Genomic DNA, 72,089 nt, shown 5'->3' with positions numbered 1-72,089 from the left:
TTCACTGTTTGTCTCTCTGTGTATCGTTGTGCGCTTTAACTCCTCGGTAGTCATTGCGGGGGGGATGGAGTGCGGGGCATGCAGGGGGGGGATTGCGATCAACGGGCTGCCATTGTTTTGTTTCCGATGCGAGAAATACTTCCATGCGCAGTGTTCCTCCGTTGAAAACAAGGCAGCAGCAAGGTTGATCACAGATAATGCAAATGTTTTTTTCAAGTGTGATGATTGCCTATCTCGTCCGAGTTGTGGTGAGCAGAACAGTAGCGTGTTTAATATCGGATCAATGGAAGAAGATATGAAGAAAATTTCTTCACTTTCGGATTCTATCGATGATATTCGAAACCAACTGGCTGCTCAGATAGGCAACGCGTTAAAGTCCGGTATGGAAGAATTGGTACAGAATGTTAACGGCACTCTTAATGAGGCTGTAAATAATATTGAGAAATTAATCAATGGCAAAATGGAAAATATGACAAGTTCATTTTTTCAATTTAATGCGGATAAAATGAAATTAGCTACAATGAAAAGTACGCGTGATGCATCTAGGTCGGTTCATTTGGAATCAACCTCTAGTGCACGGAAAAAACGGAAAATAAGTAATACAGATGAAATTGATGATTTTGATAATGACGATGTTTTTGAAGACGCGAATCCTTTTGTTACAGTAGTTAATAAAAAAGCTCGGAAAAGTAAAAGTAAAGGTCCTAAACCAAATTCACCAAAAAAAAGTGAGACTCGTCCGGTTATTGTGATTAAACCAACGTCCAATCAGAGCAGCGAGGACACTCGCAAATTTTTGTTTGAAAAACTTGATCCAAAAATACACAAGATAAGTAGCTTTAGAAACGGGAAAGATGGCTCCGTAATTGTGAAGTGTGCAACAGGATATAATGTTGATCTTGTGAAAAATGGCATGCAAAACGATCTGGGTGAAAACTACAGCGCTGTTGTCCCAACATCGGTGCCAAGATTGAAAGTGTTGGGTATGAGCTATAAATATTCCTCCGATGTCATCATTGACTATTTAAAAGGTCATAATGAAGATATCGCGATTAATGATGTGAAAGTATTAAATGTTTATGAAAATCCACGCTTCCGATACAAGCAATACAATGCCGTAATCGAAGTAGATGTTGATACGTATAGCTGTCTCTTAACTGCCAAAAAAGTTAATGTAAAATTTGATCGGTGCCTTGTAGTTCCCGCGGTTAGTGTATTAAGATGCTTCGAATGTGGAGAATTCGGGCACATGAGTACGAAGTGCAACAACAGCACTGCGTGCTCTAAGTGCAGCGGAAGTCACAAAACATCGGAGTGTACGTCAACCGTATTGAAATGTGTAAATTGTATAAAAATGAATAATGAACGTAACATGAACTTGAATATTAATCATCCAGCTTTCAGTAAGAATGAATGTATGGCATATAAGAAGCTATTTGATCAGAAAAAAAGCAGCTTGCATTTCAATAAATAGCAAACAAGTTCCAGTAGTAATGTGAACCAATTAGACATTTTGTATTTTAATATTGCTGGATTATCTACAAACTACGTTGCATTACGTCAGATTGTAGAGGAAAAACGTCCATTTTTGGTACTTCTTGCGGAAACACATATTGTAGACATTGACGCATTTAATCAGTATAATATTCCGGGTTACAATATTGCTGCTTGTTTGTCACATTCAAGACACACTGGCGGAGTTGCTATTTATGTCAAAGAATCAGTTCAATTCAAGCTTCAATCAAACGAGGCGCATGATGGTAATTGGTTCTTAGGCATTACGGTTGTACGTGGCATGAAGATGGGTAATTATGGTATTTTGTATCATTCTCCCAGTTCAAGCGACCAGCGTTTTATTGAAATTTTAGAAAACTGGTTTGAGACATTTATAGATCCTAGTAAACTTAACGTACTTGCTGGCGATTTTAATATCAATTGGAGTGATGCGAATTCGAATCATTTGAGGCGTTTGGCTGAGTATTTTAATTTGAAACAAAAAGTTACCGATTACACTCGAATTTCCCGGCACAATAGAACAATTATTGATCATGTTTATTCTAATTTCGATACAGTAAACTCAGTCACATGTTCAGATTTGAAAATAACCGATCATGAAACTTTAGTTATAAATATTGAAGATAACAGTAGTATTCGAGATAATCTTGTAAGAAAAAAGTGCTGGAGGAAATATTCAAAACAGGCGGTATCAAATCTTGTTGAAAGAAGTATGGGTTTGCGTAATAGTGCGGGCAGTTTGGATCATAAAGCAGCTGTTTTAACGGAAATATTAAAAACCAGTACCAATAAGTTAGTTGAACAAAAGTTTGTATCTCTAGAAAACTCAAACAGCTGGTACAGTTTAGAGCTACTTCGTCTTAAACGCAAGAGGGATAAACTGTACAAAAAGTTTTTAAGGAGAAATAATGATAATAACTGGAGAAGGTACAAGTTAGCGCGAAATATATATTCACAAACGTTGAAAAAGACCCGCTGTGAATATATTCAGAGGAAAATCGATCAGCATCAGAACAACAGCAAGGAGTTATGGAAAATTTTAAAGTCTTTATTGAAACCTAATAATTGTAATCCGCGATCCATAACTTTCGATGGCACATTAGAACAGTCAGAACAAGAAATTGCATGTAATTTTAACAAATATTTTGTCGATAGCGTTTCATCGATCAACCAATCTATTGAGTTGGTTGCTGAACCTGACGAAATTAAACAGCCGGTTAATAGTAGATGTAAACTTGAATGTTTTCACCCGATTACATTTGATGAATTAAGAAGTATATGTTTTTCTTTAGATAAAACGGCTGGAGTAGATAATGTTAATGCTAGAGTTGTGCAAGATTGCTTTCATGTCATTGGACACAATCTGTTGGACCTTATAAATGAATCTTTGAGAACCGGGCACGTGCCACAGGTTTGGAAGGAATCTTTAGTGATTCCTATACAAAAGGTTGCTGGAACGATTAAAGCCGAAGAGTTTCGTCCCATCAACATGTTGCACACATTAGAGAAAATTTTAGAACTTGTTGTTAAAGGCCAACTGATAAAATATTTGAATAATAATAACTTGCTGATACCAGAGCAATCGGGATATCGAGAAGGACATTCTTGTGAAACCGCATTGAACTTGGTTTTAGCCAAATGGAAAGAAAAAATGGAGTGTAAAGAAACTATCATTGCTGTATTTCTGGATCTGAAACGCGCCTTCGAGACGATTTCTAGGCCCTTATTGTTGAAAAAAATCGAGCGCTTTGGAATTTCGGGTTCTGCATACAAATGGTTCGAAAGCTATTTGTGTGGAAGAACTCAACGGACTGTTTTTAATAATTCGGTTTCCAGTCCCGTGGAAAGTAATCTTGGTGTTCCACAGGGAAGTGTATTAGGGCCCATTTTATTTATTATGTACATTAATGACATGAGACGAGTTTTACGATTTTGTGATATTAACTTGTTTGCGGATGACACCGTGTTATTCATTGCAGCTAAAAATTTAGAACAAGCCGTTTCAAACTTGAATGAAGATTTGCGTTATTTAAGTAGATGGTTGAAGTTTAAACAACTGAAATTGAACATAAGTAAAACAAAATTCATGATCATTTCGCGGAATCGTAATAATGAACAAGTCTCTGTTGAAATTGACAATGAGGCAATTGATCGCGTTCGAGAAATTAAATATCTTGGCGTGATTATTGATGATAAGCTTAAATTTGCCACTCATATTAACAATGTCATCAAGAAAATAGCCAAGAAGTACGGTATTCTTTGTCGATTAAAAAACGAATTAACCATTGCTAGTAAGATATTGTTGTACAAATCAATCATCTCTCCTCACTTGGATTTTTGCCCTTCCATTTTGTTTTTGGCTAATGAAACACAAATATCGAGATTGCAGCGCTTGCAAAATAAAATTATGCGCTTGATTTTAAGATGTGATAGACTCACTTCCTCACTTTTTTTGTTAGACGCTCTACAATGGCTGTCAGTGAAGCAAAGAATTGTTTATTTGACAATGGTGTTCGTTTTTAAAGTAGTCAACGGTTTGCTGCCTCGATATTTGTGTGACAGAATTGAAAGAGGAAGTGACATTCATAGATATAACACAAGAAACGCGGACGAAATCAGAACACCCAATTTTCTGCATGGTGCTTCACAAAACTCATTATACTACAAAGGAATAAATGTTTTCAATTCTATGCCAATACAAATAAAGCGTGCAACGACTCTGTCACAGTTCAAGAGACTATGCATTTCACACGTAAAAGCTGTATTTTGAGCAGCCAAATGGTATTTTTTTAATAATGACTAATTTTGTATCTTGACGATGTTTTTACAAACAGATTATTTGATTGCATAATTTATTTGTTTTATTTCATTAGGGTATAGACAAACTATTATGTTCACCCTGATGATGATGATGGATTTTTATATTGTTGACGTAGCTTTAGCTTAAAACCTATTTTTTTGTGAAGTCTACAAAAGTTTGAGTCTCGCGCGCGGTATACAGGTATAAATGACTATTTTATGATTTGTAAACAAAATTGGACAATTGCACTGTTGAAGGATTCTTTGGATTATTAGTAGGCTCGCTGGTTGAATGTCGGAAACTTCTTGAAAATGCGAATGTTGTCGATAGTTTTGAAATCGTCTTGCGGAGTTTTCAATCCTGACAAGGTTTTGGATTTTGTTGGAATTTCATGATCACTGGTTATGCTTATGAACATCTGTGGTTAAGATCAATGGTGTTTACAAAATTTATTTGTTGCTGTATAGCATGAAAATTTCTATGTTATTTATATCTGTAAAAAATAATCAGACCGTTTCGTTTTGCAATATCTGATTAAATTGATCATAATAATTATCTTAAAGATATATCGTCTAGCTCAAACCTTTGTAGGGGTATGTGGCGGGACCATCATCATCATCATCAGAGGTTGTTGCTTCACATTTGAAGCGATCGCAACAATTGAAATAGGGCAAAGTGGGAGTAATGACTTCTATGCTCATGTGGAATATAATTTGAGACAAAGATCGCATAAACTTGACTAGTAAATTTATTCTATACCTTGTCTTTACATAATACATACCAAGAAACACATATGATAGCTAAAGGGTTGCGTTGATTAACTCTCATTTTGGATCTTTTGGTCTCAAACAAACCGCATACTCCTCAAGATTTATTGTGTTCCGGAAGAATTGGGATTGGCCACTTGGTTACGGGGTTATTCCGGATTCAAATGGGGTATATTCGTTCCGGAAGTGATAGTTCCCTTAGATTATTCAAGATTAGTGGTAAGCAAATTATTCATTGTGTACTTTATATAAGTAAAAAGCTGCCAGAAGGTCGAATGACATTGGTTCTCATTGATTCTGGCCATTTCGGATACCCGGTCACCTGGCACCGGTTTCTGAATGTACCCAGAGAGGACATTTTCTGAAACTCAAAGAATACTACCGTGCAACGGCTCAAAATTCATGATTTTTTATCCCTATGATGTTCCGGATATAGTGCCAAACACCACTATGAGGTTCTGGCCACATCAGGATACCCCGGAATCGGTTCCGGGAGGGCCTCAGTAGGACACTTTTGTAATCCTACTCACTCATATCGATAGACGGCTCAAAATTCATGACTTTTTATCCGGAACATCATAGATATAATGCCAAAGACCAATATGAGGTTACATCCAGGTACCCCGAATTGTTTATCCAAATGCTGTTGCTGGTTCGAGGGAAACAGAACCTGGACTAGGACACAGAGCCTGGACGCGGAATCAAAACCTCTTCGTAGAGATGTTTAAGACTTTCATTAGGAGTTCCTTCAAGGATTTGATCAGCGATTCCTCCAGGGATTCCATCAGGAGTGTCTATAGGGATTCTATCAGGATAACCTTTAGGGCTTCCATCAGAGTTCTTTTAGGGATTTAATCAGGAGTTCCTCCAGGGATTCCATCAAGTGTTCCTTCTGGGATTTCACCTGGAATTCCTCGAGAGATTCTATAAGGAATTCTCATAGAGATTATTTGAGGAGTTTCTCGAGGAAATTCCTCAGGATTTCTTCTACGGATACCTTAAGGAGTTGCTCTAAAAATTCTATCAGGAATCTTATCAGGGATTCCTCCAGGGATTTCATCAGCACATCTTCAAGGAAATTTATTACGAGTTCCTCCGATGATTTCATCAAGAGTTCCTTCAAGAATAACTTGAGATTTTCCTCCAAGGATTCCATCAAACGTTGCTCTAGGGATTCCATCAGGAGTACCTTTGGAGCTCTAGCCATTCATCAAGAATTCCTATATAGATTCCATCAGGAACTCTTCTAGGGAATTCATCACAAGTCCCTCCAATGATTTCATCAGGTATTCCTTCTATAATATCGTTAGGAATTCCTTCAAAGATTCCATCACGAGCTCCTCCAGGGATTCCATCAGGAGTTCCTATAGGGATTCTATCAAGAGTACCTTTAGGTCTTCCATCAGGGTTCTACTGGGGATTTCATCAGGAGTTCCTCCAGGGATTCCATGAAGAGTTTCTTCAGAGATTTCACCTGGAATTCCTCTAGAGATTATATCGGGAGTTCCTCCAAAGCTCTAAGGATTCTATCAAGAGTAATAGAACTTATCAGGAATTCCTCTAGGGATTTCATCAGGAATTTCTATAGGAATTTCATCAGGAACTCTCTTAGGGAATTCATCAGAAATTACTCCAATGATTCCATCTGAAGTTCCTTCATAAATTTCACCTGGAATTCTTCCAGCGATTCTATCAAAAGCTCCTCCAGAGATTACATCAGGAGTTCCTCTAGAAATTCCATCAGGATTATCAGGCATATCATAAGGGGTTCCTCTAGGGATTCTATCAGGAGTTCTATCTTATTAAGAATTCCTTCTAGGAATTCAGCGAGAGCTCCAATAGGGATTCCATCAGATCAGGATTTTTGTAGAGATTATACCAGGATATCCTCAAAAAAAAAAAGCATCAGGATTTCTTTTGGGGATTGCATAAGGAGGCTCTCCAGGGATTTCATCAGAAATTCTTTCAGGAATCTTATCAGTAATTTCTTCAGACATTTCAGTAGGAGTTCCTATAGATATACCTTCAGAAGTTCCTCTAGAGATTACATCAGAAGTTTCTTTAGATATTCCACCTGAAATTCTTGAGGAATTACATCACAAATTCTTATAGAAATTACATTAGGAGTTATTCCGGGGATTTTTTTTTTTTTTGTTGGGAAGGTTAAGCCACTGCGTCCATTGGATTGAACTTTTGTGGCATGTCCCTTTTTACTATTCGCATCATTGAAGGAACTAAAACTGTCCACCATGAATCAAGTGAACAGCTTAAGCACTTTGACGCGTCTTTTCCCAGTCAGGCAATTAACTCTATAATAAAACCCACAACCTTACTGGGTGTTGGTGCATACCCCTACGCTGTGTTAATTTTCTTCCTCTGTGATACGTGGCCAACGTAGGCCCGGTACCCTACTTGCAAACAGCACTGAGATCACCGTCGAGTGGGTGGCCGTACACCAATCAACCGTTGGGAGGCAGAGCAGGCGACCGAAAATGCACAAACAGCAGCTACTGATGATAGCAGCACACAATAGTACGGGGGGCACTTTCTTCACTGCTAGGGAGCCGAACTACACTACACTTTACATGCGACACACTTTATTGCTAAATCACTTTGACACCTTTAGCTTAAGTTACTTTTATTTCCGACTTGAGGTTTTACAACTTGTCTCTTCTGTGGGCTAACAACAACTGATGATTACTGATCGTCGGCTATGTTGGTTTACGCCTCACGACGCTATCAGCTGAGCCGATCAAGTTGCCATGGGGACGAATGTCATTTAAACTTCGGGAGCGTTAGCACCGTCCACCGCGTGAGAAGACAGATTTCTCACGCAGTGCGGCCAGAGAACCAACACTGGGATTTCCAGTCCAAATTTCACTTGGTGGTAAATAACCCCCGTTTAGAAATTTGGATCTGCGCTTGTATAATGCACTACAACTGCAGAGCAGGTGTTCCGAGGTTTCGCGTTCCATGTTACAGAAACGACAGATATCATTCTGAACCTGACCAATATTCTTTAAATGATATCTACTCGGACAGTGTCCAGTTAATAGGCCAATGTATATACAAAGAACTCTCTTGTTGAGCTCTAAGAGTCTTTTCGTGATAGTTTCATTTGGAACTAAAAATCTTTTAGATTGATTACACCTTGTGGTGACCATCCAATTGGTCATCACCCTTTGTCGTTCATTCTGGGGATTACATCAAGTGTTCTTTCTTTCAGAAATTTCGCCTGGAATTCCTACGGTTTTTTTTAGAAGTTTCGCTAGGGATTCAATTAGAAGTTTCTTCGGAGGTTGCACATGGAATTTTCTATAAAGTTTCTGTAGGAGTTCCTTTAAAAGTTCCTTCAGATATTCTACCTGTAATTCCTACAGGAATTCTATCAAGAGTTTCAGAAATTCCTCCAGGGATTACATCAGAGGTTCTTCCCTGAGAAGTTTCTCTAGGGATTTCATCAGGAGTCTTTCAATGGCTTTCATTAGGAGTTTCTGAGGTTTGAAATACTTCTAAGATTTCATTATAAAATCCTAATGGGACACTATCATGAACACTTTCTGGAGTTCTATCAGAAGTTTTGGCTGGGATTCTACCAAGAGTTCTTCTAAATGTTCATTCAGGAATTCCTCTAGGATTTTTCAGGGTTCCATCAGGCTGTTTACTACGGATTCCTCCCGGAATTTATTAAAGGATTTTACCAGAATTTCCTTCCAGGGATTTTTCTAGGGAATTATTAAAAGGAGTCCTCCAGGAATTAATAGAGGGCTGCCTCCCGAAATTCTTTGAGGAATTAATATCGAAAAAAATTGATAAGCGAAATTACTCAAGAGATTCCTTCTGGAATTTCTCAAGTAATTTCTCGCGGAAAATCTTAAGGACTTCTTAGGGTTTTCAGAAATTCCTTCGGCAATTTTACCAAATATTTCTTATAAGTTACAAAGTAATTTTTAAATCCACCAGTATATCATCCAGCGACTCTATGACGAGTTCCTCCTGGGATTCAAAAACTGAATTCCACCAGTAATTCTTTCGAAAACTCCGCTAGGATTACCTCAAACGGTTAAAACTTAGAATCCCACTAAAAATCCTCCAAAGATTTCAACTAAAAATCCTACAGGTATTCCTATAAGGATTCCACCAGAGGTTCTCCCTGGATTGCATCTGTAATTCACCCAGATGATTCTCCATGATTTGCATCAGGAAAACCTTCAAGAATCAGCTGAAATTCTCATGGGGATAAAAATTCTTTCAGAATCTTTCAGAAATATTTTTCCAACGATTTTACCGGGAATTCAAAAAATCCTCTAAAGGTTCTTCTAAAACAAAACATCTGGAAAAATCCTCAGAGGATTCCGCCAAGATGATCTCCAAGGATCCCATAACGAAGATGATTAAACAAAGCATTTCTCTGAATGTCTTCAGGTTAAATCCCTGGAAGGATTTTCAAGAAAAAAAACTGGAAAAATTCATAAAACTGTTTATTGTACAATCCTTGGAGGAATCACCCAAGGAAATCACTGCAGAAATTCTCAGAAAATCCACAGGAGATGATATGTTAAGGAATTTATCTCTGGAAGAACTTTGAAGGCAATCCCACAAGATTCTCTAAGGTGGATTCCTTGGAAAAAATCCTTCAAGAAATGCTGGAAGGAATTGATAGATGAATTTCCTAAAGAATCCAAGGAGAAATTTTTGGTAGTTTCTAGAATTAATTCCTTCAAAAATCTCAGGTGTGGCATTCGGGTTCCTTCAGGGATTCAAGGATGAATCTTTGAAGGAAACACTGTAAGAATTTATAAAATAAATTATTGAAGATTCCCTAAAAGAATCCTCTGAGAATAACCTGAGAGAACATCTCAAAAAATTGCAAGCGGAATCTCCAAATGAATTCCTGGGGGAATTCCGTGTAGATTTTTTTTTTATTTCTTCTCTCGGGGAATCCCTGAAAGTTTCCTGGTGGGATCCCTGGAGGAAATCCTTTATGAATCCTTGGAGATATTCTTTATTTTATTCACTACTAGTGGTCCCGGCAAACTTCGTCTTGCCATCAAGTAGGCTGTTGTAAAATGCCTTGAAACGTCCCGTACAAAATGGCAGTTCCGTTCACCTCCGTTTTTCTCGACTTTCCCGTGCAACATCCTGTACTTTTTATGTACACAAACACGTCGGAACTCTTTGGGAACATAAGTATGGAAGAATTTTCAAAATCCGATAGCCCGTTCTCAAGCCATTTCATGACATACAAACACCACTCCATTTTTATTTATATAGATATTGTAATTCACTGTATGATTTCCTGGAGTAAATCTCAACATGTATTTCTGTAGGAATTATCGAAGGAAATTCTATCGAAAACTCCCTGAAGCAATCTCGGCAAGAATGTTTGTATTAATCGCTGAAGGATTTTTTGGAGGTATTCCTAGGCAAATCGCTAGAAGAATCACTGGAAGATTTTTGATAGGAGCAATTCCTGGTGGAATTTTTGATCGAATTCCTGTAATAATTTCTTGGGAGGGATTAATTTTTCAATCTCTTCAAGCATTTCTAGAGGAGTTCCTCGTGAAATCGTAGGAAAAGAATCCATATTGAATCTGTTTAGGATTTCCTGAAGTTTCGCTGGAGATTTCTGAATAAATATTTGGAGGATTTTTTGGTGGAATATTTGAAGGAATCATTATAAAACCCCTTGGGATTTTTTTGAGTAAATCTCTGGAGGACTCCGTAGAAAAAATACAATAAATAATTGATGAAGAAATTTCTTTTCTGGTGATGAATTTCTTGAGAAGTATCTGAAAGAATTCGTTATGTGATTTCTGAATAATGCATGATGGAATCCTTGGAACTAACTAAGAAAAATTCCTGAAGGAATATTTGAAGAAATTGTTATAGCAATCTTGGAAGGAATTCTTGGAGCCAGCCTTGGAGTAAGCTCTGAAAAATTACTGCAGAAATCACTTGAGGTATTTTTTGGATTGATCTTTGAAGGAATCAGTGGAGGAAATCCTGAATGATTATTAGAAGAACCTTTGAAGGAATCTCTGGAAGAATGACACCTGAGGGTATGCCTGAAGGATTTTCCCTGGAGAAATTTCTGGTTGAAACTGTGAATAAATTTTTAGATGAATTTTTGGTAAAATTCCTGGTAGAATCCCTGGAGGAATATCTGTTAGAATCCTTAATATAACCCATGGATTCTCGGAAAAACTTAAAAGTAGAATAACTACCCAGGCAACCACCAAGCATTTAAAAAGGCTGTACAGCTGGCCGCTCTCAGCATTTGAACTGCTTGCTGCCCTAGTCTAGCAGTTTGATTGCATAGCTGCCTTTGATTAGGAAACGCAATTCTACTCAAAGACATTTGGTCAATTACAAGCATTTCAACTGCACGAGCTGTTTTCGGTACGGAACACTTGGAATGCTTTTTTGTTGCTGTATTAATTCTTCGTAAGAGAAGTACAGATAATATGTTACTGATTTGATAGTATTTTTGTCCTTCTCATACTTATAGAATGGGGCTATTAGCGGCTACGACGATGAAAGAGATATTGAATCGCACTCGCACCAATTAAAAATCACGCAAGGAACTGTCAAGAAGTGTGTTCATTCTGTTTTTCTCGCATAAAACCCAAGACAACATCAGCAACTTCGAACTCCCGAATTGTTGCCATTGAGAATACTTTAATAAGAAAACTAGCCAGCACAAACCTCTCTATTTTGCTTTTCATACAAGGGAATGCGTTAGTTCTACAGGAACAAATTTGTTTTACCAGCTTATGATTAGCTGTATCGGGAACCTAGGCGAACCGCACGCACCTTAAATAGGGTAAAAATCTTCACGCAGCATACAACGTCTCTAGCTTATCCTGCAGCGCGGCAAACCATCATCCACACGCTGTTATCAACCTTCCAAGTCATCAGTTCAAGTCCCAATATGGATGCCAAAAGCAAAACTATACTTCACCACAAAAAAAAAAACATCTCAATCAAGCAGTGTCATGGGAGAGAAAAGGAGGGTAAACATATTTTTGTTTTGTCTTGCTCTTACCTTAGGCGTTACATTTTTTGACAGTCAAATGCAACGTTCCTGAAGGTCTAGCATTAAAGCAGCACGTTATTTCGCCAAAAACCTGCTCTGAAGGAGCACTAAAGGCAGCTATACGTTGAATGAGCATTAATTTCGTTGCCGTTCATACGCATATAATGCAGTATGAATGCTGGTCCAAGTGCTTAGTGGTTACTTGGGTAGAGGAAACCACTAAATATTCTGGATAGAATCTTTGAAAAGATTACCATAGTCATTTCAGATTGTTCAGAAAAACTCCCGACAGAGACCCGTCATAATTTTAGAATTCCTTAGAATGTGGGGATCCTCTCCATTTTTTATTTCTTCCGGGACTTAAATTTTAAAAGTTCTGCTCTTTCTAACTACGATTATTGCCCAAAAATCGTAGAAATATGCCCTCCCACAGCCACACAATCCGAATAAAAATAACAATCACTTGCCGAGATCATCCTAAACACGCGAAGAAATATAGTGTTGCTGCAACGAACTTTGACGGTCAAACGGTTCAGCAACATAAATCGTTTGACTAACTTGGGGGCGGAGTCAATGTTGGTCAAACCGTCTGAGCGTCTGTGGGCTGCATAACAGACAAGTTTCGAAAATCAGCCTTCTGCCAATAGGGCTCTGCGCAAAAATCGTTGCCTCTCTTTCACTCTTTCACGAAATTTGTAAACAACAAGGCCAGTAAACGTCAAAATCCCATACAAAATCAAAACAGTGCAGAGGCCTATTCCACCATCTGATGTCAACAATGATTCTCCAAATGCGCTAGAAAATGAGTACCTAAAAATAAAGAATTTCAAGGTCGTTTTACCAAAATGACAAGGTTAGCACCTGTCCTATTAGTTTAGTTGCTTTGGAACCCTCTACCGGGTATTATGTTTTGATTCCAGTAGTGCAATCATTCGTCACACCACAAGCATCAAATGACGTTTTCCACCACTACATCAATCATCATGTTGAACGTCGACGCAACTGTCAGAATTCGATCTTCGACGAGGCCAAGATGCGTTTTGTCGTTAGGCTGACCATAAGCCAACCAGATAAAAACGGGACAAATAAAAAACAAAAACGGTACAATTTAAAAAGACATACACACTTCAAAAAAATCATGTAATTTTGTGTCATATAGCACCGACATATTAAAACGAGTAAAATGACACAAAATTACGTTAGATTCTCTTTTTCACTCGTAGTTTTGTGAGCAAAAATTGTAATTTTACTGCTGTCAATGTTGTGAGCTGTAAATTGCAAACATGACGTAATTAGTAAATGTATATTGACATAACCTCAACCATTCAAAGGGATTCCCACTCATTTCTTTCGGACACTGAATATAAGTAATAAGAAACACTGTGTTTGACTGTTCCACATCTTGTTTTATTCTTTGCATAAATGTTTTACAATTGAAAATTATTCAAAATATCTGTTGGATTATTGTATCGGTGGGCGTGGGTGCAAAAGGAAAATCTTCTACGAAATCGATGGAATCGGTTGCTCCACGATGACACTAAACTCTGTCTTACAAATTATCACTAGCAGCTGTAAAAACGGATTTCTTGCACTAAATTATGTATAATTTCGAGGATTTCATACCAAAAAAAAGTATTCACTTGCTCCATATGTTTTGTTTGATTCCAACGGTGTTTGACGTTTCACGAACATGCAACCGTGGATTATGTCACCGTTCGTGTAATTTTAAGTTATTGGCGTGTAAAATCAAGTGAAGTGATTGAAAAGTTCGAATCGCGTCTCAAAATGGAACTGGATTTACTGGTTTTCAAGTTTACGTCATCGTTATCTCAAAAATAAATCAAATTTTAATTTGCGTCATGAACAATTACGTCAATCTCGATGACTACGTCATCATTAAAAATGAGAATTTTTTAGTGTGTAGATTATGCGATTTTGCTACTTTTCTCCGAATTCCTGTTCTCTAAATGGCCTGTTTCTCCGAAGCCATGTCACCGAATGACCCGTTCCCTTGTAAAGCAATGCAGCTCAAAAAGTGCAATAATAGTCTTTACCCGAGCAGGCGAAAAAAGCTAAGTAATAGCAAATTTTGATATGGACATATCTAAAATTTACTCCTGGAATACTATTAGCATATCATATTTAGCTTTTATAAGATCTCACCAATATCAGCGAGCTATTTCTTAGATCTTCCAACATCAAATTTAGCTATGGCTCAGAAGTTCCAGGAATAAAATTCTGATATTATCTTCAGATCTTTTATCTCTTATGTCAATCAAATCAATATCTCGATTTAATGGTCAGAACTTTGCTTCTGCTCGGGTAGTTAGATAGTGGTGAGTTAGAAAGATCGATAAGCTATCAAAGAAGGAAATATTTGATCATTTTCGACTTAATACATATTGCCAAAAATACATATTGTTCACCACCTTGAAATGCGAAAGGTTATGACAATTATGAGTGTTATAACTTTTCGGAGAACTGAGCTATTCGGGGAAACGGGGTTTTCGGGGCACTACCATTCTCATAGTTGTTCTTTTTCATTTTAGGTATTATATGAATAATTATCTTATAAAGATCCGTATTTTGGAAATCCACCAAAATTTGGCATATATATGAGTAAAGAGACGTTAAGCAGAAGCATGTACGGATCAAGTTTAACTCTGTTTGAGAAGCTAATAATTGCTTGGAAAATAGATGAGTAAGACAATAAACTCTGAAATATTTCTAGAAACTGTTTGTTATGTTGTTATTTTTATTGTTTTACTGGTGTTGAAAATTATGTGCCAATTCTCCATTTCCTAAAATACGGGACAATTCGAGCATTTTCCATAAAACGACGGGACAGCCCGTCGAGGGGATGAAAACGGTACTGTCCCGTTAAATACGGTACGTATGGTCAGCCTATTTGTCGTAGGACTACGTCTTTCTTCTCTATACAGGAGTGAAATTGGAATTTCAAAACCAAGTGCGTTACGTTGGCATGAAATAATTTAAACGTTTATAATTTTTTGCTGGCCTAACCAGCTGAATGTTTAGTGGCGTGGACGGCGCACAACAGCAACAGGTAGTGGATCACCGGGCTTGAGTCGAAATCTGGAAACGTTGCTCTCTCTTGGAATCTTGAGCGATTTCACTAGTCCAACGCTCGATTAGCAGCTCCTCGGACCAGCAACTTAGGGGGCTGTTGGTATTTGTTCCTAACGGGATTGCTTCTTGACCACCAATGCTGATTTTATCACGAAATCTTGAAGCGCGGGTCAACAGCTCCTCGGCCGATGAAATTTGCGGCGGCGATGACGATAGCAGGGTGAACGCAAACAAGCGGTGAACCGCAAAGCGAGAAGCCTGTGAACTGCTTCCTCTTCTTCTTCTTGGCGACGGCATCTTCTCTTGCTCGCTCGACAGTTTGATTTGAGCGAAGGAAGACAAACGTACCTCCCCGATTCGCTATCGATGTCTGTGCTTGAGAAGCACGCCCGGTCAGACCAAGCCGATCTGTTGCCTGCTGAGATCTGAGATGCGATCCAAGCGGAGAGTAAAAAGCGAATGATGTAAACTTTTCTCTAGCGCCCCTATTTATTGATTTGCTTGAAATCAACGTTCTCTCTTAAAACAGTTATAAAACTATTTGGACAGGTATGTGGGATTCAGTAAGTAAACGACATAAACCTTTGATGCCTTGTCTTTCAATTGAGGGGTGAATCAAGGAATTTCGTTAAGCCAGCAACAAGTTATAAAGGTTGAAAACATTTCATGCCAACGAAACGCTCTTGGTTTTGCAATTCCAATTTCACTTCTGTAAAGAGAAGAAAGACGTCGTCCTACGTTAAAAAACGAGTGTTCGAAATGAGATTTATTTTTCGAAATTTGACGCAAAATGGTAATCAATTAGCGAAATGCTTGAAAACATTCAACAACAAAGCATCCTCTGTCCCTTAAATGAGTTGATTTAGGAATAATTTGAGACCCTTCATTTTTCGAACATTTTTTGGAATCATTTCGAGACCCATTTACCCCCAAATTATGGAACTCATAACAACTCATCAATCAATAAAAGCAATGAATAGCACCAAGCACTCAGTCCATTAAACTCTGCTCTCTCCAACCGGCTGTTAATAGTCTCTGCAAACAAGATTATAAATCCGAAATGACCACTTCACAATAGGTGTAACACACCGCAGCTGCGTCGCTACTCAAACTCTCTCTCTACCTCACTTTCAGCCCCATGGAACTCTGGCGCACATGTTCTGGCCGTTCGATTTTTATTCCCGCTGTTTTCGAACGGGTCGGGGTGTAAAAATTGCGAATAAAATTGTCGTCCACCCATGATCCCAGCCCAATTTTATCACCATTCTCTTCGACAGCAGTCAGCAGCAGTCAATCATCGGCAGTTGGAGTTCGCATAAACAAATGAATAAAATGAATGTCACACACCGTTCCCTGAGTCGGTCATTTCGCCTGCGCTAAATGATCGATACCTTCCGGGAGCCTTTTTGGCCGGCAATTATAACTGGTGTTGAGAGATTTTTATTGATGAGCGACAATTTGTGTTCGAAGTTGAAAACGATTTCGTAATATAATTGCGAGCTATTGGAAATCAGTTTCGTAATTAAGCATTGATAGTTTGACCTGGAATTATACTACTGAAAAGTTTCAAAATTAATTAGCGTCAGCGAAGAAACGGAATTATTATTAGAATTCGCAAATTAATGCGAAAAGAATAATTTTCGAATACGTTCAAGAATCCCGACAGGTTCTGTTTAGAATTCTATTCAGAGGATTCTGTTTGAAATCTGTATAGGATTCTGTTCAGAATCCAGACTGGATTCTCTTCATAATCCAGACTCGATTTTGTTCATAATCCAGATAGGATTTTGTTCATAATCCAGATAAAATTCTGTTCAGAACAGAAACCTGTCGGGATTCCTAACAGAATCCTGCCGGGATTTCGAGCAGAAACATGTCAGGATTCTGAACACAATTTTGTCGGGATTCAGAAAAATATCATGCCAGGATGAGAACAGAATCCTTTCGGGATCCAGAACAGGATGCTGTCCCGAAAGGATTCTGCTCAGAATCCTGACTGAATTATGTCCAGAATCCCGACAGGATTCTGTTCTGTATCTTGACTGATTCTATTTAGAATCCCGACAGGATTATGTTCAGAACCCTGCCGATGATTTTGAACTGAATCCTAAACAGATTTTTATCAGGATTCTGAATGTAAGATTCTCAGAATTCTAAGCGAATTCTCAACACTTTAATCAGAACACACTTTTCTTCCCATCATATACATCCTACCTCAATTTTTTTTTCCATGTGTCATTGTTTATTACATTGGACTTCAGTTCCAACAATCTACCGACCCATATGCATCCCCAGTAGATCCCGCATGGTCAGCAAAAGTTAATCGCTTCTATTAGTCAGTCCTTAGTCAGGGTGCCGCTTTTCAGCTTTCATTAGCTTTCAATTTGAGTAAGGTACCGAACAGCATTGGCTGCCAGATACACTCAACAGTAATCCATTGTGTGGTTTTTCGGTTGAGCAGGAGTAAATGCCACCACAAGCTTCTGATGAGCAGTGTTTCCCAATTTGAAAGTCGCATTATGTGACGTATTTTTAGTTTCGGAAAAATCCATGCCATTTTGGATGAACTGTATAAAACTCCAGCAACAGGAACAGAAAACCAAATCCTCAAAGTTAATCCACCCTCTTCCCAGGTGGTTTCCAGATGAGGGGAACAGCAAAGCGATGGTCCGAGTTAATTCCCCAGTGGCTTTCTGAAAAGGGTGCCATAAAACTATAAACACTTTCACCTTTCGCCACCAAAACTCACGATGAAACTATTCCCTGAGTAGAAAGGAAGTTCAGAAGCGGAGGGTAGTCAGTATCATTTCCATATCCCGAGAATGGAGCAGACCTTTGTTAATGAAAATCCGGTTCTACGAATAGTACTTTGCCGGCATTCAGGCGAATCTGCTCTCTGCTTTCGGTGAGTGGCTACCGGACTATTAATGGCATTTGTTCTTATGGGTGAAAATGATGGGGGATGGTGAATTATTTATTTAATTAAGAGAAGAGATACCTAAGTTCGACAGTTGTTGTGGCCAACACCGATACCATTGCTGGGGAAAGTTGCTTAAAGTGGCTTTCGGTCTGAAAACGACGACGACGACAGTGAAGAGGTGTTGAAATGGAGAACCCTTTCCAGCACCCTGGCGAAGACTGTGGCTGAGGGGTTGAGGCTAAAGCATTTTATAGATCTCATAACTAGTGTTTACTCAGCCATTCGCAGCAAAGGGAAACACGGCGATGATAGGCGTGGCTAGGATTTATTTTCTATAGGGTGGGGGCAGCTTATTGTAATTCTCCAGAATATCTTAAATATTTAAAAAAAATTGTCATTGTAATTTTTGTGATTTACTTACAAAAGTTCTTCCAAGAACTTTTTCAAAAGTTATATTTTTTTAAAATCTAAAATTTCTCTAGAAATTCCTTGAAAGACTACTTCATTCACATTTCTCAAAAACTTAAGAGCTTTGCGTTCTTCCCTAAAACTTCTAGACATCCATCGCAAAAATCTTAAAGCTTGCATAAGTCTTCCTTTCCTTCCTTTCAACAATCCTTACAGTGGATAATATAAAACAATCAACAGTGATTCCGTCACGGTTTTTTTTGATAAAATTATTTCAATAATTACTAAGGATTTCTTTTGAAAAATTTTAATCAAGAAAACCCTTTAAAACCCTATGGTTGTAATTTTGCATTTTGTATAACAAATGTGGTGCGACTAACAAAATCTAGGAAGAAGATGGGGTTCTCCCTGGCCCTTCTATTCCTACGCCAATGACGGCGATGGTCAAACTCGGCCGCAGGTTAGTTTTCCCTTCCTCAAAGCCGGTGTGGTGTTCTGCAGACGGCGGCGGCGTCATCGCCAGAAGGATGTCCACTCATGAGAAAATATCCGATGCTTTTTTCCTGCCCGTGTGCCTCGTGAAGGTAAGAAACCGAGAGGAGATGGTGTAAAAGCTTTTAGTCATAAAATACAAGATAATGCAATAAACATTAAGGGCAGCGCGTGGAGTGGAGTGGAAGCTGGACCGAGAAATGGTTTGTTTGTTCTTACCTTTTCCGGCGAGAGGTATTCAAGGGCCAGTTCGTGTTCAGAGACCAAACGTTTCGGACGTATTCGATCGTTGCTCTTGGTCGAGAATCGAGTGTTTTTTTTTTTGGCTTATAGTGCGTTAGTGGTATTTCGTTTTGTTTCGTGAACAAAAAGTGACCTTGAAAAGAACAATGGATACGAGTGTTCACAAGAATTGTTTGAAGGTGCAGTTTGGTGCTCAGTCCAAAATGCCATCCGACAAGGAAATTTTTGCCTTTTTCAGGCAGCGACGTTGGTTGCCAGAAATGCTTCATGCAATGTTTCGAGAACCACGTGAATATTCCGTTTACGTTAAGTTTCAAACGGAGGAGCTTATGACAGCGGAGTTGTTAAAATGTCCAGCTTCAGATGAGTTTCGGTACGCAAATGGCGACTCTGTGTTGGTCACATTTGCTGCTGCAAAAGGCAACTTCAAATATGTGCGATTGTTTGGATTGCCGATCGAGGTAGATGACTGTCACGTGGTAAACGTTATTTCAAGATACGGAAAGGTACATAAGGTAGTGCGCGAACGGTATGGGACAGATACCGGTTACCCCATTCTCAACGGCGTAAGAGGAGTGTACTTGGAGATTGCCAAGGTAATGCCAGCGCAGGTTCACGTTCAAAATTTTGCAACGCGCATCGCTTATGAAGGGATGGAACGAAAGTGTTTCAGCTGTGGTAGTATCGAACACGTGAAACAGGACTGTCCGAAAAGGGTTTCGGTTAACGATAGGCTCAAGAATGCTAGCTCCTTTGCTGGCGTGCTCTCTGGTGGTGTGATTGGGAACCAGGTTAAAGTACCAATTCAACCGTCGGGAAATGTTTCCAAGGAGGCGGAGTTCCCACCGCTTGAGGAATTGCGGCAGATGTTTAAGTCGAAGTCAGAAAACAGCAATGTAAATCAGCGTCAACAATCTACGTCCGGAGCAGAGTCATCGCCAAACGAGCAGGTGGCCTCCGGTGTAGAAACCCAGAAAGAAGGAATACAACCTTCATCGTCGAAATCGGAGTTGCCGTCTCATGACCAGGTCACTCAAGATGCAGCTGACGTGGACGAGACGGCCATGGATTCCGTTGATCAGCACGACTCAGTTAGGAAGCGAGGATATGAGGAGAGAGACTCGGATGCCACATCGGAGTCATCTGGAATAATCGAAAGTCCCCGGTTGGTTCAGCAGCCAGCTGAAGTGACCGCTTTCAAAGTTCCAACCGTAAACAGCTTGCTGGAAAAACAGGTATCAGCAACGAAACTCAGGACAAAAACAAAAAAATCAAAGAAGTAAATAATAGGGGAGTGTCTTGTTATCATAAGAATGAACTTCAAGATTAGTGTAGCAACTATCAACTTGAACAGCAGTAACAATGACATTCATAAGTCACTTCTTAGGGATTTCGTTTATAACTACGATATAGATGTGGTCTTTTTACAAGAGGTAGTGTATGAGAATTTCACTTTTTTGTCTTCTCATAATGCGCTGTTGAACATTAGTTCAGATAGAAAAGGTACAGGAGTGTTGATTAGGAAAAACTTTAATTATTCGTCTCCGATACTCGACCCATCAGGAAGAATATTATCATTAGTAGTCCGTGGAGTCAATTTTGTGAACGTATATGCTCATTCTGGTTCAAACAAAAAGAAACAGAGAGATGAACTTTTCAGAAACCAGATGGCAGTGCATTTGAGTAAAACTAATATCAGGTTTTCTGTAATAATTGGCGATTTTAACTGTATCATTAACCCGGCAGACTCCAATAGCTCTATTAAGAACTATTGCAAAGGTCTCCAGCATCTGGTTGATTCATTCAAGTTCAAAGATATTGCACAATCTTTGAATTGTGACAAGTACACGTTCTATAGGGGAGACAGTGCCTCTAGACTTGATCGCGCTTATGGGCCACAAGAATTTGTCAATGTCGTAAGTGAAGTCAAAACAATAGCAGTCGCTTTCTCTGATCATCATGCTCTATTTTTGAAGTATGATGTTAAACAGCAAGATATAGTGCCACGTGGAAGGAGTTATTGGAAAATCGATCCTCTGATGCTTTCATCTACTGAAACGTATGACCGTTTAAAAATCGAATATGCAAATTTGAAACGACGTTTGTCCTACATGGATCATAGTTCGTGGTGGAACCACGCAGTGAAAGCCAAATTCCGAAGTTTTTACAAACGTGAATCTTGGCAGGCTAGTCAAAACGTTTGGAACCAAAAAGGTGCTTTGTATTGTAAATTAGAAAATTTGTCAGCTCGACAGGCAAACGGAGAAAGTTTGGGTAATGAAATAGGTAGAGTGAAGTCAGAGCTCATGGAGCTCGAAAATTTACGTTTGGAACGTTTACGTTGTAGAATCAACGATTGTTCCTTGATAGAAGGCGAGAAGATTAACGTTTGCCAGGTAGCTAAATATCTGCATAACAATTCATCCAGCGGAATCGTCGCAGATGATTCAAGCGAAGTTCCAGTAATTGAAAGAATCCATCAACATTATTTGAATTTATTCAAAGAATCACCGTCCAACAATGAGCTGGAGGGTTTAGATCCAATCGAAAATCTGACGAAGGCTCTTAATTTGGAAGAAGCTGAATTTTTGATTCGGCCTATAGCAGAAGAAGAAATTTCAAGTACTTTAAAAGCATGCTCTAAAAAAAAATCTCCTGGACCTGATGGTCTGTCATACGAATTTTACGTGAAAAACTTTGATATAGTTAAAGATGATTTAGTAGCTCTGTTCAATTCCTACCTGTCTGGAGACTCCAATCCACCAAAAGATTTTACAGCAGGAATCATTACGCTGATTCCAAAAAAAGGCTGTGGACGTGCAATTGATGATTTAAGACCTATAAGTCTTCTGAACACAGATTATAAGTTATTTACAAAGATCATTGCTAATCGTATCGCGGCAGTTCTTAATAAGTTACTTGGTTACGGGCAGTGTGCTGCAATGAATGGCCGCTCGTGTACAGACAATATAAAAGATTTGAGGAGATTGATCACGCGATCAGTTGAATCAAAAAAATTCAAAGGATTCCTTGTGAGCCTGGACCTTCAAAAAGCTTTTGACAATGTAGATCATGAATATCTTTGGAAAATTTTAGAAAAGTTCAATTTTCCGGCTCAATTAATCAACTGCTTAAAAAAATTGTATAGTTCAGCATCATCTAAAGTTGTGCACAATGGTTTTTTTACTCCAGAAATTCCAATACGTTCATCAGTGAGGCAGGGATGTCCACTCAGTATGGTCCTTTTTGTGCTCTATGTTGAGCCGTTGATAAGGAGCATACATGCTAGTGCAAACGGTGTTCTTGTCTATAGGAAATTCTTAAAGGTGATAGCATACGCAGACGACATTACTGTTTTTGTCCGAAGCCAGAAGGAGTTTGACGATTTGATGGGAATCGTCTCTTGCTTCTCCAAGTATGCAAAAATCAATATAAACATAGCAAAATCATGTTTTTTGAGGCTTAATAATGCGAAATCCGGCCCGCAACTGATAAAAGAAGTAGACGAGGTAACAATTCTTGGGGTAATAATCTGTAGATCTTGGTCAACGATTATTGATCAAAACTACTCACGGCTAATTCGAAAACTTCAGCAGCGCGTAATAATCAATGATACGAGGAATATTAATTTAATACAGAGATCATGGATACTCAATACTTTTATACTATCTAAACTCTGGTATGTGGCACAAGTCTTTCCTCCGCGTAATTGCCACTTGGCTAAAATTAAAAGCATAGTTGGTAGATTTTTGTGGAAAAACTCTATTTTCCGTGTAGCAAGAGATCAACTTTATTTACCGTTCTATAAAGGTGGCATAAACTTAGTGGACCTTAGTTCAAAATGTAAATCCTTGTTCATCAGAAATGTAATCAAAGAAAATGACGAAAGCGTCGAAGATGAAGTATATTTGTTAAACTATGCGAACAAAGGTCAACTTACGAGAAATGCTAAAGAATGGTTAGAAATTGCGATTCAGGTTAAAAGAAAAAGATGGAGTGAATCCACAAAATTGCTCTATGATTTCTTTATAAGCGAACAGAATATACAAGTGAACTGTGAGATACGGTTCCCTGAAGTTGATTGGATGATAATTTGGAATAATTTGTCAAGAAACTTCTTGTGCAGCGAGGATAAGACGAATGTGTATCTTCTTCTGAACGATGTGCTTCCTAATAAGGAAAAACTTCAGGCTTATGGTATAGGAAGATTAACAGATACAAATTGTAACATATGTGGAGTTCCGGAAAACAACTTACATAAAATTGTAGAATGTGCCAGAGGCAAATCTATAAAAGAGTGGGTGTCCCACATACTAAGATCAAGAATGAAAATCGATTACAGAAGAATAGATGATATTCTAGTTTGGAATATTAGTAACGAACCACGACAAAATGCTGCACTCTGGCTAGCAGTACATTGTATAAGTTGGCTAGTAAACCCTGTAAATAGTGATAGTCTGTATGCTTTTCAGAAAAGTATAAGAGAGATCAGGTGGTCAAACAGAAATATGTTCAATAAGCATTTTAGTTCTTTCCTGAATATTTGTTAAGTAGTTAAAAAGTAGAGTATGATAATGCAAATGTAAAAAGTAATGTAATTAATATCGTTTAAATAAATATATATTGTTTAAAAAAAAAAAAAAAAAAAAAAAAAAAAAAAAAAAAAAAAAAAAAAAAAAAAAAAGGGCCCTTTGTCAGCCGTCGAGCTGGATATGTGAACTGGCGAGTTCACCGAAGGAGGGGTAATTTTCGTGACCTTTAGATGCGAAGAAACCGGTAAATGGTGTGCTGCACATCTTGAGGTTAAAAGGTTTTCTTCGATGAGGAGTGAGGTGTGCAGATAAGGATGTTAAATTAATTGGAGGGATGACCTGAGTGGAGTTTAGCATGCATCAGTATCATCATGGGAGCCGTAAAATAGCGCGCAAACAGATCAACAGGGTAAACCAGTTCGTTTTGATTTATATTTTGTTTGTAAGGATACTGATTAATGAAACTTGGAAGTTCAGACCATCCAACATCCGGTCTTCACAAGTCCATAGATTCTAAGGATCACATTCGTACTATATATCTTTTGACGTAGGACTACGTCTTCGTTTTCTATATTGGGGTGCACTTTAAAAGTACGAAAAATGAGACATGTAACGAAATTAGGGGAGATTTTGAACGTTAATAACTCAGTTGTTTATGATCCAATTATTTTGATTTTAGTATCATTCGATCAGAAATGTATCTACGCATCGATAGTAATACTTCCGATAAGTGATTTTTGTTGTTAAACTATTGAAACACTAATAAATGTTGACCCCTTTCTTATCCAACCAATCCCGTTCGAGCATTTTTCGACGGTATCGCTTCCCACTATAAAAGCAAACGGGTCCCTGCTTCTTCCCTTAGTCTTCTTTTTGCGATCGGACTGTGAACACGGTCGAGCGAGTAATTCTCGCTTTGCTTTTGCACCCGCGTCACAGTCCAATTTGTGTCGTCGGAAGAGGAAGACGCAAGATTGATTTGCGGCGGCGATGACGATGGCTTGGGCGCTTCTCCGTCCAAGCCATCGTCATCGCCGCCGCAAATTTATCCGCGCTCCCAGATTTCGACTCGTGATAAATTCAGCATCGGTGGTCAAGAAGCAGATTTAGGAACCAGACACCAGAAGCCCCCGGAATCGCTCGAGATTTCAGGAGCACTTCGATTATGAAAATTTTCACATTTAACAAAATGCCGACATGTTTAGAATGGTTTTCAAGAGAAATTCTGATTGAACAATTTTCATCATTTTGGCACCCATTATTCAGAAATTCACCTAAATACTAAAGAAAACTATTGATTATCAATAGCTAACAAGAGAATATTTAGTAAATGTCAAGCATTCCAGCTATTCATGTTTGATAAATTTCTCACGTATTATCATTTTTCGCAGTTTTCAAGTAATTCTAAGCCCAACACATTATTGGCACATACCCATTTTCCAGATTGGTCGACTAGAAGAGAAGATCACGAATGGGAGGAGCATCATCTGCTAATCTAAGGGTTTAAAGCATGCTTCCTTCGCCGGATTCGGTTTCATTCCATTTTCGCTTTCGAGCTAGTAAGAGCTCATCCGGTCCTGCTTAGCGAGGAGCACCTCGTAGCCAGAAGCCTGCTGAGCTGTTGATCAACATCTGGTTTGTGAAATGGCCCTAGATTGACCCACGCTTCCAGATTCCGACTCGTGATAAACTCATGAATCGCTGAAGCATCGGTGGTTCAGTCAAGAAGCACGCCCGTCAGGCACAATACCAGAAGCCCCCTGAGTTGCTGATCCGAGCAGCTGCCAATCGAGCGTGAAATCGCTCAAGATTTCAAGATTGAGCTAGGTTTCCAGATTTCGACTTAAGCCGTCTGATCCACTACCTGTTGCTGTTGTGCGCCATCCACGCTACGAAACATTCACCTGATTCGTCATATAAGCAGATAACTTGCTTAAATATATACATTTGCGTTGAGGATTCCCCGTTTGACCATGGCAATCAACTGATAACATACCGCAGTGCTATTTATCTATGACAACATCGAAGTTAACAAAGCCATCGGCCCTTTTCAGGGCCATCAAATGTGGGGAAAAGAGTTAAAGGAATAATATTTCCGACCGTATTACATCTAATATTCCTGAATTGATGGCACGAAAATTTGATACTGTATTCGCGGACGCTGCTGCTGTGCCGTCGGGGTGAGTGCTCAACATTTCACAACGATTGTAAAATAGAGTGGCATTTCCAACATCGTCTTTGATTTCCTATATTTTAAGGGAACACTTCGATTACAAAAATGATCACATGTAACAAAATTGCGACATATTTCGAACGCTTTTGAAACCAATTCTCATCGATCCATTGTAATAATTTTGGCACCCATGGATCAGAAATTTACCTTCATAATAAAGAAAACTATTAATTATCAATAGTTAAGTATTCAATATTTAGGGAATGTCAACCCTTCCAACTATTCATGTTCGACTTTTTTCTCACGCATTATCATATTCCGCAATTTTCAAGTAATTCTAAGCCCAACATATTATTGGCACGTACCCATTTCCCAGATTGCTCAACTAGCAAGAGAAGAGCACGAAAAGGAAGGAGCATCATCTGCTAATCTAAGTGTTTAAAACATGCTTCGTTCGCCGGATTCGGTTTCATTCCATTTTCGCTTTCGAGTTGGTAAGAGCTCCTCCAAACCTGCTTAGCGAGGAGCACCTCGTAGCCAGAAGCCTGCTGAGCTGTTGATCAAGAATCAAGCCCGCTAGGCATCATTACTACTATTATTAGGCAAATCGAGCGTCCGGCTTGTGGTATCGCTCAAGATTTCAAACTTAAGCTACGTTTTCAGATTTCGACTTCAGCCGTGCCATCTAATACCTGTTGCTGATGTGTGCCATCCACACCACGAAACATTCAACTGGTTCGTCTTATAAGCAGAGAACTTATACAAATTTCTACACTTGCGTATTCTTCGTTTAACCATGGCAACCAAATGATAACATCCTGTAGTGCGATTCATCTTGACAGCATCCAAGCTAACAAAGCCTTTGGCTCTTTTCAGGGCCACCAAATGTGTGTAAGAGAGTTAACCGAGTAACATTTCCGACTCTATTTATCAGATTGCCAAGCAATGAATAATATTTCTCTCAAACCATAAGATCAACAAAGCGATGACTGAAGCTTTCATTATAATCCTCGAATAACTTCCTATAGACGCATTGCTGTTGAATATTATTTAATTAGAATAACTTAGATTTTGGTTCAGCATGCTGAACAAGCCTAAATCACTACTGTTCTTTCCAATGCTACCATATATTTCATAGGAGGTTACTAATATAATTTCAAAATGATCATACAACCTGAAGTGAAATTTCACATTTTCATAGATAAATATGACGAATTCATCGGATAATGATAATGCATATTTGGGACATGATTAAACGTACACTTGGCTGCAAATCGTTATATGCATAAATATTTACGAAAGTTTCGAGGACTGAAAACAGTATGAAGTCAAAACGAGCAACAAGAACGACATCAAATTCAGTTAAATTAACCATCGTGGTCCTACGTCATCAGTTCGTACAACCCCATAGGGATGTACCTTTATAGTTTTTGTAGGAATCGAATTTACATTACATTATATATTTTGTTAAACTATAGTAACTAGAAAACATGGAATGTCACAAAACCGTCGATTTTCAAGCAAATCCTTCAAACCATTTCTATAGCGAATTATTTTTGCACTGGGTAACTAGTTCACTAAAAAGCCATGAATGCAAATGCTGATACAAGTAGTATTTGATAGGTATTCAAGCATTTGAAAATGTTATCTCCCAACAAAAAAACTCACTCAATCGAATCGAAATGAAAATGCATTGAATTCCAATAACCAGCGAAAAATTCTGAACAGGACAAAAAAATCAGTACACCGAAAAAAACAAAAGCCAGGTTACAAAACAAATGCCAAAAGTGAACAATTCCCAACAATGAGTTAAAAGCAAATGACGAAGTTTTATTGAGCATTTCGAACAACCGAACGTACGTCATTCCCAGCCCCACTCCTGGCCAAACTCTCACCCCTATCCACGTCATTATAACACCTCTTCAGCTGCAATGGCACAAGTCAGTGGCGGGCGATTGCTGACGACCGTCCAGAATCCCATTTGTATCGTATATATTGTTAAATCCAAATCAAATAAAGCATTTTCCAGTGATGCGAAAAGCCGCCCCTCCCATATTCCGCATTTCAACGTCCAGCTTGGTCCAGCTTTGATACGGTGTCGAAACACACCTCGGATGGGAATCGCCAAACCGTCCACGCTTCACTTGTTCCCGTTGGGCAAAGAGCGAGTTTAAAATATGCTTTACGCCTCACTTTTGCTGGGCCTTGCCAGTTTCGTCGAATAGATTCGTTCCAAATGGGCACCGGTGCACAGTGGGAAAAATGGACCTAAAAGCACCTTATTTGTGCGAATGATTGCAGTTTTTGGAAACCTTGGGAAGAAAAGTAATAGTTAAAACCATTTTTGAGGGCCCCTTCATTTTCCACAACTCTTGGCTCATTTTAATGTTTTTGTTGGCTTCGCTCCGAAAAGAGGCGAAACTCCAAATTCACTCCGCCCAGAGGTTACAAACAATTATACGAACCAACTTTGTTCAAAGTTTTGATGGTATATTTCTTCAGATAACAACGGTTACTAATATAACGTTTAAACATAACTGATTTCCTTATAATTTGTAGACTTAAACCATCAAAAAGGCGCATCTTTACATTATTTCCCACTGTGGCGGTGGTTGACTTTTTGCCCATGCATTGTTGTAGCCTCGGTGTGCCATTGACAGCTTTACTACGTTCCGTTCTGACCAGAACGGTAAAATCGAGTTATGCTGGATAGGGGTAGCTCCTGCTCAAACTCATTTTCCACCACCAAGGTAAAAATCAGGCAACAAGCATCCAAACGAGTTGTCCTGTTGTAAGCCAGAGAGAGAGATCGGTGGCTCTTTGGATCTATTCCGAACCAACTCGAACCGAACCGGACACATTTTAATCCTAATTCCTGTGGGACCGATTTCAACACACTTTATGACCGACACCTGTTTTCATACTTAATATTTGCCCACCGTCTAGGTTGGACGATTTATGGCATTTATGGACACAGAGAGTGAGGGAATTTGGAATTTTTGGGAAATATTTTTTTCTTTGAAATGTTGTTGATGGAAACCAGGTTTGGTATTTTAAAGTGAGGATTATTGGAATTCCTTAGGGGGGAGTCACTGAGCAGAGTTTTGATTAATCGATTTCATTGTAGGATTTAAATTTTAGGAACATATGGTCGGCGTTAAGTCAGAGTGGACCAAGTGACATTTTTTATATTTTGAGAAAAATGGGTTTAAAGTCTAACGCTTTGTAATTTTTGAAATCGTTTTAATTGTGGTTCAATATTTCTACACATCTTTGTGTTACTTCCAAACAATATAATGCGAAATGACAATCATGAAAAATCATAATCCAAACCTCCGATAGAACGATTTTTTGATGGACTGTGTGTACTTGGTCCACTCTGACTGAACTAGTGAGTTCAGTGAGTTGGTTCACTCTGACTGAACAATTTCTTGGAAAATAACAATCATATAATGCTTGCATGGTCAATCTGGGCGCATTTCTCTAAGATAAGCAGACTATAATCACCAGTATCGTAAATTCATCAATAATCCTTGCGTCAACACCGAAATCAGGGGCATTACGATAGCTTGAAAATTAAGGTTTTGCAGGGTCAGGGCATTGAAGACCAAAAATATTCAAATATGTGTTCAGTCAGAGTGGACCAAGTGAAAATGTTGAGTACTGACCAACATATACTGGTCCAATTAGCGGTGTTGGGAAACTCACTGCGGCCGAACAAGAAAAACGTGGTTGCGTAGGGTATAGATTTCCTTCGAAATTCTATTCCACTTTCACTGCACTCGCGATCACACTGGCAGACTTCTCGGACGCGAAAGGAACGAAGACGAGGACACTTGGTTTTAAGCGTGTATTTCTCGCGATGGTCAAACTCTAACTAACTTACTACATGGAATATGATCTTTGATCTAGTTGTACCGATCTAACTATCTCCTTCTATCGTTAAATGAGCGTGAGTGCTATCTACTGGATCGGCGCTGAGACCGATCAGTGAGAGATGAGATATTAACTCAGAGAAACAAATTCAAGCTATTGTTACTTACACTTGCATACTAATTAAAATTTTACAATTGTTCAATTAAGGGTATACGTTAAAGCTGATATTGAACTAATGAGTTTCAACATGTCGGGCCCCGTTGAAAGGCACTATCAAAACATAATCTGTCTTATTCTAATGGAGCTGCATGGTGCGGCATTGCAGCCGGTGGAGAGGAGGCGGCTGGTTCTTCATTCGTTGCATCACCAGTTTCAATTGGCAGAGGGCATATTTCGGTAATGGCTCGTCGATAACTTCCAGTTGCCGTACGGATCTGTACAACCCGCACGTGACCGTCTTTGCCAGGAAACACGGTATCAATTCGACCAAGAGGCCATTTCATTGGTGGAACAGCTTCCCTCTTTAGCAGTACCATCGTTCCAACCTGTACGTCTGGTTGGACTAACGGCCACCGTTGTCGACTTTGGAGCTGACCAATGTAGTCTCGAGACCACACATTCCAGAAATGCTGTACCTTCTGTTGCATGAGCTGAAAGGAAGTGAGACGATTAACGGGAATGTCACACAAATCTGGTTCTGGAAGAGAGTGTAACGGCTCTCCTATCAAAAAGTGCCCTGGTGTTAGAGCTACCACATCAGCAGGATCGGATGTTAAGGGTGTGAGAGGCCGTGAGTTCATGATACCCTCGATTTGAGTTATGAGAGTCTGGAACTCTTCGATGGTCAGGAGTGTGGTCTTCATGATGCGATAGAGATGATGTTTGAATGTCTTGACGGCGGCCTCCCACAGCCCTCCGAAGTGAGGAGACAGCGCTGGGTTGAAGTGGAAGTTGATTCCAGCTTCGGTGCAGCTTTGTGCTAGGGCATCCGAACGGTGAACATCATCGAACTGCTGCTTGTGCTCTTGGAGCTGGCGATTTGCCCCAACGAAGGTGCGAGCATTGTCGCAATACACGTCGGTCACGTGACCGCGACGAGATGTAAAACGTTTTAGCGCACTCACGAACGAATCCGACGACAGGCTATAGACCATATCGATATGGACTGCCTTGGAGGCCATACAGACGAAAATCACGACGAATATTTTTACCGAATTTCCTCGACGATTCGGCGGCCGAACGAAGAATGGACCACAGTAGTCCACGCCGGACTTCACGAACGCGCGCGACGGAGTCACTCTCGCTGCTGGCAAAGGCCCCATTAACTGCTGGATTGTTTTCGGTTTACAATGGAAGCATACCATACATTTGTTCACTACCCTTTTCGCAGCATCTCTTCCTCGAATAACCCTAAATCTTTGCTGCAATGTCGCTAGGAGTTGTTGTGGGCCAGCATGCAACGCGTCAATGTGGGTTTTGGTTACAATTAGGTTAGTTAGATGATGTTTCGCAGGAAGTATAATGGGGTAGCGGGTATCGAAAGGTGCATCCAACATTTCCAAGCGGCCATGAACTCTTAATAATCCTTCAGTGTCCAAAAACGGATTCAGTTTTTTCAAAGCAGATTTGAAATTGAAGTTCTTTTTTACTTGACCAGGATGTTGTAGCAAAAAGCGTATTTCAGAAGAAAAGCAATCGTTCTGAACTTGCTTTATGATCCATTTTAGCGAAGTATCCACTTCTTTTGGCGTGAGTGGACCAACCAACCGATTTGCATTGGCCAGGCGACAGTTGAATACAAATCGTCTAACCCATGCGAGAGTGTGGGTGAGTGCAGCTAATGTTGAATACTTGTTGATGAGAAAGAGTGCCATTGGCAGCGAGGTCGTGACTAACGATACAGTTTGCCGAACTTCTTCTTCTCTGGCACGAAGATGTAGCGGGGAAAGCTTGATTATATTTTGAGGCCAATGGTTTCTCTCAGATCTCAAAAACGGTGGTCCATGCCACCAAATCTGATCGTTGACGACTTGCGAGGGTGGCATCCCGCGAGATACACGATCGACTGGGTTCTCTTCTGGTGGCACGTGGTGCCATTCGCTACCACGAGTGAGCCGATGGATTTCAGCGATGCGGTTAGAGACGTACACTTTCCATGCCGACGAGGAAGATGCGATCCAATGCAATACAATGCTCGAATCTGACCAAAACGTTGTTGAACAAGACAATTTAGTTGCTTTCTTTACTCTATCAGCTAGTTGTGCTGCCATCATGGCTGCATGCAATTCGAGACGTGGGGTTGATTGTCTCGTTAATGGAGATACTTTGGATTTCGAAATGAGAAGATTGCAAGCGGAATTGCCACTTCTATCGATCGATTTGATGTAAAGGCAGCATCCATATGCTTTGTCGGAGGCATCCGCAAAACAATGCATTTCGACGTGGACATAATGGTCAATAAGAACCGTTCTGGGAATCTTGAGAGTGGACAGAGTCTGGAGTTCTTCTCTGAAAAACTTCCACCAGTTCTGGTAATCCTGTGGTAGCACGCTATCCCATGAAAACGATCACAGCGATTGTAGGAAGACTTTTGCGGACACAATTACTGATCCTATCAAGCCCATGGGGTCAAATAATCTAGACATTTCGGACAAAGCAATACGCTTTGTTATTGGTTCTGACGGCGATAGTTGGGGAACTTTGAATCCAAAGCAATCAATTTGAGGATGCCACAACAACCCAAGGGTTTTCACTGAGTTTGATTTATTAATTTCCAAATCATCACGATTGTCTCGCAAATGTTCCGGAATGTGAGAGATGATTTCGGTGTCATTAGAACTCCATTTCCTTAGAACGAAACCTCCCGAAGCGAGTAATTCTATCAATTGATCACAACTTTCCATCAAACGCTGCTTATCGTCGTCTCCAGCCAAACAGTCATCCACATAGGGCTCATGGACAAAAGGTCGAAAGACAAAACGTCTCTTTACTAATCGAGCTGCCAACGGGAATCGCTCCTTTTCACACGCTGTGCCATAGGTCACAGTATTGAGTTGGTAGGTTTTCAACTCTTCACTCCTGTATTTTCTCCAAACAATTTGCTGTAGTGCACGATCAGAGCAATGTACCCAAATCTGCCTGTACATTTTTTCGGCATCAGCGGTGATAGCATACTTGGTCATGCGAAAATTCAAACTTGTAGCGAGCAGTGGTGGCTGAACAGTTGGACCTACATAGCAAATATCGTTTAGCGACAGATTATTTGCTGACCTACACGATCCATCAAAGACAACTCGGGTTTTAGTCGTCGTACTGTCCGGTCGAAGGATAGCATGATGTGAAATGGGGAGTGGAAAGATCAGGGTCAACAGCTTCCATGTGTCCGAGCGACTTATCTTCTTCTTCTTTCTTTCTTTCTGGCGTTACACCCCCACTGGGACAGAGCCTGCTTCTCAGCTCAGTGTTCTTATGAGCACTTCCACAGTTATTAACTGAGAGAGCTTACTATGCCAATGACCATTTTTGCATGTGTATATCGTGTGGCAGGTACGAAGATACTCTATGCCCTAGGAAGTCGAGAAAATTTTCAACCCGAAAAGATCCTCGACCGGCGGGATTCGAACCCACGACCCTCAGCTTGGTCATGCTGAATAGCTGCGCGTTTACCGCTACGGCTATCTGGGCTCCCTGAGCGACTTATACTCATCCATAAACTGGCTGTAATCAGAATGCAGCCTTGTGTTGGTGAGAAACTTTCTCTCCATTGCTTGGAACCTTCGATGAGCGACCGGTAACGGCTCTCCGAGTTCCGACAACATTTCTTCACGAATCGGCAATCGCACGACATACCGACCATCAGGGGCTCTAGAGTGAGTGCTTTGAAAATGGTCTTCGCAATATTGTTCCTCCAGCGATAAAGCCTTCCCTTCCTCAAAGCTTTCAACCTCCCAGAATTTTTGCATCGTAGCGGTTAACTTGTCAATAGTGAGAGCAGCATTACATACAACCGTTTCGATTTTCTCCGTGGTCGCATGATCACCTGCCACTGCATACCCGAATACCGTTTTACGTAGTATTGGGAGCTGGGGACCCAAAATGATCTGATGGTCTTCTAGTAGTGTGAAGAACCATTGTATCCCAATTATCATGTCGATGCCGTGGGCGACATTAAACTTTGGATCAGCTAATGGGAGGTTTCTAGGCACAACCCATTTCGAAATGTCCACATTTGTGGACGGCAAAATTCTGGTTAAGCTGGGGAGCACAAGAAAGTCTATGCTAGCACTAAATGCAGCTACTCGTAACGATAGGTTGACCGTAACCGAATGAATAACATGTTGTACGCTGTTGCCAATCCCGTACACGTCGACGTCTGCTCTCTCTCGCTTGAGACGCAGTCGTTGAGCAAGATTCTCGGTCACAAAGTTTCGCTCTGAAGCTGAATCTAATAGAGCGCGAGCTAGTATGTAGTTTCCATCAATGTCACGAACCCGGACGTAGGCTGTGAGCATAAAAATGGTCGAATTCGTCCGTGTAGCGAATGCGGACGAAGGGGTGACAGCTGAGCAGCTAGTCACCGACGAAGACCCCTGAGCCGACCCTGACGGTGTAACAGACGGCGGAGAAACGAACGATTGAGAATGGCCTCCCGCCGACGACGGATTGGGTCTCATTTCCCGAGAGACCACGTGCGACTGATCGGCAGTGCACGCCCTAACCGACGACGACGACTCGACGACCGACGCCAATTGTGAAGCATGTCGGGATTGTGAGGGTATCGGATTTTCCACTTGAACAGCCAATGTAGTGGAAGCGTCGATATGCAACAAAGTGTGATGTCGTTTGTTGCATGTTCTACAAGAACCAGAAGAACAGTCCTTCACCAAATGCGAGGACCGCAGGCAGTTCAAACATAAGCCGTACTTCTTGGCAACACTGAAGCGCTGCTTTGGCGTTAGCTTCAGAAATTCCTCACACGAAGACAGGAAGTGAGTATCTTTTCGACAGGCAACACAAGGTTTCGAACTCTCACCTGTAGTAGCTGAGTGAGATGAAACACGAACTCGAGTAGTCCGTGGTTCTGTTTTGCTGTTGGCGTTCGAGGATTGGGAGAGAGTCAAAGATTGAAGCACTCGGGATCGCTTGTGTATGAATGCAACCAACTCCTTGTATGTTGGCCGCTGATCGTCAGGCAACTGATTTTCCCATTCCTTTTGTGACGTGGGATCTAGTCTGCTGCTAAGAAATTCCACCAAAAACGAATTCCAATGATCATCCGTTTCTTCCAATTTGTCTAGCACACCAATGTGCTTTTCAAAAATATCGGCGAGATCCGAGAGTGCCGACGAAGACTCCTTCTTCAGTGGCGATATGCACAGGAGAGCGGAGAAATGTTGCTTAATTAAGAAATTCTTGTTGTCGAAGCGTTGCTTCAAGAGATCCCAAGCAATGCTATAGTTCGTTGCCGTTACTGCCAGGGACTGCACTAGACGAAGCGCATCTCCCTTCAATACTGCCTTCAGGTATTGGAATTTTTGAATGGCGGAGAGTTGTTGATTTAAGTGGATGAGTGTACTAAACAAATCATGGAAATTCATCCACTCATCGAAATCTCCCTTGAACCCTGGAATTTTGAGTTCTGGGAGCCGAACGCCTAATGCGTGGGTGAGTGGAGCAACAGAGAGTGAGGTACTTGGCGACGATGTAGATGGTAAGTTACTCAAACCGAGCTTGGAGTCCAATGACCCTTTCAACCGATAGTACATATCTTCAAAGGTCACCTTTCCCTCCGAAAGTTCTTCGCTTAGCCCATATTCCAATTCAATCTCAGCTTGGACCTCATTAAATTCGGTCCAGAGCGTGTCCAGCTTTTGAAGCCGAAATTTCAAAAATAGTTTAAAGTCCCAAATATTTGATGGCAAAGAATACTTAGCAAGCTAGGAATACTCTTCAACCGTAATCCAGTTTTTCATGAAGGAATCATAATTATCTGTAAGCTGACTGCTCAACTTGAATTGATAAATTTCATTATATCGAATTTTCTGCACGTTATTCAAGTCGAATCTTGAGCAAATTTTAAGTATGTTTTTTTTTCGTTACACATTGCGTTCAGAAAGGCGAAACACAATCATTTGTTATTGGCAACACTGATAAAATGGTAATCATAAGCTTAATACAGTTAGGTTTCCTATAAGACACATGGGAGGTCATTGACGAAGTTTCAGTACTCAGAACGCTCTACCTTTAAGACAGCGGTTTTCATATCGTGCTCCGCGGAGCACTTGGTGCTCCGTGAAGCCTTGGCAGGTGCTCCGCGATAGTTTTGAAAAGTTGTACCAATGCCTTGAAACATTTCAACTTGTTTTGCTTTATAATAGGCTTTTTATAAATTTAATGATCAAACCAACCTATGGCGCTGAAAACTCGTAACTATTTTCACGAGTCTTATACATACGGGATATCAGAATCTCGATTATTATTGAACTTTCTTTCACCTCGGATATTTTTACGAAAACATTCAGTATTTGGGCTACGATTTTGTATCCGTTGGTGAAAAATTTTCCATATATTTCGTATGGGACAGTTTTAGCTATGAAAAATTGGATTTCCTTCAATCAAATGTGCAAAACAACCCTTAAAGGTGATGAAATCCATTTTTTCTCGACAGAATATTTCTTGCTTAATTTATGATCTCGCCCTAGAGCTAAGGACAACCACACGTTATTTAACAATGTTACGAAGAGGGCAAGATCCTCCTCTATCTTTCATTGGTGAAAGCTTTTATCCATTAATTTCGTTGAAAAACAACGAGCTACACACTCGTTTACCAATGGCTTTTAGGGCCAAAAAGAGATTAAAAGCTAATTGAGGTTTCGAATGTTCAATATGTGAAAGTTTATTGTCGCCAAAAAATAAAAATAAATCTGAAGTACTATGTTGATTTGAATTGCCCAGATCCTTCGAATCCCGGACATCAACCTTAATTCTTCCAAAAGTTATTATTTCATCAACATTTATCAATGAAGAGCTTAAAAGACGTCATAATCATGGATCATGCGAAAAAATAGTTCATAAATACCTTGAAAAAGGCCAGTGTCCGACTTTCAAAGCAGCATGGTACATGGTACATGAAACAGCGATAATAAAATTTTGACACCGTGATACAAAAATAAAGATATTTCACAAGTTTCATGAAAATTATGAATAGAATTGAAAATGCTGAACTTCCCAGGTAACAATTTGAAGCTGCTCAAACGTATCTATGACTAAGTCAAATCAGCCTTTGTTTGAACAAAAGCTGTTCATAGCCTCGTCACACTTTTATTCAGCTTTTAAACATCTAATTCTGGCGAATTTATTCAGCCTTAAGCTGAATTGAAGCTATATGGAATGCTGAATAAAGGTCTAGCATGCTCTTATTAAAATTCCTTTCAATAACGATAGTTCTATTTTTAGAACAGATGACAACCTTTAAAAGTTTAACAGTCGCTTATTTATCCATTATTCAACAATAAACCAAAACAAAAAAGTAAAAATAGTTACGGGCGCATATAATATTAATGCTGCTAACCATTTCATACACATAATAGAGAAGTGAGCTGGAATTTAAAGACGAAGATTATTATTATTGATCAATTGAGAATTGAACTCAGATTCACTGATTTATAGCCACTAACCTTGACAACTACTCCATATGAGACTGTGTGAACATCATTCAGAACAAGAGAATAACTTGCCGACATGTCTGAATAACGGCTATGTTAAAGGTTGTATTGAGGCTGGAGAAGCGATATCAGCGCTATGCGAAAACTTTTAAATAATCTGTCAAAAGTGTGTTGTGATTTTTGTTTTAATAAAGAATCCTCGATAATTTTTAATCTGTTTAATTATTGTCAACTAACGTTATGATTGTAATATTGAAAAATCAGTTATTTCTACCGCTTCGTTCAGTTAATGAAAAATATCTCCGTTTATGAATAAGCAGGACGTATGTACCTACATGAACGGCCCAAACTTTTTTGGTGTATTTTTTGTTCCCGTACGATATAACCATTTTTCGACAGTGTATGTTGATTAGATTAAAGCTTTAAATAACCTTTAATCAATGTCATTTATACTTGCTGAACAAAAGTAAAAACTGTAGATGGAAAAAAGTTTTTTCAACTTGATATTAAGCTTTGAGTGTACTGCTGAATAAAAGTGTTCAATAAGCTTTTCTTCAAATTATTGTTCAGCTGTCACGGTGTTCGGCCTTGTTCAGTCAATGTTCAGAAATAACTCTTGCTGTTCAGCTTTCATTGTTACTTGGGTTGTGGTTTACTCATTCAGACACATTAAGGCTAAGTAGCCCTTCATTCGTTTTGGCAACAATGATGACTTTTCAGCTTGTATTTCAAAGTGATAAAACTCAGTCTTGATAATTTTATTGACTTGGAAATGTATCACGCGCTAACATGCATAATGTATTCTGATACTTTTTCAGCTTTGTCAGTGCAAAAGCAACTGATTTTCTTTGAATCAAAACCGTGAGATGAATTAGCAACAATCATCAATGACGCGTACAAATTTCAATGACGGCTTACTTCGCCTTAATATAGACATAAAAAAGAAAAATTTTGCAGCCAATGCTATTCTGCCATTTTCAAGCCACGAAGTTTGAAATATATGTCGAAAATTCAAATAAAGTTTCATTTAGATGCCTAATTGTCAAAGTTAAACAAACAAGTTTGCTCAATCAAATAAAACAAACTTTTTTGATTAGCATTAATACTTGAAAATAAAATCAAAATTTATTGATTGATTGATCAACATACAGTTTAATTCATGATTTTCGTAGGAATTATACAGTAGATTCAAGCGTGTAAAAAAAAAGATTTTGTTTAAGAACAGGTGCTCCATGGAACAATTTTATTTTAAAAAGTGCTCCGCTATCCAAAAGGGCTGAAAACCCCTGCTTTAAGATTTGATGATCATACTTTTATTTGACAACTTGGCCGGTGACCTTTTATCGAACTTGCACCATTTGAACCTTGAGGGATAAAACAACCTTCATAACATATGAAGTCTCCAGTTCATGATTCGTGGTTTGGAAGATTGATGTCTCCGAAAGAGTTGTTCAGTAGCTCACGGGTGGACATGCGGTGGTCATTCAGATACGGAATTGCTGAAAACACCATATTTCTAAGTGGTCAAGATACTGAAAAAAATGCAAAACAAGTTTTATGCTCACTAGCGCTGCCTGGTGGCAAAATTCCGGATTTCATGGCTTGAGATGCTGGGCAACTTTGCCCAAGACGCCATCTTTCAAGATTGTCAGAATCCTTTGATAGTAGAATTTTTTTTGATGCCCACTAGCGTCACCTGGTGAAGGAATCTCGTATTCCAATGCTGAAAGTCATGATCGATTTGATTTACTCTCAATATATTCATTATTTATTAAAATAGTCGTTAATATAAATTTCGGTTGCAAAAAAGTGGTCGTAAAAAAAAGTAAAGTGGATAAAGAAAACTCGCCTATAGAATTAAGCTAGCAACCTTGACGGCAGCGACGTTCCTCAACACATTGGACCCGGTGGCCGTGGGAATGCAGAGTTGCAGAACTGTTTTCTTTTTTAACGCATTTGACGTTTACCCGCTCTGCGCTCTTGCACTCTGCGTAGTCTGCCATAGAAATCCTTTATAAGAGAGATTCGCGGAAGCTGACATTTCTGTCAAAGTGTGAGCCAATCGAGCAGCGAGATCTGTCAAAGTGTGAGCCAAACGAACATGCGTTATGTTTGTTTTGAACTTTTCTTGAGGAGTAATGTAATCCACTTGAAATTATTCCGGTAAAAGTAATTTTGCATGAAGCAAAAAAATTAAATATTTTTCTTTTTTAAATTTTTGTCAATGCAATTTTTAGTTATTAATTTTTTCGGCTGTTTATTAGTTTGGATATGTAGTTCAAAGATCTATAACGAAACAACGTACACTTTTCAGCAATGAGGAAGTCATGTCCGTGTTACAAAATTATTCTCGACACCGAGCAAAATCAGCACTACTGGTCTGTTGCCAAATCATTCCATTTTACTTCCGCTTATCTCTCTATATAGGATCACTAGCCTGCCATTGGTTTGTTCTTGCATGTTGAGCAAACTGCCATTTCATCAGGTCCGTCCCACTCGGGCTCAGATTGGGTACCACTTCTAGTACTGCATTTAATCCCTCGGTAGTGCAAAAGGTACCCAAGTTTGACACATCGCAGTACACTTTTCACGGCATTCTAGATTACCCTATGAGCCATAAAATTTTGGGCAACTGCAAGGGACATGGAGGTCTTTAATTTGTCTTTGATTTCATCTTCTTCCACTTCTATGTCTCCTTCCGTCATTCATCTTTTTCTTCCCCTCTCGCTTACTTCTCCTCCTGACTTCCCCCGGCGTCGGAGGTTGTCACCAGTACCGGTTGGGGAGACATCCGCACTGATGGTGCCCCGAATAACGGCGCCTATCGCAGGGGAGCGTTTTTGCTGATTCCTTCTCGGCCCTCTCCAGGACCGTCCGAAATGCGTCTACCGTCGATTTTCCCTTCCAAAATCCTAACTGCCTTTCTGATAGTCCATTCCCGCTCTCCGTCCATTTAGCCAACCTGTTTAGGATGACCCGTTCCAAGAGTTTGCCCACTGTATCCAGCAAGCATATAGGCCTGTATGATGATGGCTCATCGGGTGGTATTCCTGGCTTTGGTAGCAGCACCAGCTTCTGGATCTTCCATATGTCTGAGAAGTGACCTTCGTCCAGGCATCTCTGCTACACCTTCTGCAGCGTTTTCTTCTGGATGGCCACGGTGTCAGATTATGCGTTGGGAAGAGACCCTCGACAATAACCCTCAGCTTTTCAGCACACTTTTCAACCGGCATAGATGGACCCTTGACATTCACCATGACCACTCGATAAGCGTCCCCCATGGGTTGGCGTCAGCTGCTCGTCACAGCTCCTTGTAGCAATCAGACTTGCTTAGTGTTATCTCTCGTTTGAAAGCAGCTCTGGCTGCTTAGCATACAACCTTTTGCTCCTCTTTGACTTCTACGTTCCTTACTCTATGTGGACGCCTCCTGGCTTTAAGGCAAGCTGCGCGGAGGACGCTGAGTGCCTCGTTCCACCAGTACGCGGGACGTCGATCGTTGCGGGGTTCCCGTTTTCACATGTCACATCTTTGTTTAACATGCTCTTGACATCGCTGTTGTCAGTCCTACCGCATCCAAGTTCAGGGCATCGCTGTCGGTGCGAAGTGCCTTAACGAAGAGATCTTTGTCGAAAGTCCTCGGCTTCCACTGCCGTTAGCCAATTGTGTTCCTCTGCACTGCCGCAGTGCTCCAATCCTGTAGCGTACCGCCTGGGTGTACTCTTCGCTTTACCCTGCAGATAAGTACTAAGTACACGGGTAGAAATCAGAATCCAAAAACAAGATTATGACTCATGATATCATGATTCCAGCGTGTTTTCGTCTTATGAAAATACACCATGATTTGGACTCATGATATCATGAGTCAGATTGCCGTAACGCAACACACGCGTTAGGATTTTGTAGCTGATTGCTCGGAATCATGATTCAAATTCCAAAAATGCTGAGTCGCGCATCCGTTTATGATCGACAAAATAAAAAAAAATAGTTAAAAATAGCATACATTGAGATTCGAGCCTTAGAATTTCATGATTTGTGAATCATGGTGTGCGGATCAGATTATTATCCGTGTACCGAACTTACCGGGTTTGTGGTCTAATGATTACTGCTTCTGCTTACTAAGTAGTAGGTTATTAGTTCAATCGTTCCATCTTTTATATGAAATATAAATACAATTTCTGCCCGTTTTTTTGTCCGCAGTTCTTTTGAGGATTCCATGTGAGGGACGTAGAAGGATGACTGGAAAAAATACAGGTAAGTTTCACGTCAGAATTATTGCAGAAGAAAAATACATAAATTAAAGCTAGATACATATTTGATCAGGGGCCTTCCTTAGCCGAGTGGTTAGAATCCACGGCTACAAAGCAAAGCCATGCTGAAGGTGTCTGGGTTCGAATCCCGGTCGGTCCAGGATCTTTTCGTAATGGAAATTTCCTTGACTTCCCTGGGCATAGAGTATCATCGTACCTGCCATACGATATACGAATGCAAAAATGGCAACTTAGGCAAAGAAAGCTCTCAGTTAATAACTGTGGAAGTGCTCATAAGAACACTAAGCTGAGAAGCAGGCTCTGTCCCAGTGGGGACGTTAATGCCAAGAAGAAGAAGACATATTTGATCACATGAGGCGATAAATGCGCAGATTTTCAGCATGATCAACCCAAAGATCTTTTCGTAAAGGAAATTTGCTTGACTTCCCAGGGCATAGAGTATCTTCGTACCTGCCACACGACAAACACATGCAAAAATTGGCAAAGAAATAACTTAGGTTAACTGTCGAAGTGCTCATAAGAACACTAAGCTAAAAAGCATGCACTGTTTTTTTCAAAACGGAACGCTCGAAAAGAAAGACATGATTAATCACAATATGCGTTGTGTAGAAGTGGTCTAATTACAAAGTTTCAGACAAATTTATGGGGAAATCAATGTTTGAGTTCTTGTAATAATATTCTTAAGAACCTTTGGATAAATTTTCCGAAAGAATCTCGAAACGACTCCCTGCAAATATATCATTAGCATTTTGTGGCATGTTCCCCTCTCTGACTCATCGAACTGCATCTGAAATATAAATTTCATGCCTCGTTCCCCAACCCAAATCGCATTTGAAACACCACCTGATAAGCAACCATTATCGTAAAAATTTGATAAACCGAATCGGCTTTCAACGAAACAGCTCTGCAGTGATTCCCCCGTGGATCCTGATTTCCCTCTACATGCCATAAGTTGTAAGTACACCCCAGAGTGGAAACCATTCCCACTCTTCCCTCCATGTGATTTCATGTGCGTGTCGCAAACCCAGAGCACACTAAAGGTAAAACAACCAACTTCAACAAGCCATTTATTTACGCACATGTGGCACCTTTGCGTTTTTATTTACTCCCATTGATGTTGGATATCGAGGACGATTGCGGACCGCGTCGTCGTTTTACTACACGACGATGCCCCACTGCACAGGGATGTTAAAATAAAAGCACACTGCGAATATTTATACTACTGGGTACAAATTTTATGGCCACATTCGATGTATGCTGAAGCACTGAATAGGGGGAATCCGGTAGGACAGCAACGAATTTACACCGGGAAAAGTACCAAATGTGTCCCGGAGTTATGCAAACAGGTACACATGAAGCAATGGGTTACGGATTAACAAGTCGTGTAAGCACATGAGGTATGTTTAATATAAAATATGTATTTCGAAATCAAATTCAAAAACTCAAAATGTAATCCAATAACAAAATTTTTAATAAATTTCACACCAACTTGGTCTGCTCCAGCCATAGTATTGGGTTTACAGGCAGAGCCTTCTGATTACAAGTTTTTCTATCTGCTTAAAATGTAAAAGCCCACAGGAGGAGCCAAAAAGGGTGACAAAAATGAAAACTACACAAAATTTTCGTGATATCTTTGATGGCGCATCGATAATGTTCAGAATTTGGATGGTCTCTTCAATATAAACTCATACAGGTTTCACTGTATATCTGCACTTTGAAAAGTTATTAATGATATTATTAATGTTGTATTAGAATCAACAAAATAAGAAATCAAAATTATGAACAAGAAGTAAGCATTTTTTCAAGTGAAGGTAAGTCTTGTTATACGTAATAAAACTCATTTTCTCATTAGAGAATCATTATGTAAAACACTTGAGCTTATGATTTCAACTAGTGATGATTTTATATTGTAAAAAAGTGGTTTTATTATACAATTATATAATGAAATTAGCTTCGTAATGCCTCAGGGTGCTTGAGTCTGCAAATAAGCAACAATTAGTTGCTTATAAGTTAAACCGATTTTAATTTATTTATGATATGTAGTTGAAAACCTTCAGATGATTTTCGGTACTGGAAATACAACATTAGTGTAGTAAGAATGACCGTTTTTGACGGTTACGCCTTCAAAAAAGTGTAACTCGAGATTTCGGTATTAGCGGACTTTGGGGCAAGTGTACCATAGGGGCAAGTGTGCCACCCCTGCTTTTTATAAAAACTACAAAATATATTTTACCTTTGAGCTTAACAATATGTTCCCTTATAGCTCACAATACAATGATGAAAATTGCTCTATTTTTCACGTATTTACATTAACTTTTGTAAAAACAACCCAAGTTCGGTGAACTCTTATAAGATTTTGTTGTTTTTAAATACACCCCAACCTTGTTTTACGACCGTTATCGGGGGGTGTGATGATTGTTGACCGGAACTGGCCGGTTCTACGACGACAGGCTTGGAGGATTGATGCGATAACGACTGCGGACTGGCGCGAAGGAGAAACTAGCACGTTTTAGATGAACCTTTCGAACAGGATACAGAACAACGCTCCACCTTGTATGGTTGCTTGAACAAGACTGAATGCTTTATTATAATAATTTGTGTTCAGAGTAAAGAGCGATAATTAGACTGGAGTGATTATGTGTGGTGGTGCGTATAATGATATATACCGCAGAAGTTCTGCGCCGCAACAGGGGGTCATAAAAAGAATCGCTCGTAAAAAAAATATCAGGGTCATAATTAAGTTTTTGGATAAAACAACATCTAGATGTGGAAATACTGATCCGAGATGTTCGGCGAAGTTGGCCATTCAAAATTTCATGTTCTGATAATAAATGGCAACACTGCTCGATTGTTATCAAAAGAGTCAACTATATGGGGGTGTTATATGCAAATACCAAAAGATTTCAAAAATAACGATACTGAATGTTCACCAAAGTTGAAGGAAGTGTTGCGTGCTATACAGTCGGCCGAAACACAAATGTTAATGTGGCTGGCAACACTATTTAAGAAGAATTAACTTTTGTTTAGCGGATGTCTCAAGATCCTGACCACTTAAAAAGATGGCGACTTCGGCAAAGTTGTTCAGTAGCTCAAGGACTATCATTATTTGAGCCATGAAATTTGAGATTTTACCACTAGGTGGCACTAGTGAGCATGAAATTTTTGTTTTACAGTTATCTCAGGTTCCTAACCACTTAATAAGAAGACATCTTCGGCAAAGTTGTTTAGTAGCTCAAGCGCTATCATTACAAAAGCCATGAGGTTCATAATTTTGCCACTAGGCGGCGCTAGTGCGCATGAATAATTGTTTGCGGTTATCTCAGGATTCAAGATTTTGTCAACATGCAGCGCTAGTAGACATGGAACTTGCTTCGAGATTTTGTTATCAGACAGTGCTAGTTAGCATGAAACTTTTGGTTTGACAATGTTCCGATATTTTATGGTGTTATAATGATAGCGCTTGCGCTACTGAACAACTTTGCCGAAGACACCATCTTCCTAAGTAGTCAGGATCCTGAGATATCCGCAAAACAAAATTTCGATGCCCACTAGCGCCGCCTAATGGCAAAATTCCGCATTTCAATGACCACCGCATATTACCCCATAATCTACTGAAAAATTTTGCTGAACATCATTATCATTTATTTTGATTACTTTTTAAGATATTGATCATTCATAAAAACAGCCGTTAATTAAAATTTTGGTCGTAAAAAGAACCGTCGTAAAAAGTACCGTCGTAAAAATAACGGCCGTAAAAATGAAAGGAAAATTATAAATAAATTTTTCTAACGTGCTGCACATCGTGAAACATTTCAAATGCGTAAGTTATTGTGGCATTTGATCGAACAAAAAGTATTTAGCTTTAAATACGAAATCCAGTTTGCTTGAAATCTATACTTATTGGGGCACGTGTGCCACCTATATGGTAAACGAAAATTGTTGGAGTGAAATTTATGAAAATGTAAACATTATAGTGTTGAAAAATTGATTATTTTGGATGATATTTTGACAAGCTGTAAAACTAATACTTTTTTACGTTATTTTCTATTTAAATGGCACAATGCTTAAGAAAAGATTCGAAACTTACACAATAAGGCTCAATTGGTAGGTTTTGTAAGTTTTAGACAAAATTAGAGAACAATTTGCTCAAGGTGACACACTTGCCCCAAATCCCGCTAATTTTGTTTATTTAAAATCGCTCCAGAGGTTTAGAACAACCATATTAACAAATTGGCACAAAGGTTTCATGACTATTGTTTCGTTATAACAACAGTAAATGATGCACCGTGCATTGATACAATTAATGAACAGTGGTTTAAAAAGGGCAATAAGTTTACAAAGGTCGTTTTGCCCCATCCACATTGTGGTCTAGAATTGTACATATTTCTAGTTCTTCGTATGGTCCTCGTAAGGTTGCGAGCAGCCAAACAAGCAAACTTTTCTAACAATTTAAAATTCATCCACGGTCAATCGTGCATCCAAAGTCATGGACATGTAAATCGCACATGGTACTCGAACTGTATGCCAAACTAGATGGCTCCGTTTTCCCCATCTAAGTTCAATTGACTTCCATTCCGGTACTGCTCCAACGACGTCGTCAAGCACACCTTTCCTGAAATGGCTGGCGCAGTGATTTTACAGTGCGCCTCTTTACCACGTTTTAACATTTTACTGCCTGGAGCTCACACCATCGGCCGCTTCGAATGACCGTGAACTGGGACCAGGATGGCCAGAAGCAACAAATAGAGTGAGGTGGGGTAAAAATTAGCCCCTAGTAGAATAATCAATTTTACAGAAGAACTATAAGGAAAAGGAAATAAATACCATGCAGTGAACCTTCAAGCCTTGAAACGCCCTTGCATCATCTTGTTCTTCTTCTTCTTGGCATTACGTCTCCACTAAGACAGAGTCTGCTTCTCAGCTTAGTGTTCTTATGAGCACCTCCACAGTTATTAACTAAGAGCTTTCTTTGCCAAAGTTGCCATTTTCGCATTCGTATTTCAAGGAAATTTCCATCACGGAAAGAGCCTAGACCGACCAAGAATCGAAGCCAGACACCTTCAGCATGGTTTTGCTTTGTAGCCGCGAACTCTAACCACTAGGCTAAGGAAGGCTGTTACATAAAACATCGAATGTGATTTTATCTTAATTGAAAGTTTAACCGCAAATTACAATTTTTGCACAAAAGTCATAATTTTTTAAAATCTTGATCAATTTTTATGATATTTAGAGTAAAGGTCTCTAACTTGAATAGCATTCGAACCATAAGGTCATTTGTATCATTTATTTTAAATTGAGCTAGAAGCCTTAAAAAGAATCTCTAACCTCAATCGAACGTTTGCCCCTCTTTACTCTACGGTAGCATCAGGCTCTGCTCCCGAAGCAGCGCAAGTTGGGGTTGTATTTCAGTTGCAAAATTTATTGCTCTCACGACTCGCTTTTTATTTCAATAATAATAATGCTTGAAATAAAAGTAAGTACGCGTTCGCTCGGGTCGAAGGATTACGGACGTGTGACATGGCAGCGGTTGCATGCATACAGATGCGATCACAAACGTGCTACATATGTAGCTATGGACCCGGCAATAAAGGTTCGTCGAAATCGTCGTTGCCGTTGTGGCGATTCATGGCCGCTTTCATTCCGGTGTCAGTGTTGGTTTAGTACAGAAAGTGAAAATGAGTGATGTTTAGATGGTAGAGAGTGAATTTATTAGCGGTAATAAACATTCTGGCAAGTGATTCCACTGTTTAGGAACAATGCCGTCGTAGTTGACTGCGTAGAAGTGGATGCTGCAGAGGAGGTTAAAAGGGGTCACCTTTTTGAGGTTCAGGATACAAAGGCCTTGTGATTGAAATTATATTAATTTTTCATTTATTTACTTAACATCTAAACAGATAACACTAAATCAACAATTTCACGCCACAATACTCGATTCGTGGCCGCTTCTCTCCATCCTCGGTTCTGCCCACGCTCACCAAATCGCCAAATCGCACTTCGTCCGCCCACCTAGCTTACTGCGCTCCACGCCTTCTTGTACCAACCGGATTCAAAGCGAACACCATCTTCTTCCGGCATTCTTGCAACATACCCCGCCTATCGTATCCTTCCAGCTTTGGCCATCTTCAGGATACTGTGTTCGCCGTAGAGTTGGGCGAGCTCGTTGTACATCCTTCGCCGCCACACAACTTTTTCCTGCACACCACCAAAGATTGTCCTGAGCACCCGACGTTCGAAAACTCCAAGTGCTTGCAAGTCCGCCTCAAGTAGGCCCGACTTGCACTGAAGATGCGCCTCCGTATTTCACGGCTAACATAATTGTCAGCCGTCAGCAAGGACCCAAGGTAGACGAACTCGTCGACCACCTCGAACGTATCTCTAGCATGTACTTTGTCTTGGTCGCATTCACCACCAGTCCAACTTTTGCTGCCTCGCATTTCAGACGAGTATATAGGTCTACCACCTTTTCAAATGTTCGGCCGATAATGTCCACATCATCCGCGAAGCAAACAAATTAAAAATCGTACCCCGGCTGTTGAGCCCGGCTGTCCGCGTAACCTCTTCTAGCGCAATATTGAACAACAGGCACGAAAGTCCATCACCTTGTCGTAGTCCCCGGCTGGATCCAAACGAACTGGAATGTTCACCTTAAATCTTCACACAATTTTGCACACCTTCCATCGTCGCTCTTATCAGTCTCCTGAGCTTCCCAGGAAAGCTGTTCTCGTACATGATTTTCCATAGCGCTACGTGGTCGATACTATCGTATGCCGCCTCGAAATCTATGAACAGGTGATGCGTTTGGACCTGGTATTCACGGCATTTTTGGAGGATTTGCCGTACAGTTAAGATCTGGTCCGTTATCGATCGTCCGTCAACGAAACCGGCTAGATAACTTCCCACGAACTCGTTTACTACAGGTGACAGACAATGGAAGATGATCTGGGATAATACTTGTAGGCCGCATTCAGAATGGTGATCGCTCGAAAGTTCTCACAATCTAACTTGTGGCCTTCCCAACTAACGTTTAGTGCAAATGTAAACATTCTCTAGACCCTCTTTATACGGCTTTATGCTGAGTAAAGGCGCTGTACATTCGAACGAAAGCTTCTATGCGATCTTTTTACCAACAAATCTGGCGAATCTACTCAGCTACTTTTAAGCTGTGTTTGCAGCTCTTATTCATACCGATCATTGCTCTATCTCGACAGTTATACGACAAGTAGCTGTGTAACATCTTCGGAAGGCGCTTTCTCAACCATTTCGCAACTGTTGAATAATTATTATACAGCTTCGCTGTATTTTCAAGCTGTTTCACAGCTTCCGGAATTGAATTTAATGTTCCCAACGTTACCTGCCACCGCTTGGAATTGAACTCATGATCTATGCATCCACAAGTCTCGACGCTGTCCTTGTTGCCACCACAGTCTATATCTAAAGGCAAAGAAAACACACCGTTTTGTTCTACATCGAAAACGGTTCACAAAATAATTTATAATGATCGTAAAAGATGTCATAGATGCGCTTACACCACTTCTTCAGGCTGTAAAAGGGTGCGAAATGTCAAACGCAATGTTTACATCCAACAAGCTGAGTAGATGCGCCACAAGTTGTTGCTTTACAGCATACTGCTGTATGTTTGCTGTATAACTGCCAACAAAGCGCTTCTTAAATATATATTGAGCAGCATAACAAATCATATTGTATAGAAGCAGCCGGATTGGTGATGGCGAGTTTTATTCCACATCATTAGGTTGCTATCTTTTACGGTGTTGAGTTACAGCTTAGTGAAAGCAGCAAAAGCGATAACTGACGAAATTTATTCAGCTATGATTTGTAGCTGCAAAACGTTTGCGTTACAGCTGTATTAACGCTAATCGTTCTATTGTTGACAGATTTCATTTTTGTCTGCGTTCGCTGCTCCAATACAACTGTTATACAGCACAAAGCAAATAATCTTAGCTTATAGCGCTAAAATTGTTAGTTGGGTATCTTGTAGATAGAGCATATTACCCCTTCCTTCCACTCCTCCGGTAGCTGTTCTGTTTCCCAGATATCAGCCGATGCAGACAAACGGCCAGCCTCTCCGGGCCCATCTAAATGAGTTCAGCTCCGATACCATCCTTACCAGCAGCTTTATTGTTCTTGAGCTGGTGAATGGCGTCCCTGACCTTCCTCAAAGTTGGGGCTGGTTGGTTTCAAACGCCCGCAGTACTGACGAAGGGATTTCCTCCGTTGTCCTGTTCTTCATTGACTGTGCTCTCAGCGCCTCAGCGCGTGAGGTGAACCGCCCGTCCGTCAATGCTCCCAACCTTATCCCTGCACATCTTAGATCGCGGCACGAAGTCGTTGCGGGATGCGTTCAGCTACTGCTAAAACTTACGTGTTTCTTGAGACCGGCACAGCTGTTCCATCTCCTCGCATTTTGTCTCCTCCTCCGTTTTCGCTCGTCAGCCGGTGGGCACTGAACTTTCCAATAGTCGGTCTGTATTCCTCCTCCAGGCTAACCAATGATGATTCTGATGTCATAACTTGGACAGCGATCGTATTCACGTTTAAGCTGCGCTTAAAATGCACATTTATCATCATCAGTGCTTTTGGAGTGTGGGCTGTGCACGTTGATTATGCTAATGTTGAAGAATCGGCCTCAACCTGCACATTCTTTCATTGTTCGGCCACTACCCTATCACGCGTTTTTGCATGTCGCCCATCACGATGAAAGCTGTTCCCAGCTCGTGTGTGTTTCCGCAGCTCTGGTAGATGGTATGGTTACCTCTAAACGTTCGCACCATTGATCCCTTCCAAAACACTTCCTGCAACGCTACGATGCCGAATCCGCAGTTCTTCAGTACGTCGGCGTGTATGCGTGTGCTCCCGACGAAGTTGAGAGATTTACAGTTCCACATACCGAGCTTCCAATTGCTGGTCCCTTTACGTCGCTGTGGTCTTCGCCGATCGTCCCGGTTCGTATTCTCTCGTTGATTATTCGTTGCTTGATGTTCTTACGGCTGGCTTGCAGGGCCTGACACCTACCCCCTAAATGTTCGGAGGACTATAGTGCGCAGTTTAGCTTAGAGCCCTTCTCTGGCACTCGGACGATGATCAGCCGCCCCTGACATGGGGAACATACGCTGTTGTGAGCCGCTCCTAACATGGAGTACAGACGCTCCAGGTTTTCAGAAGCTTGAGTCGCGATGAAGGCCTTGAAAAATGTTTACATCCATAACTGTTGAAAAGCTAGTCCGCCAAGATCACGCAGATCCTAGCGAGACTAGCCCGTCCACATCCGATTGCAAATCATAAAGGAATACAATACAGTAGATGTATCCTTCAACTAGAGAGCTACTGACTGATACCTCAATAAGCATCAGACGATTCTCCTACTTGATGTGTGACACTACCTCTATTACAACAATACCATCTGAGCAATGTCGTCCATCAACCAGCTCGTGATCTATTTGAAAGCAGGCATCTCCATTCGGGTTTCGCCTGCTCCATTCGTGTTTGCGGATATTTTTGCGTGTGAAGTAGATACAGCTGATTGCCATCCCTCTAGCACCAGCGAAGCTTACAAGCCGTAGGCCATTATCATTGGTAACCGAATTGAAGCATTGCGTTTCAATGACGACTCGGAAGAAGTCTTCTTTTCCGATCTGCGCATTTGCGTCGCCAATGACTATCTTGACATCTTGTTTTGACCACTCTCCGTAGGCCTAATCTAAGCTCTCATAGAACTCATCCTTCATGTCATAAGGCTTATCGTTCGTTGGCGCTGGCTATAATCAGACTTGATAGTACTCCTCAACATCACCACAGTTTGGTAGCACACTCTAGAGCAGCGTGCAGACCATGCCTCTTTTCGAGAGAACGAAAAAATACTGAACAGAGAGGCAGCGAAAAATGAGCGAGAAAGAAGAGACACTAAACACTACGGAAGAAAGTAGGCCAGGGGAAGTGGTTCACCTAGAGTGAATTTATGTCAGATAAAAAGTAGATTTTGTATGAGAATTGGCAGAAACATGAATGACAAGTTCATCCACTTATCCTGGCCAAAACAGAGTGCCATCACAACTCCGTGAGGCCTGTTTTGTTCGGACGGGTCACTCAAGAGTTCTTTTAATGTGTGAGCAACGGTGAGCAAGAGAAAAAGAGTACCAAAAAAATCCTCGTATTTCGGTGTCCTCTCACTCGAATCGTTTATGTATTCGCGTTGAATAATTCGCTTCATCTGCTCCCATAATAATAAATTTAACAGCAAGTTCTGCTCTGTTGCTTCCGATGTAGTAGATGTGATACTTGGACGATCCACCGCTCGGAATTTAAGTTCTTCGGTTAGGAGCCAGGGTATTTCTTGGATAGCTGCCATGATATATTAACGTTATATAGTGATTTAAACCAAATTGATATTTCATCGTTTTTAGGTGAGACAATTGAGAGTGCGGGTAAGATCGACACCCTGTTGGGGTAAAACCGACACAACCACTTTGACTAGAATTTATACGTTGTGAACATCACCATCACATGGCATATCAAAAAGAATGCACAGCAAAAAATTCTCAAATTTACATGGCACGTAATTCTTTATGATAATCATGTAAAACGATAATTAATGTAAACTGTCTCATTGCATTCGATAATGCTTGCAAACTTGAGTGAAACTGAAAAATTTCATGATCTTCCATCCAACATTCGCCAATGTTGCATGCTTTCTTGCATCTTGAAAGTGAAATTGCAAACAAGAATTCTCGGTTTACATGATTCTACGATGAATATTCTGTCAAAAATAATGCACATGGATGGATCGACGGCTTGTCATTCCATGTGCATTATTTATGATTGAATTTTCAGCGTTAAAATCATGTAAACCGTGCCGTTTTGCATGCAACATTCTTCGAGAGAAGACGTTTCGCGTTCAATACTAAGGATTTTGGTAACCATGTTGTATATAATAGATGTGTTTATAGGTTTTATCATTGAATAATACATGAGAAATGGCTTTGCATGATTGAGGCTAATTTTACGTTACGTGTAAATCTAAGATTTTTTTGGTGTGTGGTTTAAACATGACTTTAGACTTTTATGACCCCTTCCTCTAAAAGATTTTTACACATATTACGTAAATTATTGAAAAGAGGCCGAAGATCCATTAAATAAATGTGAAAATTTCAATTGTCCTATGCTAAGAATATGAAATTAAGGTGAATACACATGGATATGATTATTTTGTTCTCATAGAATGTTTACAAAGATGAAGTTGTGACGAGTGATTGGTTTTAAAAATAAATACTGTTTTATTTGAACAAGATAGAAAAGTGTAATTATTTTCAGTTATTAAAAACTGTCGAACCTCATGGTTTTTAAATAAACAATAAGATTAATTTATGTGAAAACATTTCAAATTCTATTAATTCTTCAATTTCAAATGAGAAAAAAATCTTCAAACTATTAAGTTTAAACGTGAAACATAGAAACATTTTTTTTGATTCTTAATGATAGCTTGTGGCAAGACATATAGTGTCATATTTTACATGTAAACAAGTTCGCCATCCATGAACTTCACTGGAATTCGAAAATAAAGACTCACATAAACTACAGAGGAAGTCTTCCGACAAGAAAGATTCCCTGAAGTTAGATTATTTAGCAAAGAAAGGTGTCGATTTTACCCCCAAATGAAAGTGTCGATCTTACCCCGAGTGGACATTTATTTTTCAATAGCGTTTTCAGCTGTCGAAAACCCAAAAATTAAATTCTCCTCCATTTTGTATGAACGTAATAATAGTAAATGATGATGTAGACGCAGAACAAATAATGACATTTTAAAAATTTCACTCGCGAAATAGTTAAAGAATAACAGCGAAATTTTGCAACTGCTGTTGCTTCTATGTTATCCAATATGATTTTGTTGTTTATTTTGGCAGTTTATTGGTAGAGTCAGTTGTAATGTCATCCGAAACACAACATTTCACAAATAAAGATAGAGCGTGGTGGAAACTGCATGAAAATCTGCTCAAAACATGAAAAATCAAAGAGTGTCGATCTTACCCACAGTGTCGGTTTTACCCTGAGTTCCCCTATCGTGCTTTATACCTGCACTATGTGGGTAAAATGGACAGCCCTTGGTGGTAAAATTGACATTTCGCAAAATAGGTGAGCAAAACAAATATTTTTGAAAACTTTTATTCCATATCCGAAAATATTTCATAATTGATTGTAACCTTTTGAAATAGAAATCCAAAGGTATCAGATTTGACATCATATCATAACGATAGTTACCTAACTGAAAATCCTCAAGACTGTGGTCATAGCAGCGACAAAGGATTCTACCCCATTACCCCGAATGCCATTTCCCCGATTGCCATCACCCCGAATTCCATTACCCCGAACGTACCATTACCCCGAATTCCATCACCCCGAATGCAATTTCCCCGAATTTACAATTATCATGACATGATGATATTGATGACATTTCCCCGCGATATTGGAATTCGGGGTAATGTCATTCGGGGTGATGGGACGTTCGGGGTTTTGGAATTCGGGGTAATGGCGTTCAGGTTAATGGCATTCGGGGTAATGGGATTCGGGGTAATGGGGTAGAATCGCGACAAAGAATAAACTAAAATGTTAGCGACATTGATTGAATTGAATATGATAGTAGAAGTCGATGTTTAATTGTCTTTAACAAATATGAGCATCCCTAGTCATTTCTTGGCGTGAGAGTGAAGTAATAGAATCTGATCACCAATACATTTAAGGTAGACCAGAAAACAAAAAGCAAGAATTATAAAATCAGGCGATAATTCGTGTCAGTTGATCGACGATTGTACTACGAAGCGGTAGCAGAGGAAAAATCAGCATCGCAGATCAATGCTTATTGTTAACCGTGGCCGGACTGACGTGAGGTGTTTGGAATTTCCTCATTGCAGCCGGCTTGGTTTACAATATTAGCTTATTGACCAGAAAATAACCCGGATGTCCGACGGATGAGTAAGCGAGTGGCTTCGCCCTCCGTCCGTCGGCATCGATCATCGTCAGTTCCGTGAAGAAAAGCCGGTTACGACAAAGACCTCCGAGCTAAAAGTTACAACAGTTCTAATTTACAAACGTAGTTTCTAAAATCTTAGTTTTTGTTAATAGTTTTATTTCAATTGATCTCCGTATCAACTCGAACAATCTTATTTCTGCCCTTAATCGTCCGTGCGTGAGAAAAATTCATTGAAGTTTGTTTTTGCTCAGTGTTGGTGTTCATTTTTCCACTACTTCCCCTACACGTGAAAGTTGAATGAATGGTTGAACGATATATTGAAGCTTTGGCATAGTTTTTGTACGGCTTTGAAATTAGTAGAACTTTGGAATTATTCTATTTGTCAGAAATATATGCCAATTAAAAATAATGTCAAATATATCAACCTATAATAGTTCTCACTTCTTCCAAATCAGTCCCACATGAATTCTCAAAAACGTTGGAATTGGATAAATCAGTTCTAAATTCAAATTTTGCGCGTTAGGAAACTGCAAATCAAGTTTTTGATCAATATATTCTCTTAATAATGTACACAAAAATATCAAAGTTTCTTCAAGTATTTCCTCGTTTTGCGAAATTTATCACATTTCAATCTTCTTTATATCCAAGACTCAAACACAGTGCACTCAGTAGCTTATTTTTTCCACATGTTTCCCAAATCTTAGGCAGATCTCACTCGCTGGTGACAAATGCGCCACTTAATTAAATTAAATTCATTAATACATCCTTTTATCTCCAAGGCTAAGAAAAAGGGTTCGACGCTAAGGAACCGAGTAGATTACCTTCATTTTGTGTCTTCATTCCCAAATCCGGACCCCCCTTCTCAAAAACGCCCTCAACTGCCTACCCGACTCTGTGTGACAGAAGGCATCTTCATACTCGAGAAAACGATCCCAATCCCTACTTGAGTTGATAAATTGTAATGGGATGCCACCTCTCTTTGGATCTGCGTTTGAACGAAAAACCACCGACGCATTTCTCATGTGTGCCATTCCAAGGTAGGCTTTCGGAAGAAAGAGTTCGGCGTGAGAGGGGGAACGGGTTCGCTACTTTTGAAAATTGGTTCCCCTGAGTCCTTGTTTGTTATTTTTAAAAAGATATCCTCCGACCCCTTTGCCGAACTTTCCCTCGAGTGCGACCGCAATACACAATCCGATTGAAGTCGTTTGTACAGGGTTGGTAACAGCCAGCCAGCAAAATAATAGGGACTACAGTGACAAAAACAGGCCAATCAATAATAAAATATTTTGCAAATTCGTAGAAGCCACTTGAAGGTATCATAAATTATATCGGAATGCATTCACCATCATTTTAAAATTTCTGAAAAATTTTTGTGTAATTATTCATTACGCAACTCAAAATAGTTGCGTAATGAGAAAGCGTTGCGTGATGAATCATTACTACAGGCCGTTTCATGACAGATTGGCGTGATGATAAACAGCCTATTACGATGAGAAATTGCAAAAAAAAATTACATGATTGAAGTTAAAATTACGTTACGTAGGTGTAAATCAAAGATTTTTTGGTGTGTAGGACAAAATGACAATTGTGTCATTTAATCTTATCCTACAAAGAACAAAAAAAACTAAAATTTACATGTCATGTCATGGTTGTCATGTAAAACGAGTTATTATTGAATATTAAACGATAAATAATGTAAAATGCCTCATCGCGTTGAAGAAATATTGCAATCTTGGGTAAAACTGAAACATTTCATGATCTTGCATTCAACATTTGCTAATATTGTGCGGTTTCTTGTATCTTGAAAGTGAAATTGCAAACGAGTTAACTCTGTGTACACGATTACATATACCTTTAGTGTATTCATATTATGGTTTAAAAAGACCTATTATTTCAAATATAGTGACCAGGTCGCCACCAGCCCTATTTGTCTGGAAAACCTTCGCAATAGGCGGAAGGGGGTGTATGCGGAGTAAGAAAGTAAAAACACATCACCTCGCTCGTCACCTCGAGACATTTTCTTTTCTATTGTTGTGTGTGGAGACTGTGCCTGTAGGTTACGAACGAGAGGTGTGTGAGCGGCAATGAAACGGAAAAGAGCTCTTCCGTTTCTGGTCGTACCAAACAATTGTTGTTCTTGTGCCACATATTCGAGCTCAAAGGACGAAAAGTAACATCAAAGTTGAGCTTTATCTTAACATTTGTGCTCGGTTGTCGTGCGGGTGGTTTTTGTTGCGGTGCTCCAAGAGGTAGTAAGGCGGAATTGTCCTTGGAAGATAATATAGGTGGGAAGTGTGAAACCACAAGGATGCAAACATTCAGTCAGTGACACTTGAAGAAGTGGTGAAATGGAAGTAATTTTTTAGACAAGTTTGTTGGAATGTTGTTTGAGGCATATTGAAAATTGAAGTCAAGATCTTGAGGAGAATCATTTTGGAAATATTTAGGGATTTTTTCTTTAAGCCTTGTGGAAGGATTCAAAGGTTTTTTGTTTTGACGTAGCACTACGTCTTTCTCCTCTATACATCTCAGCAGGAAACAGATCGACTTGCTCTGACCGGGCGTGCTTCTCAGGCACAGACATCGATAGCGAAGGACACCCCGTTTGTCTTGCTTCGCTCAAACCAAAATGTTGATCGATCGAGAGAAGATGCCGTCCGAAGCCAAAGCCATCACCGCTGCCGCCGCCAAGAAGAAGAAGAGGAAGCAATCCACCGGAGAATTTGCGGTCGAACTGTGAACGCGGTCGGGTGAGTCATTCTCGCTTTGGTGTTCACCGCTTGTTTGCGTTCACCCAGCCATCGTCATCGCCGCCGCAAATTTCATCGGCCGAGGAGCTGTTGACCCGCGTTTCATGATTTGGGCTCGTGATAAACTAAGCATCGGTAGCGCAGTCAAGAAATAAGCCCGCTTGGAACTAATACCAGAGCCCCCTGAGTGGCTGATCCGAGGAGCTGCTTATCGAGCGTCTGGCTTGCGAAATCGCTTAAGATTTCAAGATTGAGCTACGTTTCCAGATTTCAACTAAATCCCTGTGATCCGCTACCCTGTTGCTGTTGTGCACCCATGAAATTTTGTTTGTCGTATAAACAGAGAACTTATTCACATTCTTCTTCTTTATGGCGTTACGTCCCCACTGGGACAGAGCCTGCTTCTCAGCTTAGTGTTCTTATGAGCACTTCCACAGTTATTAACTGAGAGCTTACTATGCCAATAACCAGTTTTGCATGCGTATATCGTGTGGCAGGTACGATGATACTTTATGCCCTGGGAAGTCGAGAAAGTTTCCAAACCGAAAAGATCCTCGACCGGTGGGGTTCGAACCCACGACCCTCAGCTTGGTCTTGCTGAATAGCTGCGCGTTTACCGTCATGGCTATCTGGGCCCCAACTCATTCACATATACACTTTCGTTGAGGTTTTCCTGTTTAACCATGGCAATCAACTGATAACATCCCGTAGTGCTATTCATCTGCGACAGCATACAAACTCAATTGGCCCTTTTCAGGGCCAACAAACGTTGTTAAAAGGGTTTATTGAATAATATTTCCTGATTTATCTATCATGATCTAAATCTAGCGGTATTGTACAAAATTTGATTTGGTTCACATAATTTATCCCACATAATCTCATGAAATTTGAGATTTTACTCGTGGACGCCGCTGCAGCGCCGCTGGACCGTAATAACATCATAATACTCAGCATTGTATGGCATTTCTAACAGCATCGTTGATTTGTCATATTATGGACGAACACTCCCTGAATTCTCGTGCACAGAAATTAAAATTGCAACAGATTTTAAATACTGTTTACTAAACTGTTTCTTGACCAGTTGTAATAAGCATCTTTGGATCTACATTTTAGTTTCAATAAAGAAATCCATTGCAAATTTCAGCAGAGCATTCATATTAACGCTTGTATTGGGTTTCAAATTCCGATTTCCATAACTTTCACGTACATTGATAAAAAATATTTAAAATTTGCTCGAAGCCAAAACATTCGTGTTTTTTTTTTCATTTATAGTAAACTATTGAAATAATGCTTTACTGTTCATCCGAACGCGTCCATGAATTTTCAAAGATATGTAAATCCCTAACCAAGACATCAACTTCATATACCTTATGTCCCAGATTGGTCGGGAGAAACATCGTTTGTTATTCAAATTGTGTAGAACATACTACTTTCGACTGATTAGGTTTGCTTCATTTAAACTTTCGTGATAATCGCAGGCATCGGAATAATTAAGATACAATCCCGTTAGGCACCACTACAGGAAGCCTCATGGTCGGCTGATCCGAAAAGCTGCCAATCTTCGGGTATGTTGAATTGCTCAAGATTTAGCTACGTTTCCAGATTTCGACTTAATCCCTGTGGTTGTCATATAGCCTAGTTACCAGATCAGAAAGCGAAGACATAGTCTGAATAGGAAATAAGCTATATGAAATTCATGTCTTGGCAAGGGATGTACAAGATGAGCATTATACTGTTATTACATCCCAATGGCACTGCAGCAGCGTCCTCGGAAACATCCTCAAATTATCGTATGGTTGATTATTCGTAATAAATTTGATATTGTATGATACCACGAGATGAATTGAGAGATTATAGCAAGTATGTAATTTACACATTAGGAATTATTACACAAATAACTATTTAGTACACACTTGTTGGCCCTGAAAAGGGCCGAATGAATTGTTGAATTCAAGTAACACGGACATATTTTGACGGCGCACTGGTTGAAATCTTCCTCGCCCGATAAGGTTTGCGGTGGCGGCTTCTTCGGGATCTTCTTTATCACGGCGGTATTTGATACTTAGTAGGGTTTTGCAACGTTTCCAATTTGTAAATATTATCCGGAGCTATATCCAAGCGGACAGCAACCTTATAAACGATGTTTCCTGCAGCGTATTCAGAACCATTAGATGCACAGACCACTCTATAGAAGGTTCCAGGTACCCTGAGGGAAGTGGTCAATTAGGAACATATCCGGAACCATATCAATATGGGCATCAAACTTCATGATTTTCAAAGGTTATGCTTTACGAAGCATTTCCAGCATCACCGGCTGCCATGACCACTTTATAGTAGGTTCCAGGTGCCCCGGGGGATGTGGCCAATTCAAAACATGCCCGAAAACACATCAATATGGGTATAAACATCAAGATTTAATAGAAGTATTTACAGCGCAACTTATTTATACGACCACAGTATAGTAGGTTCCATGGGCCCTGGGGGATGAGGTCATGTTTCGAATTGGCCACATCTCTAGGAGCCCCTGGAATCTACTATAGAGTGGTTATTACATCTTGTGATTCTGAAAATTTTCCAAGTCACATGGATCTTACTGTTTATGGTAGAATGTGATTCTAAACAGATGAACGGACATGTTCCGAATTGGCCACATCCCCCGGGGCACCTGGAACCTACGATAAAGTGGTCATGGTAGCCGGTGATGCTGGAAATGCTTCGTAAAGCATAACCTTTGAAAATCATGAAGTTTGATGCCCATATTGATATGGTTCCGGATATGTTCCTAATTGACCACTTCCCCCAGGGTACCTGGAACCTTCTATAGAGTGGTCTGTGCATCTAATGGTTCTGAATACGCTGCAGGAAACATCGTTTATAAGGTTGCTGTCCGCTTGGATATAGCTCCGGATAATATTTACATGATTGGAAATACAAACATGACTGATCATGCTTTCCGGAACCAGTTTTACGGAAATGGTCATATTTCTGAAGATTTCCAACCAATCTTAATGCGTCCGGTGGCATTCAACTTCCTATTAGTTCTAGTTTCTAGGAAAATTGCAAACATCTATCTAACTTTACACCGCACAAAAATACAAGCGACAGAAAAAATGACATTTGGACATAACCTCAGATAATCCGGAACATCTCCGGTGTCCAGTGGCCAATATGCATAGCCATGGAAGTCCTAAGACTGGACCAAATTTGTCGTTGACTGCTTCCAGATGCATCCAATTTCATCCATTTTTCATAAAGTTATAAGCATTTGAATTTGGGCAAAATTTTGCCTATCTCAATCATTTTGCCTATCCCCTGTAGATTTGCTTGAAATCAACGTTCTCCTTTAAGACAGTTATTGAACTGTTTGGACAGGTATGTGTGATTCACAGAATGACAAATGGTCCTTTTCAGGACTACCAAAATGAGTCAAAAAAAAAGTTAATTTCTGAAAAATTTCATCCGATCAATAAGAACACAAAACTAGTACACTTAAAAATTCATACACATGACAAACTATTAATAATCTTTCACTACACTCATACTCAAACTTCACTGTCATTCAGACATCATAATCAAATCAAACCCTTTTTAAAGTATTTTACTTCGGAATCCGAAACTCTGAAAAAGCTTCCAAACCAAATGGCAGATCTCCCTTAAAACCATAACGTAATTGTATACTCACAATCACAATAGGTGTTATATATCATCAAACGTTCTATCATCTGCAAAAAGCTACCACACTTTTGATAGAGTCTGACCCAGCATTGATCGAAGTTGTGTCCATAGTAGTTCTACGTCAACCCCGCGGTATTGTAACAGACATTACCCACCCCAATTTTTATGACATACCTGGAGGCATACTCGAAAAAATATACAGAAAATATTTCTAAACAATCTCCAATTATAGGAGGTATCCTGCAAGCAAACTTCTTTGAAGGGGTTCAAAAGGTCTATCTAGGGAAATTCCTGAGATAATATCCAAATCATATGTAAGATAAATTACTTTGTAGAATTCCTGTTATGATTTATTAGGGAATTCCTGTCTACGACAAAGCTTTCTGCTTCCTAGTGAAATGCCTGATCAAATCATTGAAAAGTTTTTGGAGTTATTCCTATGAGAATCCTTCGATAATCGTAGCAGTTTCTAGATTTTTTTTATAAAAAAATCCAGAAGGAAAGTTTAAAAAATTTCTGTGAGAATGTTTGGATTGGATTTCTGGTTTTGGAGTTCTGAGAGGGATCGCTTATCATATTTACAGATAATCTAAAATTGCATTTCATCAAGAGTTTTCAGAGAAATTGTAAGCAAGAAATTGTAAGAAATTGTTGTGTGTCCTTGTAGTGGCTGGGAATGCCATTTTCGGAGTTATGGTTTTCGGAGTAATGGTTTTCGGAGTAATGGGGTAGAATCACTGTCTATGGAGGTGAAAATGGGTCAGAGGGGCGTAATGGGTCCAATATATGATTTTAATTGTTACGAATGTTTTAACCCAAATTACGAGAATTATCCAACAATTAACTTGGTCATATACATTTTTTGCCCATTCTCACCCTCGACGACGGTATATCATATTTGCAAAAATGTTCTACAGACTTCCTTTTCCTTTGACTCGCCATAACAAAAAATAATATTTAAAACACCTACAAAAATGCTTTAATTCCTCTACCAGCAGCTTTATTCATTCATTCATTCATTACCGCAAAATAAATATTCAAATCATGATAACTTTTTTGTTTTTCAATATTGCACCAATGCACCAATTTTTCACAAGAACTAAAAAAACACTTCTAGATTAAGAAAACGTGTCGCTATTTCTTATTGGTAATCTGGTTTTGAAGATATTCCGATGTTCCTTAGGGGACCACCTCAAAGCAACCTTATGATAGGCCTAGAAACGCCCCTACATAAAATATTGAAAAATATTTTATCTTCAATTGACTCCATGCAATGAAAGTTTGACCGAAAATTACAATATTCACGTCGAAAACAACAAATAGCCATAACTTTTCCAAACCTCATTCCATTTTTATGATATTTGGAGTGAAAGTCTCTTACTTGAATAGCATTCGAACCACCATGACATTAAAAAGATTTGTTTTGAATTGAGCTAGAAATCTTAAAAAGAAACTCTTACCCCACTCGAACTTTTGCCCCACTTTACTTATTTACTTATTTGATGTTTCAAATCATGATCGTTATTTATTATCATTTTAACAGCAAACTGCTTCGATTATTGTATAGTGGGAAAGGGTCGAAATAAGTTTTCTTCTCGTTTCAGAGAGCGAGTAAAGGCGCTTAAGCCAAGGCTCTAGAGCCAGGACATAAGGAGGAAATACCTGTGTCCCATCCCAGGAGAACATACAAGCATGGAGTGCGCATTAACTTTCTTAGCAACACCACTCCCAACGATCTTACCTATAACCCTAAATCGAAACGGTTGGTACGGTTGTCCCCGTTTCTTCTTTTTAAAAACTTGAAAATTTTTCGCCTATCATGTTATTTATTCGTGAATAATCTGATCGTCGTAATTTTTCAGTTGTCTTCAATCCCAAAGTCTGCACAGTGGGCCTGGCCATTTTAATATTTGTATAATATCACAGATATTCTGCAAATATTAATGCTGACAAGAAAATACCTTGACATATCTAGGTATTTCCAGGATGCTTTTCAATATTGGCTGTGCAAGCGCTTAGATTAGATTAGATTAGATTATTCCGATGTTCCTTAGGGGACCAACATTCTCCATATAAAATATCTCTGGCGGCCATTTTGTTTTTGGTCAATTTATCAAAAAAATAAAATGTGAACTGTACTATACCAAGTTATAAAAGCTTCTCTGAAAAACAACATACAAATCAATTAAGTATTCTTGAAGATATCTGAAAATTACGAAATGATTTTTTTGAAGTGCTTAAGATCTTTATTCGGCCAGCGTGGTACCAGATACACCAGACCATACGGCTGCAAAAAAAAGACGGCTGCACCAAATTACTTTATTTATTTAACAACGTAGTCTCAACAATGTATTGTTCCGAAGAGTAAATATTCGAAAACGTTAAAAATTCTGTAGCCTGAATAATTTACGTTGGTTATTGCTACGCTTTTGTCCCCCAAGGAGTTCTGGATTAACTCCTGATCCAAATAATCAATGATCAATATCGACACAGATTCTAAAGCAAAAAGAGTTTTTTGACAACTTGTGCATAAACAGGTATCAAGAAACAAAAAAGTTATTGCGATTTGAATTGCGATTTACCATTGCATTATATGGAAATTTCTGATTATGATTACAAAAATGGCCCCAAATAGTAAAAAAAACGCTGTTCGTTAAGAGACTTGAGCTCGCATTCTTCTTAAGTTCTACTTCCACTACGGTACCTGTGACTCTTCTAGTGCCAAAAAAGAGATATGACCAATTTGGTTCTTTTTGGCCATTTTTGTACCAGAACTAAACATTCGACGGCTCAATCTATCTGTAGAGTAATAAAAAGAGTTCAAATCATGATGTCATTTATATGGTTACATATTTGGCCCAATCATGTAGGGTGATGTGCTAGTATCCATCGTATTGAGCATTGATCAGTGAGAACTGCAATTTTTCCAGCACTGAAGTGAATAATGATGATACAAACCGATTCCAAACAATTCTTTCTCAAAACGGCTCTAGCATTGTACAATAAGATTTTGATAAATATTGATCTCTTTTTGGAAATAATGCAAAGAAAATGCATCTTGCCGTATTCTCAATCCGTCGTATCGTTTTCATTTCAGTTGCAATTAGTTTCCGGATTCGTCTCACAATTTACGGCTCACTGTGGTATATTGAGTGGTCAAAACACAACATATCAACGCCATAATAATATTTTTTTACTAGAATGTATAGATCTACGGGCATCTCCCTCCATTCCTTCAGCATGATGGAATACACTAATTTCCTTTAAAATTCTTTGTTTGTCATCAAAAATCAGCCCAAACATATGAACACAATTCCTTTTGACTTTACGATAATGGCATTTGCTCACAGTGCAGCGAAAACAACACAATCAAAGGAACCGTATTTTTATGTCGAGCATCGCGCACACATTGATGCGCATAAGTTGGTTTTCCTCACAACGACAGATTGAACTTTGTTTACATTCTCAATTTCACGCGGTCGGTGAGGAAATTTCATAAAATTTCGTGAATTATAGAATTTTTACGGCGTGTGATTGGAATGAAATCCTTCAGTGAAGAATTACGAAGGTTTTCCATAGTGTAAATACCATGACCCCACAGTTATGGGCCTCATGGCGATTAGTGTCGTCAGGCATTTAAGAGCATCGTGTCATGGGGTGTGTGGGTTGGATTCCCGCTTCAGCCATTGAAACTTTTCGTCAGCAATGTTTCTAGGCTGTGCCACTGCACTATGGTCCAGGAATCAGTTTTACGCGGAAAGATGCATTTTGACCTTTAGAATGAAACATTAGACAAAAACGGTCTTCTACAAAGTTGTTTGTATTAGATAAGCCCTTTGTTTGGTTTTATTGAAAATTAGGGTGGACCACATTTTCATAGAAATTGTGTAACTAACTTTCTTATTTGTAGAAATTATATTATACATGCTTCAACAAAGTTGGTGAGTGAAGAAACTCGCTATCTCCTTCCGTTTAGGAGTTATTGTTCTTTTTCTCTAAAACATGCCTACTTTGATTGTCAATAACTCTGATTGGGGCAAACATAAAAAATATCTTTTGACGGCATTCAAAAGACAAAATAAAATTGTATATTATATCAAAAAAATACAGATTGTAATTGTAACTCTAATAAAATGCCTTGAAAAACAAAGGATTTTAAGCAGAAAAACTTTAATAACTTTTGAACTAAAATAGATATCATCAATATTTTTGCATGAAAATTTGCGTTTTGTAAAGTTCTTAAAGTCGCTCATAGACCGCTTTGACGAGAAATCTGAAATAAGAAAGAAAGGGCTCTAAAACTGTTTTGAAGATTTTCATAGTATGTATTTCTTTATTATTTTGCATTTTGAGCATGAATATGAAATTTTAGACAAAAATGATCTTCTACAAAATTGTTTCTAAAAATGTAAGCTTTCATACTGTGTCATTTGAAACTAGGGTGGTCCACAATATCACACATATCATATAATCAACTTTTTTATTTGCAAAAATACTGGTATTCGCTCTAAGGCAAAGCGGTAGAACTTGAAATTTTGATCAACTTTGCCAAAAAAAGTTTTTCGGTAGCTCAAAATTTGACCAATCTAGAGCATTTTTTCCTAATCATCGCAGGGTGGTCCAACAAAAATAAGTTTTTCAACTCTAGTATTTTTAATATTATTTTTTCCTCTAAGTCGTCTATGAACGACTTTTAGAACTTAACAAAACGCAAATTTTCATGCAAAAAGATTGTTGATATCTATTTTAGTTCAAAAGTTATTAAAGTTGTTGTGATAAAAAATATTTGACTTTCAAGACGTTTTATTAGAGTTACAAAAATAACACATCTGTAATTTTTTGATATATTATACAATTTTATTTTGTCTTTTGAACGCCGTCAGAAGATATTTTCTATATTTGCCCCAATCAGAGATATTCACAATCAAAGTAGGCATGTTTTTGAGAGAAAAACAACAATAACTCCTTAACGGAAGGAGATAGCGAGTTTCTTCACTCACCAAATTGCGCATTTTTCAAAGCTCTAAAAGTGTTTCATAGACTACTTTTGATGAGAAATTTGAATTGAAAACTTTAGAGCCAGAAAACCAGTTTCCACCCTATGTCACCGTAGGAAAAAAGCTCTAAATCGGTCAATTTAAGAGATACAAAAAAACTTTTTTTGGCAAAGTTGCTTGAAATTGAATGGTCTACAACTTTGATGAAGCATGTATAATATAATTTCTACAAATAAGAAAGTTAGTTACACAATTTCTATGAAAATGTGGTCCACCCTAATTTTCAATAAAACCAAACAAAGGGCTCAACTAATACAAACAACTTTGTAGAAGACCGTTTTTGTCTAATGTTTCATTCTAAAGCTTAAAATGCATCTTTCCGCGTAAAACTGATTCCTGGACCATAGTGCACTGGTGCATGCTTGTCCATGTTACAGTTTGAATGGCTGTCGGTGTTTTTTTTTTAAACAGTGTGGAGTCCAACCTATATAATTCAATAAAACGACATGGAAAACGTAAAATTGTAATTTAAAAGCACGAATTGATTCGTTTCAAATTGGAACTTCGGTTAGTAAACTATTTTGAGTGATTTACATAGGATTGCATAAAAATTTAAAATTGTATTGGTTTCTGAAAACCATATTATGGATCGATTTTCATATTATGGATCAAATTGTGACATATTACGGATCAGTGCGCAAAATCAAGAGATTTTCAACTCAATGCATCTGTATTGCATGATTTGGCGGAAGTTAACAATGTGTCACATATTACTGCAAAAAATAGCAGTGTTCGAGCTGGAAACAAGGCTAAAATGGCCTTTTTTGTGATACTGCATTGTAGTAACTGAGACATGAACTGTTTTCGCTCCACATCAAGTTTTCCACCCATTTTTGTTTGCAAAAAAAATGAAATTTACAAACCTTTATGTTTTATTTTTTTTATCCTTAGAGCTTTTGTCTGAAATTGTCGAATCCTATGCTTAAAACAGCAGAAATCTACATTCTTTGGAAGTGATCCATAACCGTGGTAAACAATCATTTCCTGGTCCATATTATGAATCACTAGTAAGAAGTGCTAATATTCGGTATTTATAATCAACAATCAAGAAAAATGCTTTCCAAAGATGAATTTATACTAAATCGAAGCGAACGAGCATGTTTTATGCTGTAACATTTGAATTTTACCACCTGTAGAAGCTTATGAATGCTGACGGCACTTCTTACAGAAAACGACCATATAATGATTGCTGTGTGTACCAACTAAAACATTTGTAAAAAACACCGTTATTTAGCGGTTGAATGTTGTGCTTAACATTACAAATGGTAAGAAACAAATAGTATAACATGGGAAAAATATGTTTTACGTAAATGTTTATGTTTTGAGCGAGTTATCCGATGTTGAACGCCAAAGTGATCCGTAACTGTGAGGCATGGTAAATGCCTGGCAAAGTAAGTCACACAGGGGGACGGGAAGAAACTTGTACAGTATGGCCCATAAAAATGCGAAAATCGTCATATCATGTTTTATGGTAGTTTTTACATAGAAAATGTGAATGAAACGTACATATTGTTCATTACTTGTATTGTTTAATCTATTTAGACCCAGTTTTTTGCTTTGGACGTGATTTTTATCTGTTACTTTCACCTTACCAGAGAGGATTTGGAAGCATACCTTCAAATTTGATCATGCGGACGTCGAGGTCAATATCTGTGTGATGAAAGCTTTTAAAACATCAACGATGGCGTGAGATTCTTCACAGGTCTTGTCTCTAGCATACGCTCATATCAAATAATAGAATTGGTTCATACCTGGGTGATTGGAGACTTAAACATATTTTCAAAAAAACGGCTCATTTCGGAGAGCTTTAGTTGAACCTTCATATAAGTGTGATAAGCGGCTCCGTTTTGCTCAAAACCTATGAGCTAGTATTGATATAAGTTGTCTCTAACCGAAGAAACAAATTTCATCCTCAAAAATCTGTTATAGGCTTCCGTATTTATTATTTATTCAACGTCAACAAAAAATAAAGGCAAATCAAAGCTATAAGACGCAAATGCCCTCAAAACTATGACCCTGGCAAAATATTTTATTGTGATCTTGAAAAACACGTTCTCTTAGAACTCCTCCATCCTCTGATACCAAACAAACTAAAATTTTCAACAATAAAGTGTGATTTTTGAAGGTGGAAAGTTTATAACCAGAGTATACGACAATCAGACGCTGTTTCTAGCTTTGGGCGGACAAAACCTTTGAACTTCTTTGCTTTATTACATTCTTTAGGACAGTAAGAAAATTATGACAAAAATTGTCCTGGATAGCGAAGTTATGTCAGAATATACTACAATAATCAGAAATTACATTCAATAGCAAAAACAATGAAAATAACGCTTATGAATGCTATATTCACGTTCAAACAATTTTCGCATTTTTTTATGGGCCATACTGTATGATAAAGTGGTGTGACTGGTGTCGATCGTTAAGCATTTCTCTCAAATCGTGTTCGTCCATGCGATTTCGGTGAAAAAGTGCAAAGTGGATAATTGAACTGAAGTTATTAAACGAAATACAGCAGTTTTATTGCATTTTTGATGTACAAGTGTACAAACCATGACAGCTTTCACAAAAATACACTTGGAAAATGAATCAATTCTGTAGGTAAGTTGCAATTTCCGCCGTAGTGGAACATTTCAAGTTTGATACGACGAATAATAGCCCTCGCGTTTCGTCCAGCAGCCAGCCGACCGATCTGGCGAAAAACCAATAAATTATTTTTCATTTCATTCATTTCGAGCGCAATAAATCTTACGAATTGACCAAGTGCGTTCCATTCTGCTGCGACGTGCAACCACCAGCGCGCTCAATCCCTCCGGCACCGGTGTCCTCTGGTCCGGTGCAGCCGCCAACCAGGATGACATTGCATTGCCGCAGGACCAAATTTCGTTGCCGCCACAAACTTAAATGAACTTTCGAGATGTTCTGCGTAGGGAAAAACCTGCCTGCATCCACGGTTGCTGAGTGTTGCACCTCGGGACCCGTACGCACTAGGGTGGCCCACAATTGTTGAACGACAAAAAATAAAGTGGTTCTTTCACTAAAGCCTATGGACCAATGTACGAGTTCATTCGTTGACGTTTGAGCGGTGCCGTGTTATTTATGTGACCATGTTATGTTTTTGGGTTTTCGGCTTTCCGTCTATAGGAATCAGATTTAGAAAAACATGGTCGCCTCCTGGAATGTCATAAATCTGTCAAGGTAATCGTCTACATAGTGCTTGTTCTGGATAGCCACTGCTGCTCGAGGGTATTCGTTGGAGAACTCCTCCACGTTAAGGTTCTTGATGTACTGTGCGGAGGCTGGGGAACAGGTCGAACCAAATGTGGCGACATCTATCACATACACTCGGGGTAGATCACACGAGTTGTCGACAAACAGAAACCGTTGAGATTGGCTGTCCGGTGCGTGGATCTTTATCTGTTCCGCACATCACGACAGGAAACTGACGAAGTCCGGCCCCTTGTGCAGCTTGGAATTGAAGTAAACGTTGTTCATTTTAGCCGCTGCATTCCAGATTGGTCACACCTTCCCGGGTTTTCTGGGATTCGTAACAACGCCCAGCGAGAGGTACCACACTTTATCACCTAAAACTGAGGTCAGTTCAGCCAGGCTCGCTTTGAGGGCGTATCCTTTATGCTCGTATTCTACGATCTGTCCAAGTCGGCTTACGGTACGAGCGTCGACTTATCTGTACGGGTTGTCGTTGCATTTGCCATCAATTTCAATTGGGACACGGTGGGACTCTTTCCGTTTTACGGTTCCGGTCCATTGGAGTGTTAGTGGCTCTAGCTGACCTTTGGTCCCGAGCTGCTTACCGAATGATTCCTCCAAAAGAGTGTAAGAGGAGCCTTCGTCGATGAAGGCGAATATTGTTTGTGATGAACTGCCACTGAAGAGAACGACGGAGACAATGCGATAGAGCGGCCATTTCAAGTCCTCCGACAGCACGTGGCTCGCTGACATTCCTACGTTTCCGGCGGATGAAGAGGAGGTATGTAGGAGAGTGTTATGCTTTTGCCTACATCCTTCGACACCACATCCATTCCAGGAACGGCATGGCCATTTGCCGTGACTGTTAAGGCACGTTCGACACAAACCCTTAAGCTGAACTAGTTTCCAGCATTCGTCCGAAGTCGCGCCTGATAGCATTCCTTGAACTGATAACATTCCGCCACTCGATGTCCACTCCGACCACACGCTGAACACGGCTTGCTAATCTTCGAGGAGGTGAGAGGATTCGGCCCATCGTTTGTTGCGGAAGTTGTCCTCGAGGCTGATCATTCATTCGTCGAAAGAGGCAGTCTTTCACCAGAATGAGCGTAGACGTTAGCGGACTCCCTGGATTTATGTTTGTCGTTTCTCGCTGTTGTGCGTTCTCCAGGAAGTTCAATAGACACATCACCCAGACAACCAAAATGTACGTATAACGAAATCACATGGAGGCTTTGTATGTGCAACATTTCACATATAAGATGTCGCGAAAAGGCCTTCTACGTACAAAAGTGGAGGCGATATACGTGCATATATTATATGATGAATCATAGCATACAATGTGAGTGTATATATTTTCTACCGAACTAACCTGATATTCTATGCGACTCAACTTATCATAATAAATGTTGATTTGACAGCTGCTACGGCTTGGTGCGACTTACTATGTACAAGTGTACGGGACGAAACAAAATGTATAAATGTACTCAGAAAAAAAGCATTTTATGCGAGGAAACTCATCAATCTGACGATTTTATCCACCGTGTTTTGCGGGTTCGATGTAATTTGTATGAATAAACGAGTTATTACGTGAACTTTCATGCGACTTCTGGTTGTCTGGGCACTTGCCGCCGTTATCAGCTCGGCCATGTAGTTCCCGAAGGTTTCGAGGGTCGCCGGAAGGTTTTTGTTTTTGTAGATTGCCCAGTCATTACGCATTGAGCCAGGGAGTTTTTCTACAAGTTCCTGTTCCATTGCCGGATTCAAAAGATGATTTTGTTGGTTTGCCGCTTTTAGATGATCGACCATATTTTGCACCGAAAGGCCGAAAGTATTGGCGTCTCTAAACGATCGTGTCGAGGAGCTAGAACCTGGCGTATTTTCGTAATCAGTTATCGAATGAGAAGTTCTGGTCTACCATACAGTGTACACAGTGTCTTAATTACGTGCGGTATACTTGCAGGTAGCGGACCAACTCCAGAGCGTTTCCCTTCAAACATCGTTGAAGCCGTACTAGATTCTCCGCCTAGTAGTATCCACAGGTGGCAGTGAACTGTTCGATATTACTAATATATATCGGCCAGTCTTCTGGATTCCCTCCGAAAGTGGGTAAGTCCTTGCCCAGAACTTGTCGCGGCGATTTGCACTTGCGTCAGCGTGTGAATCGATGGAGTGATGGGCAAAGAGTGCGTCAGAGCATTTTGCGTCACTAGGGCTGGTGGGTTCGGTAAACGGGGAAGATCTGATACAACCGTAAGCGCTCTTATATCAGGATACTCGATTGCTGGGTCTATGGGATCGTCGTCCTTCAGAGCTCCTCTAGATCCTCCAACATCGTTCTGAAAATTCAGCCACTTGTTCACCTTTTCGTTTGAATCTTGAATCGTACTGCTCCTGCTACTCGTCGACGCTGCCTCTCGAATGAGGGTCTGGCGTTTTTCAAGCGACTTCTTCCGGATCGGCATCTTATTTCGTTTTTACTCCAGTTCCTCCTGAAGTTTTCGTTCGCGCATCTTGCTTTCCTCTTCCGTTAGCCGCCGCTTTTCCTCCAGTCGCGTTCTTCTTCGAATAGCTGACGTCTTCTTATATCCTTCTGCTCCTGTAGTGCTTCTTCAACAGTTTCGCACGGACAC

Source organism: Aedes aegypti, chromosome 1 (assembly GCF_002204515.2).
Source record: "Aedes aegypti strain LVP_AGWG chromosome 1, AaegL5.0 Primary Assembly, whole genome shotgun sequence".
Taxonomy (NCBI): Eukaryota; Metazoa; Arthropoda; class Insecta; order Diptera; family Culicidae; genus Aedes; species Aedes aegypti.
Note: the sequence above shows the minus strand (reverse complement) of the source record.